Here is a 72,089-nt window from a genome sequence, read left to right as displayed (position 1 = left end):
AAAATAATTGCTAAATAATTTGAAAATTGGGTAAGTGAACAAAACCAAATTCAGTGTTCACTCTGTGTCTCATTGTCTAAAACAACTAAGTAATTTACAATGCGGTGCCTGTGGTCTTGTGGGAATGGCATTTGAAGTTTTGTGTGCATTCAGCTGCTACCGCTTACCTTGTTTCACATTCATGGCATTTGGGCTGCAATCTGACTCACCATCTCCTCACTTTACAGTGTCCCTTGTTTTATAACCCAAAGCATAATTTATCAGGATCTGACAAACGTCTGAAAAATGGGAAAACAAATAGAATGTAAAGTGCACTCCCTTATCAGGAGAATACTAGGAATGTAATGTGTCTCTGACATAGGAAATCAGGTATATTGCACATGAGACTCTTGGTTCCATTACTAAGTAATGAGAAATTATTTACACCACACCCATAAAAACATTCAGGTTAGATTAAATGGCAGTTATATATTGGGGCTTTGTGAGAGTTTGTGGCTGAGCACATACCTGTGTCTGGTGATGGACTGACACCGCGACCAGGGTTGTCTCCTACCATAAATCCACTGCTGCTCCAATAGACAAAAGGCCCCAAGCTGGTTAGAAAATGGACGACTGGATTTTATTTACTTCAAAATAGTGTATAACTTTTTCAAATGAAAACTGAAAGTGAATCATTGAAACATGAAGCAACCTCTAGAGAAATGTTCACTTAAATAAACAAATGCATTCAAAAATGAAATTGCACATTAACATATTCCTTCCTCCTTTACTATTCAGCTGAAGTCATACATTTCACTTGTTATTTCCTAACCTCTTAACCCCAGACATGATGATGAGTAGTGATGTTGGTCTCCAACATCTGGCATTGTCGTTTTTCTGCCCTACAGACTTCTGGCACTTCTCCTTTAGTCTCTGTGGGATCCCTTATCAGCCAAAGGAAGTGTCTTTGCAGGTTTAGTAAACGGAAATAAGTGCACTTCCCATTCTTTCCCACTATCAATGTCTAGCCATTGTAGTGCATAAATAATGAGAAGAAAACACATTTATACAACAGAAGCAAAACACATTTTTTCTTGCTATACAATTACGACGGGGTTTAAAAATGAGTCATTCATATACAGTACTTTGAGTTAGATATATACTATTTTATTTTACACAAACATATATGTATTGTTTGAACTTTTTTTCATTGCTTTGATAAATCTCAAACAGTGTACTTTTGTATAACATTCTTTACTAAATACAAACTGTAAACACAGATTCTGAAATACATAATTTAAACAGAAAACTGCATCACCATGCAACAAATTATCAGTACAAGGAGAGATTAGTCAATATTTTCTTAAAATAACTCACTTGAAGAATGTCCAAAAGACATTTTTTAGTAAAGTTTTAATAGTAAAACATTCATACTATTTATTATTAAAAATGAAAACAAAATACAATTATGTTAAATAAAACATTTAAAACATTTTATAATGATGAATTCTGTAACTAGGCAATCTGCTATCTATATATTTTGGATTGTATTTGGACATTATAATTCACAATATAACTTACTGAATAAAATATGCTTTACTTTGTCATGTAATATAATTTCTACTTTCCAAGTTTTGCATCTATCTGACATCCTCTCTCTGTGTACGAGTGTGTATGTATATATAATGTATATGAAAGAATGTAAACATTTTAAAGTAAGGAATTATCAGCTCCATCGTCCATACATTTTTGAATCCATTTTACCAAAATCAGGGCTGTGGGGTCCAGAATTTATCCTGATTGCATTGGGTTTGAATTCCTATACCAGTGTTTGTTTTTCTTTTCGTATTGCACTTTTTCTCCCATATCCCAAATACAGTACAGCAAATCTGTGTTTAGTTAAATGTTGAATTTTGAATTAGTACAGTATAGTGTAATGCACAATGATTACATAAATAATTTTCCACAGAAGTTTATATGCAAATTTCAAATATTATTAAATAATATTATTTTATAACATATTCAATTTTTTGGGATGACACCCAGTTTTTATAAAGTGATTTTACACATAATGATTTTGAAAAATAGGAAAAGCAAATGTATGCATAATTGTCAAATGCTTTAACTGCACGTTTATGTATAAAGCATTCATTAAGAAAAATGTACATCATACAAAAATAATAATAATAATATCAAAATGTTTCCTCTTGAAAAAAAAAAAAAAAAACTATGTAAAATGATTGCTTTCATACTCCATCTAAGAAATAAGAATTGGATATTCCAAAAATAATACATTGAATCTTCATTTACATTAGTAAAATAAAGCACAATTGAAGACATAAATTTAAAATTTCCACACACCATAATTAAAAACAGTTTTGAAAAATCTTTATCCAGACATAAGCCCAATTCCAGTCTTTCTGTTTGATATTAATGAACATACCATTTGACATATTTGACATACAATAAATAAGGCACATATACAAATTTTAAAGAAGAAATTCAAGATCTTTGCTTTGCAGTGAATTGTTTACAAGGAAAGCTGTGTTCCTCGGAATTTGAATACTTTATAGATAAAAAAAAATAGACACAGAATATTTTCTATTTTGAACTTGTCTAATTTTTTCTCACATACATTTTGCATTGCCATATTATTTTCAGTTTTTGTGGTACAATATTTAAGTTTTAATATAGATATAGATATCTTACTTATTTATCAAAATAATAAACTTCCTGGTAATAAATACTTAAAGCAAATATTTAACCACTTTTTGCATTTCCTGCTACAACTAAATAGCCATTTAATGGTAATATGGAGACACAAACTGACATGTAAAACATAAAAGGAGCACACAATTATCCAGATTTTGCCCTTATAAAGAGCTTACATTTATACGAGTACCAAATGCATTATTTTCATGCCTTGTATGGCTAAATCTACTCATATGCAGTAAGTAAGAATTTGGCCTTGGAAAAAAATGTATACTTTAGAATGTTGCTTAATCACTATTACCATAATATTGATGAATATATTTGATACAACATTCAAATTAAAATAATAGCATTTAATTAAATATTTATTTTAATATATTTAAAAATTATTAAAAAATGTTAATATTTAATGCTTTAGTTATTACCGCATGATTTTGTTATATAGTAGCCATTATGAACATTATTAGTGTAGCTGTATGTATCAAATTAGTTTCAAGTTTGTAAATCACACATATTTTTTTCCATTTATATTATAAATATGAAAATAAGTTGGGTTGAAAAAAAACAAGTTAATAAAAACTGGATCAAGTAAAATTCCAGTCTCGTTCATGAAAAACACAAATATTTACTCTTCCTATATGAACTTTTCATATTGGATTTGTTCAATTTACATTCAAATGACATTTTAATGTATCCATTTGCATATGTAAACAAATAAGAAATCATATCATGATGTATATGATTAATATACAAGGATTACTAGAAAGGGGTGGGCAAAAGTAGGTTTACAGTTGTGAGTATGTGAAACATACTATGCTATTGCTATACTACATGCTATTGTGAAATTCTTTTGAGTTTATAAAGTTAATAAAGCTAGTGTAATAATCATAACCTACATGTCTTTTGCTATATGATCAACTGTAAACCTTTGCCCACCCCTGTATATAATTCACTAATATTAATGTCTCAAAAACAAACACATTTCAGACAAAATATCATACTTATCACTTGAGCCACTTTATTTCAAACATTATGATTGGATAAATAAGTACAGTTCAATAAAGTACTTTATAACTCTGTATCGCATATAAATGCTGGTGATTTTGTATTATGCTATAAGAGAGTAATCATATATAATGACATTGTGCTATTTCCTGCCTGTGCCTTTAAGCAGTATTGTGTTATAAAAGGACATAGGAAAATGTCACTGAAAGGACATAGAGTTTATTGCGTGCATAAATGTAATGGTTTACTAGCTTTTTCATTGAGAAGCTGTGGGTCAAAAAAAAAAAAAAAGTCATAGCTGTGATACATTTGATTATAAACGCTGCAGACACAAGACGAGATTTACTTCATTCATTTTTAGTTAATCTGGAGTTAAATTGTCTTTGTGAAATATATCCCTTCAAGGCATCTTAAAAATCAGAACTTATCATCTTTATCAAAGCAAAACCTGAAACGTCAATTTGTTAATAAAGGAAAAGTGTACCTCAATACAATCGCAATGCAGGACATAAAGCACTATCAAGTGATGTCATAAAATAATACATATTAGTGGTACAGATTTAACAGTTATAATACAACCAAACTTGAATTTGGTTTTATACCTGCATGAAAATGGTGTGCATTAATGGTATAAATTGGGCATTGGGAGCAGATCAGGTAGTGAAAAGGAGGCTGTGCTGTTGAAACAGGCATCTTGTGGAAAGGCGACTTCAAACAGAAAGATACTTCCATGATATAATCTGTGCAACAATCACATGATGCCTCAAAGCGGTGTCACAAAATTAAAAAATTGTGAGTGGTCTCCCCTAGACTTTCTCGTGTGCTCAAATATGGGGATGGATACCGCAAAATAATGATTATATTTTTATATTATGTACATTAAAGAACCATCAACATCAAATCAAATTAATGACATATTGAATAATTATTATAAAAGTAAAGTTGAATAAATCAGACTCTGCTTCTGCATGAATAAAAAAAGTACCACTTTGGTTAGCAGAAATAGCTCAAAAGTTGATAGAAATCTACATTTTGTACCTAATACTTGTATGCAAAATTTGGTTGACCTAAGTGAAAGCGCACTCAAGGTATTGTGTTTACACACACACACACACAGACACACAGACATCATTCCAAAAATGGCATTTTTGGACTCAGGGAGGCCAAAAACCTCAAAATTCATCCAAATCTGCTTAAAGAAGGTAGCGAACCATAGTCCTGGGAGCAAATTCATTACAACTGTGAATTGTATAGCCCCAAGGGTTGATGAGTATAAGAATAGACAAACAAAAAAGCCAACAGAATTGTCACACATAACTTTGAGTCTCAGATAAAAGAATCTGCATTTGTAAAGGAGCTTATGTTTTAAGGAGATGTTGTCCCAAACCCTTTCTGGGATAAAACACTGTCCTTTTCAGGACAACACTGGCTTTTTTACTGAGGTACAATAATCATGATGCATACCTCATGAACTTCATCCATGGTGTTGTGTTTCAGCCAGAAAAACCAACCCCCCAACACCCCCCCAATCCCCCCCAAAAGCTACGGTTCAAATTCTTATTTTAGGTCTGTATTGTTAATTTTTGATTCTTTAATGTTACTTTTGTTGAGTATGTGCATTAAGCTTTGGTTTTGATTGTGGTCTTGTATGTAAGCTGCCTATGTTATGTTCCATTTGTTTTGTGGGTTGTTCTCCAAAAGGTGGGGCTACCTGTCAGTTGTCACCAGAACAACTGCCCTCTGCTCAATAAATTTGGAGGATCTCCCATAATTCCTGGTGGTTCATTGGAAATGCTTTCTTGCGGTTTGGTGAGCTCTTGTGCTTTTTCTGTGTTTTGTTAGTTTCGAGATTTGTTGACCTTCATGCAGTTTTTTTACTAAGCTTCTGGATTACTGTATTGGGAATGTGTTTGTGTTGGACTTACTTGTGTTTCTGAGGGTTTGGCAGTATATTCCTCTGTAGTGGGTATTATTAGAAGTGCTTTAACTACTTTTTGTGACTTGTGTGTTTTGGGACTCCTAGTCATAACATATGGGATTTTAGTCTTCAATATTCTTGACATACAGTCTGGATTTTGCATGTTTTCTTGGATGAAGGCAGCATACAGGAAACAACAGTAACAATTTTAAATTTTCAACATCATAATTTTGCTCTGCACGGAAAAGCATTTTATAGCATTTAGAGTATAACAATAACAATAATAATAAGAAGAAGAATACATTAGAATGCTCCAAGATTAAGCTTTCCTATTTTTATTTTGAGATAGAATTGCTAATTTACCTATGAAAACAATATCTGAGAGGAAAATAAATTTATCTCAACAAACAATAAAACACATTATTATAGTCATGATACAACTGACCGTAGCTGATCACCATGTTTATAAAAATGCTTTATCTATTACTACAGAATATGTCAGTATTAACATACATTAATTAAAATATCCATCCATCCATCCATTTTCTAACCCGCTGAATCCGAATACAGGGTCACGGGGGTCTGCTGGAGCCAATCCCAGCCAACACAGGGCACAAGGCAGGAACCAATCCTGGGCAGGGTGCCAACCCACCGCAGTTAATTAAAATATGTCATCTCCAATTTAACAATATCCACTTTTCTAACTGTTGACAAAGCAAAACATACATCAACTGCTTTCAATTCAATACAGGTTTCTGTAGGTGAACACAGACTGTAAGGGTTTGCAATTTTGCACATTCTAAAAGTAAACTAAAGAATTTCCTTTTGAATTCAGGGTTAGTGGTGGTTCCCTTAAAATATTTTTTACAGTAAATAAATGTAACATTAATATAAATTTTACACGGATATGCTTAAACCCTGGCCCAGCTAAGTAACAGTACTATTGTGAAATTGACTTTCAAGGAAAAGTAAAATTTTATGTTCCAGAACCCTGATGAACAATATAAAATGATTTACTATATTTATTAAGATCACTCAGTAATAAAAGTGAAACAAGAATAATAATACCCTTTTACGTTTTAGGTGTTGTCAGTTTTTGAGTTTTAGAGCAAAATCTTTATTTGGATCCCATGTTTTAATAGATAACAATTACTTCATTGTTGTATTATGGAGGGATAAGTAAGACTTACCACAGTCGTTACTAGATTGATCTCCTCTTTTACCATAATATTAACACACATCTGCGGTGGGTTGGCACCCTGCCCAGGATTGGTTCCTGCCTTGTGCCCTGTGTTAGCTGGGATTGGCTCCAACAGACCCCCGTGACCCTGTGTTCAGATTCAGCAGGTTGGAAAATGGATGGATGGATTAACACACATACAGATCAGTGGAGGAGCTGCGTTTTTGGAGCCCTAAAGCTTGAACTGTTATGGGGGCCCCTTTGCAAGCAGCAATGAGGTCTCGGTAACCATTGTTCATAAAAACAATCGGCTTAGACTAATTTAACACTATTTCACCTTTACTACTTAGCTTACTTACACATCAGCATTATGATTGCCTTTTCAACGGTTCCCCTTTTTTGTTAAGACACATTATATACTGTTTGTGTCTACCAAAAAAGGAAATTTATTACTTGAACAATAACAATAATAATAATAATAATAATAATAATAATAATAATAATAATAATAATAATAATAACTTTTTTTGGCACTAATCAAAGCACTACCCCACAAGGAGGACCCGAGACACAAACTCTTGATCTACTTATTGCGAGGCAGCAGTGCTACAGTTAGGTAAAATTGGTATTATTTATTGTAATAGTATGATATTTTTAGTATATTTTAAGGTTTATTACTCATGTAAATAAAAAGTTGCCAAAATGTTATCCTTTACAATGACCACAAACAATGAAATATGTTTTCATTTCTTCAATTATGGCTAACCTCAGATAAATAATTTTAATTAAAATGTTAATTTGTGTCATAAATGTTGATAGTGTTTAAAAGTATTTATAATTATTTTATATTAAACATATTTAGAATGCAAAATCGATAATTTGAATGTTTTTTTATGACTAGCCTATCTAATTCATTAATAACCTTCTAATGTTTGCTTTAATCATTATTTTGCATTGAATTACACTGTTTTTTAAAAATCTCTTTTCGTACAGTAGACACTCAAGTTTTTAAGCAATGTGGACTAAAGTTGCTTCTGGGGCCCCTTTGGGATTAGGGGCCCTGAAGCTTAAGCCTTATTATTTTCATAGTAGATTCATCCCTGGCATATTCACACACATACACACACACAGGTCCTTTTCACACAATTACATATGAGTGATGCCTTACTGCTAGTCATTCACACAAAGGATCTGATCTACATACTGTATGTGAATTTCCCTATCTATCTATCTATCTATCTATCTATCTATCTATCTATCTATCTATCTATCTATCTATCTATCTATCTATCTATCTATCTATCTATCTATCTACAGAGTCAGAGGATCAGAGAGTTATTTCTATCGATTAATCTCTTTGAATTTAGCCAGGTTTGCTTGGGAAGTGTTCTTTGGACAGGTTTATGTAACATTAAACACTCTCATCTCTTTCACTAGGCACAGTCTGACTGAGCTTGAATGGTATTGTTAAAATCAGTCACTCAGTATTTACAATGCACTTGAGTAAATAGGCAGAAAATGCTGTTTTGGTTAGAAAAACACTTAGGTTATAAATCTCAGATACCACTTTGAAATTGAAGAGTGTCAGTAACTAGCCAACTACAGAAGCTGGCATCAAAAGCAAAGTGAATATGTACAGACTACCTTGTACCACAGCTACCTTCGGCATCATAAAATAAATTTATAGTTGTACACATTTTTGTGGAATTAATAGTAATATTATGATATATCATGCTTTATTTCCACACAGGACAGTAGAGACTAGCCTGGCTAGCTTTAACAAGGCACATTGCTTATCGCTGATTTTTCTTTCTTTCATACAACAAGAAAAAGGAGGTGGACTGTTTCTCTCACAGTTGATCTGCTGAGTTCTAAGGGGAAAAGAAGGCACCTCAGCCAGTAAGAGGAAAGAGACAGGGACTCAATTCACCGCAGTCACCCCTTTGCACATGTCCCGGTAACTTGGGGAAAACCAGGGCACTTTATCCTCAATAGCACATTCCAAGTCCTCTTCTCAGATGCTTCCAGGTCAACTGAGAGATGTAATTGATCCTGCTTGTCCTGGGTCTTTCCTGGGTATTCTTCCAGTGAGCTGTGTTTGGTTCATCCCCTGTAGGTTACATGCCCTATGTGACTGGGAGATGGAAGAAAACAGAGAAGACTGTGTAGTTTCTTCACAGACAAAGGCTGGAGTCATGCAATAAACTCGTACAATAATGTACTGACTAGCTATGAATAATTCTAAACAACATATATATGAAAAAAAAAGTGTTCATGCACATATTAAAACAATATTTTAAATAAGGGACTCACCTTTTGATTATAATACAGATGATTACACTGCTTGCAATGTCTTAGATTTTATGCATCAGTCTCATTTTACACCTTAATTAGACTCACCTCCTTGGTGATTTTTATTGTTCTATGAGGAATGATTAGTATTTATTAAAATAACATTTATTGACACTGGTAACCAGCTACATCAAAAGTAAAAATTCTAACTAAACTGAACGCAACTGGTCAGAAGGTACTAATACAGCTGGATATTAAAGAGTCCTTCACTGTTCTGTTTGATGATGGCTCCAATCATTTTTTCTAAAGGAGGAATGATTGTCCAATTGCACATTCACACACCTACTTCTGATTTGCTTTTCAGCTAATTTAATGTACTGTGTGAAGCTGTGATTTAGAGAAGCAATTTTTTAGCATGAACTGGAATAACCTACAGCAGATTCTATTCACTTTTTTCCAGATCTGTCATAACAAGAATTGTATTGGAATATACAGTATTAAATTGTAATCACAATTACTAATTTTCGTTATAATTCAGAAATGTTCATTTTTATCACAGCAATAGACCAGGTCTTCCAAATCTTGCTCATTAGGGACTACTTTGCTGTACTTGTCCCAGTTTTAAAAAATGCCAATTCAAGTCTTTAATTGGGCAAATATGTTAATTGCCAATATAATTTTGTCATTTATGGTTTATTACAAGGACATATGAACAATTTAGGTAAGGAAAGACCAATTTCTCCATCATGGCTCATCAATCCCTATTCGTTATATTTTTGCACAATACACTGGTCTTCAAAAAATGTTTTTTTTAACTCCCATGAAAAATCACTGGTGTTCTTAATAGATTTGAGGGCGTTAAATCTAAATCTTTCAACAGAATTTCTCTATCACGTCTTTTTTATTTGAGATTAAGGTTTAAAATGAAAAAAAAAAAACTATTTTAGAGAAGAAACATAAAATATTTTTTTATTTATTTTTTTAGTTTTTAATTTACATATACAGTATAATTGATTTAAATGTGATTACTATTTATAAAAAGTAGTCATTTTGTAGTTTTCTTACTCATATAATTCTCAAAAGGTGTTTCACAGTGTATGATGGGGTTTAAAAATTGGAGTTTTTTTAACTTTATTAAATAACACTCATAAAATTTTATTTTAGTGACAAGAAGTCCTGACGAGCAGGCGATTTAACTCAACGATTACATCATATTATCAGGGATAGTTAGGGGAGAAAGGAACAGATGCAAAGAGAGAAGCTGAATTAAGGCAAGTGTTTGGAGGGCTAGAAAGGAAGGTAAACATTTTTTAAAAGACATTCTGGACTAAATTTGAGACCACTTTAGAATTAAATCTGTTCTTCTGTAGAACCACCAGTTAAACAAATTGAAGGGGATAAAAATGTATTTTAACACAGTTTTGAATTCTGAAATGTAGGTAAACATGCTAATACAGAGAATTCTTGGAGAAATATGGAAATGTACAGAAAATATGAAGAAGTGAGTATTCTTGTAAGAAAATGTGAACTAGTGGATTTGGGGAAATTTGTTATTTAACTTGTACCTCATAATTAACCAAAAATAACTGCAGGTTGGCAGAAGCGCAAGACCACCAAGGGAATCTCTCAGTTATCTAATTATTGACTAACGTCAGTTACCAGAAACAGCTATGAAGCCACGGCAAGCAAGAAAGCATCTATTGGCATGACGCAGATGTAGATTAAGCTCTGGAAAGAGACAGACATGAGGCAGATGACATGTCTGCTTTCAAAATGGGGGAATGATGCGGGTGTGAATATGAGAATGCAATGTTTGCCATAAAAAGGCCAGTACTGCAGACACACTGAAAACAACGTAGTCTAAGGAACAAAGTGTAGCACTAGCTATGAAATGAAAATGCAAGGCCTGCTTCATTATAGTGTATGATTTTAAGAAATGCACAAGTCTCTGGGTGACTCAGTTCCTAAACAGATAGCTGATCATACTTTTAACAATGCAGTACACAGACACCCGGTCCTTTAATGTAGTGCGGTATTTCACATTCTTGCTTTCAGTGAATGGAGACTCAATTGTTTCATCAAGCATGGGGTTGTCCACCTTGGTGATTCTGCATGTCGAGATTTGATCATTTCATCAACCCTGATTCCCCCTTTGTCGTTCCACCACATGAGCACTCACTGTGATATCTCTAATGGTTAAACACTAATTAGAATGATTCAGTTGTATCTTTTTTCTACTGTTGATTTCTTGCATTTAATTCTGGGTTTATCTGCAAATAAGCATAAGTAACAAAACTTGAAAATTTTGTCACTGTACCTTGCCTTTTTTATTGATTTTTATGAATTGATTTGTTATAAGTTTAGCTCTTTCAACGGTAGCTATCTGGGAAGTCCCAGCAGGAATGTAGCTCTTGAAGTGCAGGCTTCCAGCCTTTGGTAAGGTATTCTGAAGTGTAATCCTTTCAGGGGAAGTGGCCATGGGCAGTAATTGGCCCTTGGCTCCTGTAAAGGTATTCTTGGTTTGTATTTGGTCAGCTCTTTGTCCACTGTTATGTTTGAAGCATGAGTGACAAGTGAATACTAAAGAGATAAATATTATGTTGTGCACATGTAAATTAAGGCTAACAATTTAGGTGTTTCCAGTATTAACCGATATGAAGAAAAATGTTTGAGGTAAAGTGTCTTTTATGAACACTTTTACACCACAAAACAATGAGGAATAGCCATTAGATGTCTTATAAAATAGATTCAGTCCACTTTCCACTATTACATCTATAAGATCGTATTGGAACAGCTCCCCATGTTCATCAGAGATTGCTCCGATGTTCTCAGGGAAGAAAAATACAAATGAGAGCGTAGGAAATTGATTTTTAAAGAAATGTTGCTCCCAAATGCTACGTAGGAAAAGAAGTTCCTCAACTAGTTTCTCATAGTTTTCTGCCATCATATTTCCAAAAAACTGTGGCAAATGTTTTTTCCATTGAAAGAAGGGTGTGCATTCTTTTATAGTTTGCTTACCTATTACCTGGTCAAGACAATGGATGGGTAAACCCAACCTAGCCTATATCTGTTAAAACCATATAAAGAACAACTTGCTCTGTTTTAAAAGGCATCTTTCTAACCTTATACAGTAAGTATAAATTCTTGGTTATTTTGAAGGAATAAGGGGAGAGAAAAAAATACTGATTTAAGAGGAAGAAATGAGTAGCAAGTACATGATTCTTTAATAATGAGAAATATATTCCAAATAACATTCCAAGCATGACAAATACTTATGGCATAGAACAAAGAAATTTTTTTTTAATCAACATTTCTTTTTTCAAAACACTGTTTTAAACTGATATTTTACAGAAACAATTTGTGTTAGAGAAATTCCCATTTAAGAAATTCATACAACACATCTATTTCTGTTAGGGACACCAGGCTTTTGGTGCAGACCAATGAAATCATCAAGTCAAGATTCGAAGATCTTCAAAGTACGACTTTGGAACACTTGTCTTAGTAACTTATTCGATGTATCTATACAGTAGTTTTCTACGTAAAGAACAAAATTTGGTTGATATTTACCCTTACCAACTCCTGGCTGTAGCTCTGTATTCTCATTTTCAAATTTTCTCAAACTTTCAGAATTTTGAAGAGTTCAACCATGTTACCTCTTGACATCCATTTGTTTAAATCAAAAATGATGTAGCTCCTTTAGTCTTTCTTAATAATAAATACTACATGGTCCTTGAATAGGTCCAGTTACCCTTCTTTGGACTTTATCTATTATTATTATATCTTTTTTGTTCTACAATGACCACAACTGCACACAAGATTCCAGTGTGCAAATATATACATTAAAAATAACCTCTGTTGACTTGTACTTGACATAGTGTGTTATAAAATGCCACAAAATCTACCAGTCTTCTTAATCTCTTCAGGGCCTTGTCTGGATGTGGCCAGCGATGAAGGCACCATGACACCCAAATCATTCTCATTAGCAGTAATTTCAAGTTTTAGATACCCAATTATGTAATCATATCTAACCCTTTTACTTATAACATGAAAGACAACACACTTAAATTAAAACTTATCCGGCACATATACTTGCTGAATTTTATTATGTAGAGAAAAACATTTTGTTTTACAGGATTTGTGCTTCTTGAACTTCAACATTAATTTAACTTTATTTATAATAAAAAATACTTTTTCAAAGTAGCTACTTGACAAAAAGCACACAGGTTGAAAGTGGATACTCCTCATCAAGCTTGGCAAATCTGTATTCTTTTTTAACTCTCACAAACAAAAAGAATATTTTTAGAAAGAACAGATGAAACTTTTAACAAGCAGATTAATGCAAATCAAATGATAAGGAAATGTCTACAGAGATAAAAAATGCTAAAGTGTAATAAAATTTTTTTAAAATACCGTACAGCTTAGAGTCAGCATTTTAATGAAATTAATATGTCTCCTCTTGGTACACAGTGTTTTAAGGTAAGGAAGACAGAAGTTTTGTGATTAGGTAGTTATACTCAACTAGTAACGGTGGACAGCACAGAATACACTTGACTTGAGTATTCCTAGTTTTCATACTCTTTCTTTTTATGTTTAGTATTCATTTGCTCAGAGGTTGATGCACTTGCTGCTTCCTGGGCAGCTCTTCTTTTCTCCACTCTAGCAGCCCACTTCTTCTCTTCTTTCGGTGGCATCGTTTTGCATTAAAACTGATTAAGTCAGTGTTTGTGTTTCTTTAATTTTTCACTTAAGCTGGCACTTATGTCTTCAATCTGCCTCAAGACTGATTTAAGATATGAAGAGGTAGGGGAAGCGATGGTGAAGGTGGTAGGGATGAGAACGATGCCCATATGCAGCCGCCCTGCTGGCCACTGCCTAGAGTTGATTCTACAATAAAATAAAATAAAAATAAAAAGCGGAAATGACCTTGGAGGTCAGTCATCACCCTGAAAGTGGACAGTAGAGGTCACATAGCATATATGTACCAAATTTCAGGTCGATAGATCAAACGGTTTTTTGAGCTGCAGGTGAAATAAAATCCTGGACAGACAAATGACCAGCCACGGTAGCATATTAAATGAGAAGATAATCATCACATTAGAGATTGGTGATTTGTTATGTTTTGATTATCACATGCAAAGAAGAATTTAATTGTAATCTGTACATGTGGTATACCCTATAAACGCACATAAATGTGCAATTTTTAAAATGTATTATGAATCTAGACCATATCTGATGTATATTTCTGTCCTGAAATAATTAGAATAAGCATTTTAATTGGGAGTTCAATCATTGAACTATGCTTAAGAAATTACTTAGGCAAAAACCCTGGTGTCATAAGGTTTCACTCTAACCAGTGTTTGAATCTTCGCATCATTTTACACCCTATTCTAAATGTCCCAAATTTAAGCTCCTAGTCATTTTGGTACTTTCTCACAACCAAACACATTTAGAAATCTGTGAGTTTAAAACAATAATCTGCATTGGCTCCACTTACCCATCTACAGTATTGTAAAACTAGCTCACTAAAGATGAATGGCTATGCATATTTGTGTCTGTTTATCAAAAACTGGCTCCTTTTCCAATGCTTTTTTCAGAGAAACCAGAATTTTTTTTCACAACAACTCTTAAAGATTAATGAAAATTCAGAAACAGGAAAAGAAGCATAATTACAAAATGTAGGAATTTCAATTAAGGGGGTGTTTTTCCACCAGTTGAGAGCTTGGTTGGATGAATACCAGCTGCCTATAAGATCCTCTAGGCTCAGAATTGGACACCTGCTATTAATTAGAGTGATACAACTTCCCTCTAGGATGGCAAATAATCCTGGTTAAATAATTCATGATGCTAAATATAGCTACAGGCATTAACAACAGCAGCGAAACACATACAGAATCAAAAAATACCTAGTTTCAAATATGTAGCCACATGCCAAATGCCAAAGGCTTGGTAGCAATGGAGAAGAGGAAAACTGTACAAATCCTAAAAAAATAATATGTGCCTACACTCCTTGAATCAAAACAGCTCAAATAATTTAGAGTTAGCTGGCTACATAACTTTTCCCCTTGATATGTTATCTATCTTGGTTAATGTGTTAAAGCATAAAGTTTGACACGAAAACTAACAAGACAAGTCATTTTTTCTTCTCATGTTCTTTGTTGGTTGCAAAAAAAATTCCAGGTATCAAATAGCTGAAATGTTTAAGATGGTCCAGACTAAAAGACAAAAGCCAACACTGGCAAGCAAAGAACATATTTATAAGACATTAGCTGTGTAAGCTCATGCTGTAAAAGGCCCGGGCTCCTAAAAACCATGGATTCTGGCATTTCAATCAATCAATCACATCAGTTGTGTATTAGCGGCTCCAAGTCAGTTTTGTTTTGCTGACGTGCTTGCCTCCGTTGTCTATCAGCGGCTAAGCAAGTTTCTCTCTCAACGGAGGTTTTGTTTTACCGATGTGCTCGTCTCGTTTGTATATTAGCCGCTGTGGTTTCACTTTGGCAACAGAGTCACTTTCTTTGAGCTTCACGCTGTAGCCTTGCACTTTCTGGCCGGACAGACAGACACACACACTTTCACACGTAGACATTTATATAAAAGATTATAACAGGACTGGAACTTCATGTCTAGTCAGGGATAAAAATATATGTAGGAAATGGTGTATGGATGTAAGAAAAAAAAAATAATTGATTGCTGTTAATCAATCAGTTAATTATCAATTTTGCTTGAGGCAATGCAAGTTATTGATTAAATCATTTGATAAGATCCTTTATTTTCCTTACCTTTCTCTGTAGGAAGGGTTTTCGAGCTGTTAGACTGTATCAAGGTAACTGAACCACAATCTTTGCAAGAAAAAGAAGAATACAATTTATTGATAAACACACAGATTATAGAAATATCCATCCATCCATTATCCAACCCGCTATATCCTAACTACAGGGTCACGAGGGTCTGCTGGAGCCAATCCCAGCCAACACAGGGTGCAAGGCAGGAAATAAACCCCAGGCAGGGGGCCAGCCCACCGCAGGGCGTGCACACACACACACACCCATACACCAAGCACACACTATGGACAGTTTAGAATCGCCAGTGCACCTAACCTGCATGTCTTTGGACTGTTGGAGGAAAGCCATGCAGACACGGGGAGAACATGCAAACTCCACGCAGGGAGGACCCGGGAAGCAAACCCAGGTCTCCTTACTGCAAGGCAGCTGCGCTACCCTCTGCACCACCATGCCGCCCTATTATAGAAATATTAAATATGATAAATTTATATAAATTGACTTAGAAGACAGAATGAAAAATAGACAAAACAGTCAAACATACAACACAGAAAGGGCTTTCTGTTTATTAGCTATTTTAGAGTTGATTGCCAGCTTTCTTCTCACAAAGGGAACAGATCATTGGCATTCACTTCCTACAAAGAAAACAGATCCTCAGTTCTCAGCTAACCCAAAGAGAGCAAAGAGATGAATGCAGTAAGGTGTAGAGGGTGTACTCTCTGGTGATTTAATAATGGTCACTTCCAGTGACAGAACTAGTGCCTGCTTATAGGTGTATTATTTTGTCCATCACATCCAGCCAGAGTTCAGTTAGTGGTTATAAGCCAAAAATGAATGTGCCCATTTGGGTGCCTTTTTGTCTGAAGGAGTCCATGCAGAGAAGCCAGCTCACTTCTGATTTACACCTTTGTTATCAAATGAATTACAAAGCTAACCAAGGAACTGCATTCATGTAAATATTCGTGCAGATGTTAATGCAATGCTCTTAGGAAATGACAGAATGCCTATTTTGTTATGTTTTAGTCAGGGCTCCTCTGCTGATTGTTGCACAAATTCCTGTTCTATGTCTTTTTTACTGTTTTATTTATTAGTTTTTGTGTCTTAATTAATTTCTTTGTGTCCAAGTTTCTACTATGTTCCATGTAATTGTGGGAGGTTCTCCAAGAGGTGTGGCCACCTGTCTATCTCTGTCAAGTGATTGCTTTCAATTCTATGAAGGCTGATAAAACACAAACTACTTTGTGGTGCATTTCATTTTCCGAGAGTCTGAGAGTCTTGAAGGATTATTCTGTGATTTTGTGTTGATTCTGTGGATTTTTGACCTCTTTGCTCTGTTTGTTGACCACCCTTTGGATTTGGATTTTTGGTCTTGTTCAACAGTAGATTGCCTATTGTGCTAAGGCAACTTCTCCTGGGTCTTTTGTACTCTTTGGAGATTTTTGAGCTACAAAAGCATTTTTGAAAATAAACATTCATTTTATAAAGATTTTCATTTGCCCTTTTGTCATACACGTTGAAGGATGACAGACCCTTCCACTTGTGGAATTTTTTTAACTTTGTGTGAGTGAATAACCAAGTTAATGACACATATGGATACAAGACTTTATAAATCCACCCAACCCCAGAAGACTACTTCCTGCAGAGTATGTCACTGTATCTGGGGTTTAGAAGGAAAAAGTCTGCGAAGTTAGGAATTGGATTCTGTAAGTTTGAGAATATTATGATATTCCTGAAGTTTCTTGCTGATTCTTTACCTTTATTACATTGATTTTGTTGTCAGGTGTACCTGGAACGTCTCACATGTTAAGTGCATTTAATCTGAATGCATGAGAAATATTTTCAATGCACACAAGCTATCTCAGTTCAGCTAATCATTTTAAAATATATTACACCACAGCATGAATCCAAAGAGACAGAACACTTATAAATTAATTTTTTCCTTCTTTATTTTGAAATGTTTTTGAGGAATCTCTGGAATTGCATTATTAAATTAGAGTTGTTATTCAATTGCAATTGCACACATAAAAACTACATATTATTAACAAAACAAAACAAAATGTCATAAGTGTGTGTGTGTGTGTGTGTGTGTGGTTGTGTGTGACCAATGACCTCAGTTCAAGAATGGCCCACTAAATCAACCAGCTAATTAAAAGGGGAAGCTCGGTTATGGGGTGCACTCTGAACCACCTGAAAGTAGCATTGAAGGAGCTAATTAAAACAAAACTGAGTGCCATTATGAACAGTGATGCACCTCTTCTCTCTGACACACTAAGTACTTTCAGCAAAAGAATTATTCAATGGAAGTATGTCAAGAAATGCTATTTGAGCCCTTTTATAACAATTGCAATATGTCTGTATAATGCCATATTGCCTTACTGCCTAGTTAGAAGTTTTCTTTCATCTTAATCATTGCTGTTCACTTCTTGGTGTTCTTCTTGCCATTTTATGTTGCCTGGGTTAGGTGGCTAGGCTTAAATATCCACAAACAGTATTAGCAATAAATTAGAACTAAAGAACAAATTTACATTGATATGTAAATCTAATATGTATTGTAGTATACTTAACAACTAAAAATACCAATAAAATAAAAATGAAATACTGGAGGGACTAATAATGCTAAAGAAGAAAAATGGGCAGCCAGTCCTCTTTAAAGGTTTAAGGCTCCAGATAATGTTGTTCAAAAAGACTATTAAGAATGCCTTGATGTAAGTAACTCGTGGAATATTTCACTTGGAAGTTTTCAGATTAGTATTTTTTAACACAGAACAGCAAATGAATTATGTAAATAATCATGTAAATGAACCGCACTTTAATAATATCTAAAAAGAACATCGTTTTAATTGATAACAAAATATGTCCTCAGCACACCCTCCCATTTTTTACCTTGTAGGTCAGAGCTTATATGAATAGCGCACATCTGTCACATTCCTCATATTCTAATGTTCTTCAAATGAAGTCTACAGCAACTTTTTTGTGTGAGTGTACTTTAAGGAATAACACAGCATAGCGTTCTGTTCTTGCTTGAGATCAAGTTTAGTAGTTTGAAATGGACTCTGAGAAATAAATTCAGAGCAATGGTAAACTTATTTAAATAAATGAGCCGCTCAGACGGACCTGAAAACACGCGCACGCGCACTAAAGCGATTTCCGCGGCGATCTTCCAGTATCCCATCATGCCTGTTGACTCAGCAATACCTGTGAACGGTTGTGGTAGAATAGTGTTGTAACGTGGAACATCATGTCAGACAAGAAACAACCCGTCGATTTAGGATTGTTGGAGGAAGATGACGAGTTCGAAGAGTTTCCAGCAGAAGGTAAACTCAGATACGCGTTCAGTGAAAATATGAATGGGTTTGGGTTTTTTTTTTCGTTTCGAACAGATGCAGGCCACACAGCCTAGTTTTGCGGCGTGCATTTCAGATTCAGCGGCATATATACATTAGAGCTGTGTTTATGTTGGTTTATGTAGCGGATATTTTTTTAAACCACTGAGACGTAATAACGTGAGGCTGAGGGAGTTTCTGTGTATTATATTTTTTAGAGAAACTGCTTGGCCACAAAAACAATTTATTTAAAACGTCAGCGGCATGTAGCAATAATGATACAGCATTGTTGTTTTAACTTGGTGTGACGTCGTCGTATATGAAAATGTCGCCTAACTTTGACACGAAGGCTCGCTTTTTCAAGTATTAATATTTTGTTTTCGTTTTTGCTTAGCTGTAAATGCATCGTTCGTGGTGCACTGTTGAACTAATAGTTAAAAAGTGACTGTTATTTTTGATATTTGTCGGGGTTTAGTAATTCACCAGGAGAAGTTCATTTATTCCCTTAACGTGATTGTGAGCTCAGTATTTTAAATAGTCCAGTAATTTGCGTTAATAATCGCACTACAAAGATAACGATAGGGGAAATTATTTTAAGAAACTTTTATTTAGTTAAAAAGCATCACACCGAGCTTTAGTGGTAAAGTATAGTTAGTGAGGTGTTTTATCCACATAAAGGAAATCGCACAGTCGTTGCAGTGTATCTAATGAACTAGTTGTGCATGCTAAATTGTAATGGCACCCTGTTGTAATTCGTGGACAGCAGGTTCCAACCCCCCTCATACACTTTATATGTTTTCAGGTTACTTATTTGGCATATGCATTTGATTTCGTTCGTTTTTCCAGTTAGAACAAAGGCAAGTGAAGTGGCTTATTCATTGTGACCCGGTGTCAGTAGCAATAGCCCAACATCTAAAGCCTTATGCCACACAGACACAAAATACAACATTTGGAGTAAAAACGTTTTACAGACAGTTGCTGCTTAGTCTTTGGGATGAAGATCTAGAGAATGAATCTAAAACGCAAAACTCTGAGAACAGGAAATTAATACTGTTGTCAGGGCAGTACACGCCTTTCATACTTGCCTATTAGTCATAAAGCACAGTGAGGGAGGACCACTTTAGGTCAATGATATTAATGGTGGTGTGGAGAACTTTTCTGCTTTCAGTAATATTCCCAAACCACTTTAAAAAGGCAAATGATCAAACAGTGTTCTTGTAAACCATTGTCACTATAGTTTTATATACTGTAAAATGGAGAGGAAGGGATTCTCAAAAATCTTTAGTCATATGATGTTTCCCAGATATTTAGCTTAGTTCTTTATCAGTGCCTGGTAGTATTAAAAGAACCTTTCCAATAGGATTATTTGACATTTTTATTGCTTAAATCAATTGGCGTAGCCATTATCTGTATCCATCACTAGGGCTGCAACTAATGCTGTGAGGTATACCGGTTCATACAGAAAACTGTTTTTTATTTTTGTTATGGTACAAATTTTTCTTATACCACAATACCGGTTTAAATACCGAAAACTGTTTAAGGGGGACCTATTTCACTGCTATACCGCTAAACATGCATGCAACAGAGTACATGCGTTAGTGAAGGTACTGAGCGGAGAAAATGGACAGAGAATATTCCAAAACTGGTATAATTTTGAAAAATACCGTGATAAAGGATTTTGGTTGTACCGCCCAGCACTAGCTGCAACTAATGATTATTTTGGTAGTTGTAATCGTTCAATTTTTTTCAATTGGTCACGATTATTTCATGCCTGACTAATTTGATGCCTGCGACCTGTGGTTGCACATCCTGTTCTGGGCTCCAGTGCATGTCTTACCTCATCTGCTCATGTCTGTCCACCTGTGAATGTCACCCTGATGTCTCTGTATTAACACGATTAAAATTAATAATAATCAAATTAAAATAACAACCAGTCAAACATGAATTTGAAAATAATCAGATGTTTTTATATGAGTGTGACCATCACAATAAAAAATACAAATACATTAAACAATACAAACTAAAGTGCACATAGTCAAAAAGTGCATTTAACTTAACCAAAAATGGTCACTGGTGTTTCTTAAAGTCCAAAAGTTTAAATAAAGCTTCAATACAAATAAAATAAAACAATAATGTACAGTTTATAAAAGATTCAGTTCATATTGCAGTGCAGGAACGTGAGCATTTCGACGTGCTCTGGTGTGAGGCTGGCTCTCTTCTTTGAGACAATGTTCCCAGTTGCTGAGAAGAGACGCTCAGAGGGAGTAAAGGTAGCAGGAATACAGAAGAATGATTTTGCAGACAGTGAAAGATGTTTTAATCATCACACTCTGAAAGAAAAGTGTTGTAGTTTATCACATCATGTACTATATTATGCCAAAATAAAAAAAATAATGGACTAAAATATGTAACAGTGTAATTGCTGCCAGCACATCGGATCCGAGTATATTCGGAATAGTACATTTGTTAAAGGTCGCATCCAACTAGAGTCGGTTTCCAGTGCAATTTGGAAACACGCCGAAGCCGAGTATATGCGACGACATATATTCGGCGACGTACATTGATTGAACTCCGCAACCGGCTAAAGTTGTTTCTCAGTGCAATTTGCCAGCACACCAGAGTTGATCAGTCAGTGCCGTATATTCATTGAGCAGCCAGCTGACCTGCAGCACCACTGTCTCTGGGGTTCAGCCTCTGCACTAGACGAGCCTGCAATCATCAGCGTTTGTCCCTGTGTGTTTGCATGCAGCCAGTTCAAGTGCAGTTGGCTCGTTGATATATTGAATTTCATCATTGAGTTCAGTTGCATATTGAACGTATAGTAATAGATTGTTGCAGTAGTTTTTTTTTTTTTTTAGTTTTCACAGTTCATTTGTAGTGTGTAAAATGATCAGTGTTGCAGTAATTGTGATGCTCTTTGCATGAAAAAAAAAAAGTGTTCCGTTAAAATTTCACATTTTCTTTGTGAATTGTGAGGTTTACTTGCAGCTAAAAAGTGGCGTCCAGGGGTGCATTAACCCCCAAGTGTCGGTTTAAGGGTTAACTATCATTGTCGAAACCTTGATGTACACATTATAGCACAAACATCAATGTTAACACGTGACAACAACTTTACTCGCTAAAACTTAACCTCTTGAGAGACGGAGACATCACAGCTTCAGGATGTGTCCGTTGGTAGGACTGTGTGTGTCTTGACATACAATAACAAACGATACTGCCCCCAGACGTTTATGTAGTGCATTGCAGTTACAAAAAAACAATGTGGTTCTTTGTGACTGGAGCGTCTACTGAAGGTTTTGTTTATGACTCGTTGACGATTTTTTGTAGTCGATGTCGTCGATTACGTTGACTAATCATTGCAGTCCTATCCATCACACCAGTTTTTTGTTTGTCTTGATCTTACCACTGGTGGATGGCAATTTTTGTCAGGTTACTTTCATTTGTTTGCTTAGTAACAATTATAATAATAAATGTTCTTTTCATTTATATAGTTCTTTCCTCACTATTCAAAGTGCTATCCACGCAAGGAGGTCTCAGAACGTGAACCCATGTTTTAATACTTTTAGGTTGGAGTGGACTATTAACATGTCACCTTGATGTACAGTATATCAGTTTTTTTTCTCTGTTGTATTTAAAGGCTGACATCATAATGAAAATCATTTAAGTACTAACAATTAGAGGTGAGGAACAATACAGTGTAATATTACAGTACTTTTCATTAATGATTCACTGAGGTCAAACAGGATTTTATTCTTCTGCACATTTTTAAAATTAATTTTTGTACTCTAGTAGCAAAGTGCATAATGCATTTCTTCTAAAATCACTTAGATTTAGCACTGATCTCTACCCTTTTGTAAGAAGAGAAATAACCTTTTAGCATCTTTTCTTTATTTGTTTGAGAGGGAATTGTGGCATCCACTAATCTTAGTATGCTAAAAAAAAAAAATTATGCAACCTCGGCTTACTTAATGTGGATAGTTCCTCCACCCTCAATTTGTCAGTAGTTGATATTTGAGCAGGTGGTCTGTATATTTTTGCAACCTTGCTGGACACCCTACATTATAATATTATATAATAAAAGTATGTTAAGTCCACAGTATGCCATTTTGTATGTAATGTTTTCGTGCAACTTGGAATACAAAGTACACAGTCACCATGAAAGTGTGCTAAGAGTCTGAGAGCAGCAAAGCTGGCAGTAGATAAAGTAAACAAGCAGCAACAATTTAATGTGAAGAAAGAACACGCTAGGTGGCACATGGTGGAAGGAACAAATTGTATATACAGAGCACTGCACATGTCAGATTGATGCTGGCTGTGCACTTTGTATTCCAAGGGTTGTGAAAACATGCAGACCTTTCCTCTGTCCCTACAAAGTATGAAAAATAAAGAGTAAACTTACTTTGCTTGTGGGCGCAACTGCTGTAAAACTGTGTGTGTGTGTATGTGATTCAGTGCATGTACCAGCATGTTGAAATAGCTGCTGTTCAATTTTTTTTTTTTCTTTTTCAAAATCGCCTTATTTGTGACCAAATTCCACATTCTATTAGTCCTCCCATGTTCACAAAAGCCCATTGTTCATTACCACATTTGCATACAATTTAGGGTTTGTGTTTTTTACACACAGCTCGCTCCATCCACAATGTGCCAACTCACATGTTCTCCTTTTCTCATGACAAATGATATCAGTGATTTCTGCAAAGTTCCTGAGGACTTCATATTTTTTGACAAAATTGTGCAAAGTGAATTCAACTGGGATCACTCATCACTAGTGCCGGATGCACCAAGTAAAAGCACAGATGAACCTGTGCAACATCCACCTCCTGACTGAAAGTATAAACGAATAACTAAAGGAAGTTAACATTACTATCTAACGGGAAATTCAAGCATGCCAAGCCAAAAAGTAGCCGCAGTGCTTTAACACTTAGTGTGTACGTAGAGTTAAGGTAAGCCTTGTGGTCCTGTTGATGTTCTGCAATGTAGGGACACAGTATTCAAAATGTCAGAAATATGTCATAGCAGACAGAAACACCTCTCAAACATGTGGAGCCAAGTAGCACAAGTTGTCTACATGTGTGTCTATCATCCATTATCTTGTGATACTGATATACTGAATGGTTAACAGGTATTTTAGCTTTTATTTTCTGGCAACATCAATCCTTTTTCTCAATTTTGTTTTCCTACTTCTTCCCTATAATACTGATGTTTTAAAGTTCTCAACCTGGAGGAGTTGAGGGTTTGGGTGTTTCAGGAAGATGGAAATATTCCAAATTCCGAAATACTTGTGGTCCCAGGTAGGGATGCTCTGATCAGGTTTTTAGGCAGATGCCTATCACTGATCACTTGTACGGCTGTTCTGATACTGATTTTTTTTCTCTCTCTCTCTTTAAAAATGTTTTACACTAAACTCCTGCATAACCAGACACATAGAAGACTTGTGTTCTATATTAAAGTGTTACATTTGGTGTTTTTATAATTAAACTATACAACATCAGGTGCAAAGTATTTTTCATTAACAAAATGAAATTCTGTAGGCTTATTGTTCAGTGACCATAAAAATACTAAAATAAATAAAAAATCAAAATACATTAATAAAATATTTACAAAAATATGTATCCATGATGCAAAGGGCATAAAAAAATAAAATCCTTTTTATGATTACTAGGGGCCTTCGCCCCTGCTTTCTTCACTTGCCAACCCCCGGGGCGGACGCCCTATCCTGTGCCTGAGCTGCTCAAAGGAGCTATTAGAGGAAACAATTGTATTTAAAGAGATGGTATATGGAAGAGTATGTGGGGCGCAGGAGGAAGATGGTTTGGTGCATAGTTATTATAGATAGAAAATCAGTTACTTGAGTATTACACTACCACTGTCTGTTTTAAATACCAATGAATAATAAAACAGAGTAATATATGTTTAAAAAAAAGTAAAAGTAGAAGTAAAAAAGTAAAACACAATAAAACATAATTAAAAGTAAATAAAAATTAAATTACATTAATGTCTCATCAAAAACAATATTATGAATTTATCCTCTAACTTACATTCTATAAACATTGCTTTTTCGCATTTTTGTTTGCATATTGTTCAGGATATTCTCTTTTTTGTTTATTGAACTTCATTTTTATTATGTGCTGCTCTTTTATTGTTTATTTTATTTTTTTCAATATTGTTTATCAGCTCTTGCCACTCTTTTTCTATCTCAATCCAAAATTCAACGTTGAATAGATAATTTGGTTTTCTGTCTTGCTATTATAACCGACTGTGCTGAATGCCGAGTTAACATTTAGAGTGTCACAGGGTGGTATGGTGAGAGGATGTGCACAGTAGGAATAACGATTGGGCAAGTGGTGTGGAGGGGAGTGATCAAGGCTTGAATATATTGCAGACATAATGGAAAACATTTTAATGTAGTAGAGAGACTAGCTGTCATATTGTTTTTTTTCTGTAACATACCCTTTCTGAAGCAAGTTTTCATCATTTCTGTTAAAATATATATATATATATATATATACTCATACAATTAATATTGCAATTAAACACTGCTTAATTGTAAATATACGTGTACTTATAGGTTTTAATCATTAATTTCACTCAGACCTTTTTTGCTATTGAAATATACATTTAGTGTATTTATAAAGGTTTTTTTTTTCTTCAGTGTATCAGCTAGGCATTTGTAATTCTTGAAGTGTAAATTATAAAATTTGGATTACCATTTTAATTATGTAGTACTTGTTTCTTACCGAAACTTATACTACATGACACACAGAAATAAATAATAGACTGTTTAAATCTTTAAAAAACTGAAAATGTATCAAATGTTACTAAGTTGTTTATCAAGAAGACACAAGAGTAACATGCATAACAGGTTTACAAGTAAAAGATTCATTTTGCTGTTAAGCTGACATGCCTATTGCTTACTAAGCAGCAATTTCACATTCTTTATCTTTTCTTTTACCAGTTAAAAATGTAAGCTGCTGTACTTAAAACAATCTCGCTTTCCAAACGGAAACAGTGTCAGTTTTAATTTGAAGGACAAAATAAAAAGGTCTGAATGCAATAAAGTAGTTTTTCTTGCAATTTGTCAACGAGCACAGGATGATTTCTCAGATTTGTTTTCTATGTTTATTACGCCACTTTGTTTAACACAAAGGCTAAGCTCTCTGATAAAAAAAAATCCTTAACTGCTGTTTGTTTACAATACAGGAAGTTTGCTGCAAAAAAAAAGACATGCACTGGCTCAGCTACCATAATACCTTGCGTAAAGGAGCACTGTATCTAAATTATCGTAAATCTTAGTAAAGTGCAGGTGCTGAAAATATTCTTTTTTTCGTTAAAATTGGCTGATTTAGACTGGCAACCAATAGATCAGAACATCCCTAGTCCCAGGCATTTCAGATTAAGGATACTCAACCTCTATACAGCATTTTCTACCAGTGTCTTCATTTATTTATTTTTTTTGTAGTGGTGTACCTCGCACCACTGACCTGAATATATCCTGATTTGGAGGTTTGTAATGGACACAGGAGTGAGCTGTATGGCCTCAAAGCATGTGCCAGGCTACATTTTAAGATTTTGGCAGTTTTCTTCAGCATAATGTATTTGTTTGTACTTTCTGAAACCTTCACTTTTTAATATATAAAAATGTGTTAATTGTGCCCAGAGGTGGTTTTTTTATACCCATCGAAAGGCTTGTTAACTCTCTGCTATTATGCTATTCAAATGGTTAAAGTAGCAGGTATTTTTTGTGATCTGACTTCCTGCAAGAGCCAGCATGAATTTGCCAAAAAATATTAACCTGCACCTTGAAGGGTTTGGCTCTCAAATTGCTCACAATTCGCATAGAATCACATAACTTAATCGGCACATGTGAAGTGACACTGATCTGGTCACTGCATTTTGAGTAACGGATTTTGTCATAGCATGCTGGAATAAGTGCATACAGAAATAGTGTGATCCCTAAAGTGGAGGTAAATGTAATTGAGAAAACTCATGATTTCATACAGTAGGTAGGTCTTAGTTGTTCTTAATAAACAATGTACATGTACATATTGTAAATAATGCCATTGTCAAAAGATGTTTGCTAAGTTTAACTAGAATCTACTTCACTGTAGCCAGCAAACATTCAGTGCTTTGTTTTTCTTTACACAATGGTAAAGTTACTCTTCTATTGCAAAAACAGTTATGCCACAGATAATAAATTCTTAAATTGTATGTGACTTTATCTTGTGAACTTTTGTTTGCTATGATAAATGCTTGCTAGGTTTAATATAAAGGAACAGTAAATCTGTGATCTCTAAAAACATGGATAATGAAAATTATGTGGTAAACACATGAAAAGTACAGAAGTATTGCAGCAAAGCATGTCCGGAGTAATGCAAAGCCGAAATTAACCTTAAGTCAAAATGTACAGATTTCAGTGCTTTGTAGGGCTGCAACGATTAGTCGACATAATCGACGACGTCAACTACAAAAAATCGATGTGGATTTTTTTATTGTCGACGCATCATAAACGGAACCTTCAATAGAGGCCCCAGTCATAGAAACATTGGTTTTTGTAACTGCAATGCACTAAATGAATGTCTGGGGGCAGTATCATTTTTTTTTTTGTCAAGACTGCACAATCCTACCAACGAAGAACGACGTCTGAGGAGAAGAAGAATGTAGAGAAAAATAAATGTGGTTGCAATAGCGAGTCAGATAGAGGAGGGGGAAGGAGATGGAAAAAAATTGAGACAGAAACTTTCTAAAGTGAGGGAGCATTTCACCGAAAAAAAAAAAAGTTGAATGCAGATTATGCAAAGCAGAGCTTTCTTTTCATGGCAGCACCACTGCGATGCATGATCATCTGAAACACAAGCATCCTGGAGTTGTGATGCCACCATCTCTTGAGAGTTTATGCTGATGCAATTAGTTAGTTAGTTAGGGTCAGATCAGGAGGGGAGGGAGAGCGTGAATGAGACTGAGAAAAAAAAAGCGAAAAAGCTAACTTTTACAAGTAACAAATTTACACCCGATCTGTTCGTTTTCAAATAATATTGCCGTAGTGCGATGATATTTTCTGATTGGTACTATTCAGGTCATACAATGATTTCTTCAAAATGCCCCATATATTTGTCTTTCTTTTTTTTCCCCGGTGCTGCACACTGACACCAGAAGATGTGAGCTTATTCAGTGCTAGCAGAAGCACGCAGGTGGCCGGTTGCTTGTGCTATAACAAGCTTGACCTGGCGGCAATCAAAGCACATGTACGGGGTTCACTGAGAAAAGAAGAGCGTTCATGGCTCACCTTGCAGAGGAACATTCTTTCCTCTGCATGTCCTGTGCAGACTGGGCAAGATAGGGGGGGGAAAAAAACACGGTCACTGATTACAACCGCAAGAAGGTACGTGAATGAATATGAATAATGTTGCATCTGTGCCACAATATTTTCCGAAATGTACTATAAGGTCATAAAATGAATAATTCCAAATATCATATATACCTATGTCTCTGTTTTTTTGTCAGTGCGGCTTTGACATCACAGGCCATAATGCAAATACTAATTCAGCGTAAGCAGGAACACTCAATAAAATGGAATAAAAAAAAAAAATCAAGTAATAATGAGATATGAATAAGGCAGATTCGCCAGTGTTTGTGTGTCAGCTTTTATCCATCCAGATCAGAGAATTTCCAGTTCGATTGTCTAAAAACACCATTCACATCTACAGTTATTCCCAGTTTTAGATAAAAAGTAACCGTGTCAGATCCCTCTGGGGCGGTAAGTATGTATTATGATTGTGACTGAGAGAATAAAAGTGAAAAAAAAGGTAACTTTTACAAGTACTGTACATTTACAGTGGCTGTTCCAGATGTAAATCAAATGTATGCGTTTATTGTATAATATTAACAATAAGAGCAACTCGCTACTCAAAACGGTAAATATATGAGGCAGTCAGGATCGAACCGGGGGAGTCTGGATTATAAGTCAGTAATTCCTACTGCTGCACCACAGAAGCGATTGTATCGTCCTTGAACCTTTTGTGAAAGTGTTTTATTTGATCTTTGCACTTCAGGCTTTACACGTTATATAGTTTATGTCTACATTTTGTCATTTATTACTAAAATATGAAAAACCTTTCAGTTTTAACAATGTATTTTTTGGTTAAGTCAAATGTACTTTTTTGTTTAAAGACTATGTGCACTTTAGTTTGTATTGTTTAATGTATTTTTTTATTGTGATGGTCACACTAATATTAAAACATCTGATTATTTTCAAATTCATACTGGTTTTTGTTTTAATTTGATTATTTTAATCGTGTTAATGCAGAGACATCAGGGTGACATTCACAGGTAGACAGACGTGAACAGATGAGGTAAGACATGCACTGGAGCCCAGAAAAGGATGTGCAACCACAGGTCGCAGGCATCAAAATAGTCAGGCATGAAATAATCGTGACTAATTGAAAAATAAATTGAATGATTAGTCGACTACCAAAATAATCATTAGTTGTAGCCCTAGTGCTTTGTGATATAACATGGTTTATCTCAAAAAAAGTATTCTCTCCAAAAGCAGCATACAGGTCATTAGAAGGTATAAAACTTAAAGCTAGTAACATTTTGATGTGGTTTTGTTGCTATTTTAAGTGTTCACTAAATTAAATTCTTGGAAGTTTTCTTCACCAAATGCCTAACAAGGAAATAGAACCCCAGTAGCTCATTCATTGAAATCGTGGTGGTGCAGGGATGTGGAAATCAATTTTTTTTTCTACTTGTCCATGGACAAATAAACTTAGAAAATCCACTTGTCCGCCACTTAAATTCACTTGCCCATAAACACATAACAAAAGTGAAAAATAGTAATGCCTTCATTATAGCTACACTAGTTCTGTTTCACATATTACAGTTACATAACAAAATATTGTCTTGATTCATTTTCTGCCATGTTCTTCAGCTTTTGTCTTGCAACATCCTCTCCCCCAAGAATCTTTACAGTCTCAGACAGCGTGGGCTGAATGCTGTTCATTTCTGCTTGAGCTGAACTGCACAAGATTTTTATAGATATTTCATAGCATTTGGAAACTGTTAGAATGTTTTCATCTTTATTTTTAATAAACTGACAGCGCAAAACCAACTTGTTTTATGTGAAAAATTCTCTAATCAAAAACAATCTATAGACAGCTCATCAAAATTGATGATGTCACACAATAAATTTCTTAACTAATCAATATTTCACAACCTACAAAAGATTAACTGCCTGACATACTTTTATGTGTTGAAAACATTTGCATTGTAAGTAAAATGACCGCATTTTTATGTAGAAACAATTAATTTTATCAATAATATATAAAAGTTATCGATTATAATGAAAAATCATCAGACTACATCGTAATGTCGGCATGAAAAAAAATGGCCGCATCGCCAAGCTTGTAAATGGAGTAATATACTTATGTAAGACCGTAACAGTGCTTCCCCTTTGAAAAATCAGCCGTCATTTTGTAAACAATATTGAAGACCAATTTGAGACATGAAGAACATGCCTAAGTAGACTGTTTCCGCACACATACCGAAATGTTTAAAATTTGAAAGTAATGGTAACTGCACATATAATTCTTTTTTCTCCAGAAAATTGCACTTACCCATGTCGGATGAGTCGGGCGTTGGAATTCCGCACCGCGGGGGGATGGGGAGGGGTTGTAATTAGTTAAACCGATAGTAGTAATGCAAATCTTAATGCACTTTTTACAAATGTAAATCTCTCGTTACATTTATGAATATAGACTTAAAGATTAGCTAATTAAACAGATCAATTTAAAGTAAGAGTGACTCCTAATTACAAAATGTAGTAACAGAAATCTGCTGCAGCCTTGGGGACGTTCCAGTGTTGAACTTGAGAACCAATTGGCTACTTCTTAATTTCAGTTAATGCTGTGTTTTAAAGAAAAGATACTACCCACTCACTGAGAAACTAGCAATAAATTTTGCTTTCCAGAAACAAGTCGGAGTATTCCTGCTGTTCACAAATTTCTGCACTTTTTCACCAATTGTTTAATAATGTATTATTTGTTTGCTTTGTGAGTGCATATGTGAATCCTGTTAAAATTTCTTCAGAGAAATTTAACCTTCCAAAAATACCTGAAGATAGCAAGTTAAATTAATTTGGCTTTTCATTTTCCAGACTGGACAGGATTAGATGAAGATGAAGATGCACACGTATGGGAAGACAACTGGGATGATGACAATGTAGAGGACGATTTTTCTAACCAACTGAGGTATATGTCTGCAATCCAAAGTGTTATCTTTGATTATACCAGTGAACAATGTTGTTATTTTGGTGTAGTTTTTATTTGTTTGTTTTTAAAGAGGTATTAGATTAGATGTTTTTAGTTTGCATTTTTAAGGAACTTTAATTCAGTAAAGTTGGCTCCTGAATTATTATAACCCATAAAGCAGTTAAATTCAGGACAATATCTTAAACCCACACTGATGTTCATTTAGAATGAATATTTATATTCCATCAAATAAATGCTGTGACTACCACAAACTTGGCCATTTCCTAGACTTTAACCAATGTCTCTGTGCTTTCCACTCTGACCATAGACCAGTTAAAAGTAATGCCACATCTCAGCAAGCCTAGCCTGATATCAGATACGACATGCATTTGACAACCAGCTCTGTCTTTGTCCAGAATACTGCATACACCAAAACATAAAAAGTAATAATATACATTCTCAACATTGTAACTGATGACACTAGATAAGGCAATGTCTTTGTGCCTATTACCATAAAGAATTAGATTTACCATTTAGCACTCAAATTTAGAATCTTTGCCATTATTACTGTAGTTTAAAAGATTAATAAAGGCAAACAAAACTGTACAAGAAATTTAAATTTTTATTTTCATTAGGCACAGAGAATGGAAAGAGTAAACATGAAGACACCCTATTAAAATGGTATAGCCTGCCAATATCTGTTTCAGCATACTGTAATATCAGATACACCTGACTTACATTAAGAAAGTTTGATAATGTTATGTTTTTTGTAATAGATAGAACACCTGCATGGTTTTAGTATGAAATGATAGACCATAAAGATCTATGAAAGTGACTTACAAAGCCTGAGAAATTAAAAAAAGGGACACAGAAGCAGAACCGATTTTTATCATGAGTGTAATTAACAGAAATTCCAGAATTGAACCTTGTTTGTCATTTTAGTTTTAATTTGTCATATTGATGTTAGCTTAGTCATTTTACCATACATTTACATGTGTATTTGAAAAGCAATGTAATTAAAACCTGTAGAGTTGTGTATGTAATGTGAGGGAAAAGTGTCTGTACTGTTTGGCAGAGAACACTTTTAAGCACAGTGACTAGTTTGATCTTTTCAGCTAGTAAAAAATGTTTCAGTGATATGCATTGTTTACAAAACCTTACACTGTGCTGGATCAAATATAAGATATACAGTAAGTAGTCTGAATGTCTGCTACTAAATTTTGCAAAAAGTACTAGCCACACCCTAGTGTTGGATCGGTACTAAAATTTCTACTAAAGCTTCAATACAAACTTTTAGACCTCAGTATCTATGTCAAAATGGTATTGAAGCATTGCTGCATTCCTAAACCTGTTGTCCTTGCTCTTTCAGAATACAGTCAACTACTGAACAACTTGGTAACAAAACACTATGTGGTATTTTGTACATCCAAACACTGTAGCAATCTGCACAGATAGAAGTTGGACAGTATGGTCTGTATGTGAGCTAAAGAGGTACAAAAAAGGTGTTGGTAAACATTACAATACTACAGCTTTCACTTCATTTGATGTGCAGTGCAGCCATTCTGAATTTTGAGTTTAGGGTTGGTGAGGCTCTTTTGCCTTTCTGAATAGAAAATCTGACCTGTGGTGGCATTCCAGTTTAAGTTTCCTATTTGAAACTTGGAAATTCTGACTTCTCAGTTCAAACAGAACACAGCATAAATAACTGATAGCTCCCCATCCCTGCTGTCTTAGAGCAACCGCCCTGCTCCCCCACACTCTACAAGTCAATGCAAGGAATGGGACAGGGGTGTTGTCCCCCTTCAAGTCTCCACCGTGCTTATATTAATATATACTTTTGAAGAAGTGGGTTGGGAGGAGCAGGGGGTGTCCACAATGATGAATCAATCTAGATGAAATAAGTATGTTTCATTGGAAGGTGGGGTGCAGATAGGTGGCAGAGTTAGCATTGCACTAATAAATGACTGGACGCAAGGTGTTTGAAAACTACCACTTCCTTCTGGTACCTAAATTAATGAAATGTTGGTACTGTGTTTTCCGGTACTTTTTCAGAACTGTTGTACTGTGCAACGCTAAGTCACTCTCCTATGATTTTATCTTTGTAATGCTGCATCTACAAGTGGTAAAAGTTGATCATAGTTACTGCCTGTTTCCTTCAGCATTCCAGCTTATCAGAACTTCATAAATCATCATAGGAAATTAAGCAATGTGAACAGAAGTTGCAGTATTTACTTTTTTTCCCTGTAGCTAAGTGGCTTGATGTTGCTATCCATTTCTCTTTTGTATAGTATATAGTATAGTCCCCTCCACTATTATTGGCACCACTGATAAAGATGATTAAAAGGGTTGTAAAAAATCACCTGGTTAATTACCTCAATCTCGCACTGAAAAAAATTATAGAAATCAAACGTTAATTGAAGCAAATTTATTCTAAGAAAAACAATCCATCATCAAAGTATTTTTAGCAAAACCATATGTACCACAATTATTGACCCCCTAGAAAGCACTGGGGAAATGTAAAGAATTACAGACTTTTTAAAGTTGATCAGAGTGTGTACAAACTTTCAATAAATAGTCCATGATTTCCTGTTTCACTAGGACATTAATATGAGGTGGCACACAGACCAAATTCCTTCATTCATTCAGCAGCATGGGAAAGATGAGAGAACCCACAATTCAATTGAGAGAAGTGTGTTGACCTTCATAGGTTGGCAAAAGGTTATTAAAAAAATTCTGCTTTCCTGAAAATGCCCATATCTACAGTTAAGGCAATAATTGAAAAGTTCAAATCAATGAACTTATGCCAGCTTTACTGGAAGTGAGCCCACATTTATTTTGCACCCAAACACAGTATAGAAAGAAAGATGAACATAAAAACCCCAAGGGTCACTTTTGGAGAAATATAGGGAAAAAAACAGCTTCTTGGTGTTACCTAGTATCCAAAACTACCATCAGACACCACATCCATGCCAACAAATTGTTTGAAGGGAATTCTAGATTAAAGCCTTTCCTGTCATTGAAACACAATTGTTAAATGCCTGGAGTTTTCTCAACTCTTCTGGAACTTTTATTATTAGAACCATGTTCTGTGGTGTGACAAAATGAAAATTAAGCTTTTTGGCAAGAAACACACAAGGTGGGTTTGGCTAAGAAAAAAAAGAGGATGGATATACAGGAAAGAACCAGAGTCCCACAGTCCAGTATAGTGGACATTCTGTGATGTTATGGGGCTGTTTTCCTTCCAAAGGCTCTGGGAACCTTCTTTTAGGGTACATGGCATGATTGACACCATGAAATACCAGGAGATTTTAAATTTAAGCAAAAAGGTGCCAATAATTGTGGCAGGTGCGGATTTTTGTTTAATATTTTTTTCTTGGCAAGGAATTATTTGTTTTCAGAATGTTTGAATTTCTCTTATATTTTCAGTGTGAAGCTGAGGCAGTTCACCAAAAGGTTAGGATTAGGGATTTTTTTAATAACCTTTTTTTCACTGCTCTTTACCAGGTATAATTGTAATCTTAAATTTTTATTTTGTAGATATTTTATTAAAAACAACTTAAACTCTTTGTAAACTTAACTTTTGTAAAATTAGATTGGGTGTTTACCAAGAAGCTACTAAGGTTATGGTATATGATAAAGGGCAAGATTTTAAAGCAGATCACAAGAAGCATTAAAAAACAACTGGAGCCAAGTAGGCAGTGAGCACAGACCAAACTTGATAAGTTTGTAGTATGGGATGCCAGTTGAGTGATGCAGGCGTTTTCTAGCCATCAAGGAATATTCAATAACTTCACATTCAGCTTTTGAGAGTTTAAACATTCAAAAACGTCAAAGTGTCCACTACTAAAATCGTCACCTGTCAATCTAAGATGTTTAAGAGGCATTGGCGGTTGTTGAAAGGTGTAAAATATTTGGCCATTTCGGTACACTAGAAAGCGACAACCGAACAATTCAGCGGCAGCCATCAGCTCCCATGCAGAACCATAGGTGAAGGGCTTAAGCATTCCACTGTTATAGTGCTCCTGTGTAGTATAGTTATCTCCTGTACCGTCATCAGTCCACACCTTGAACCTGTCCCAGTCATTCAATACATAAGACACAATGTTCCTCCGGATATCAAGAGTGAGCCTGATATGGCCGTGCAATATGTAACAAAGAGAATGGAAAAGGCAGGTGCCATCTTTGGGCATGGAAACCATTCGGTAAGTGACAACAACAAAAGTTATTTATATAGCACATTTTCATACAAACAGTAGCTCAAAGTGCTTTACATAATAAAGAATAGAAAAATAAAAGACACAATAAGAAAACAAAATAAGTCAACTTTAATTAACATAGAATAAGAGTAAGGTCCAATGGCCAGGGGGGACAAAAAAAAAAACTCCAGACGGCTGAAGAAAAAAATAAAATCTGTAGGGATTCCAGACTATTAGATTGCCCAGTCCCCTCTGGGCATTCTACCTAACATAAGTGAAACAGTCCTCTTTGGATTTAGGGTTCTCATGGAAGGACTTTGATGATGATGGTCACGTAGACTTCTGCCTTTTAATCCATCCATCATTGTTGGAGCATCATGAAGCTTTGAGTAGGTGGAGGTGGCGCACGCCACCACCACAAAGAAATCGGAAAAAGAAACAGAAGAGAGACAGTTCTTTGATCGATGGTGATCACCCCGATAGACATGTTAATGGGGGTATGGTTGGAATGATAAAGGAAATGGGTACCTGAACAATGTAAAGTAAGTTTAAAATGCCTAAACAATAACTATAATCATAATAAACGAACAATAAAACCGCGGAGAAGCCGTGGATTAAATAAAAAGGCTGTAGTTATCAGCAGGGAGACGTGAATTCTGTGGCAAAGCAAGGAAGGGAATGTAGAGACTGGAGCGACGGACGGCCTTATATAGGCAGCCAGCCAACAACGTGGGAGGCGTTGGGATGGGGGACCCAACGCCGACTCACGCGGTGACCGAGCTGCAAACTATGGACGTATATATGTATGTAAGTAGGATTCAGTTAGCGTTGGGAACCCGCGTACCAGATTTCTTGAAGATGGGCCCATAAGTAACAAAGACCGTTGAAAAGTTCAATATGGCGGCCGACAGTGGTGTCATACCACTGAAATAAGTACGTACATTGGTTTTGGTTAGTGCAGGGAAGCCACCTACCAAATGTTGTGAAGATGGGGTCATAAATAAGAAAGTTCAACATGGCGGATGTTGTCGACCGTTATGACCGTTACGTGTAGAATTTCGAAATGAAACCTGCTTAACTTTTGTAAGTAAGCTGTAAGGAATAAGCTTGCCAAATTTCAGCCTTCTACCTACACGGGAAGTTGGAGAATTAGTGATGAGTGAGTCAGTGAGGGCTTTGCCTTTTATTAGTATAGACTAGCAAAATACCCGCGCTTCGCAGCGTAGAAGTAGTGTGTTAAAGAAGCAATGAAAAAGAAAAGGAAACATTTTGAAAATAACCTAACATGATTGTCAATGTAATTGTTTTGTCACTGTTGTGAGTGATGAGTGTTGCTGTCATATATATATTTACACACACACACACACATAAACATATATATATACATATCTATACATATACACACATATATATATATATATATATATACACACACACACACACATATATACATACATATATATATCTACATATATACACATACAGCTATTTCGTATCAGTGCAATACGCTGCTTGTTAAAACGGATAACTCCCGCTCTTACGTGCAAGTCTGCGTGGATATTATGAACTATCGTATTTGTTCAAGTTCTATTTAAATTTTAAATAGAAGGAATTTTTATTTAGTCGACAGAAATATCTTTGGTAGGAATGGTAAAACAGACAGGAATATTATTCCTGAATAAATCAATTCAAACCTTAAACAACTTAGAATATTTTGCTCTCCATAAAAATTTATCCTGTCTAAATTATACAAGTTAGAAATAAAGTAAACGTTAAAAGAACAAACATTCAAATTTCTTTACTCTTATGTAATTTTATATAAAAAATAAACTTAGATTTTAAATATCCCAAAAGATTTTGCTCTCCATAAAAATATATCCTGTCAAAATTATACAAATTTAAATATGAACATGCTACAAAACAAAACCTGGAAATATAAATAAAATGTGTTCCTTTCAGCAATAACAAATCAAATCATTCAGTTGTCTTTGCTCATATGTCATTTTAGAGCTGGACGCCTGGCATCTTTTTTTGGCAACAAGTTTGTTTATGCTTGGTGTGAGGTTCTGTGTTATGGAGATTCTCAGGATGGATTGCAGGTGCTCATCAGTGAGGCGACTCCTGTGTGCTGTTTTGTTAGTCTTTATCACTGAGAAGAGCTTCTCACACAGATATGTGCTACCAAACATGAACAAGGTTCGAGCCGCATGTAGACGGACTTTTTTTGTTCTTCAAAGTCACCAAAGCGCCGTGCAAACTCGGTGCGCTCAGTTTATTAGCAAAGTGCGTATTTTGGGAACACCGTAGTGACGACTTGGTTCAACATTACTTGGCAACAGGGAAAGTGGGGCAGTTTGCACTGGTGCATTTGTGTCTCCCATAAAAGCAGCTTCACTTGAAATCACTTTGTGATTGTGCACGGGTAAAAACGTCCGCTGAAGTGTCAGATTCTTATTTAATTCTTCTGCTTTCTGTATCTTCTGCATTGCATTCAGGTCTTTCAGGTTACCCTGATGTTTTGTCTCATAGTGCCGTCTTAGATTAAATTCTGTAATTACAGCCATATTAGCTCCACAAATGAGACACACGGGTTCAGTAAACATATACTCAGCCTCCCATCGGTTTTTAAAGGCTCTATTTTCAGAATCAACTTTTCTCTTCAGCATCGTGTGAGCTAGCTTCGCAATAACTTGCAGCATCATAAGCTAGACTTGATTAACGCGGTAAGTGTTCGGCAAGGCAGCTGAAGCGCTGCATTATGGGATCTGTAGTTTATTGTGTTACCAGCGCTTCATATACCTGGACCATTAATAACAATAATACAGTATATAAAATGATCTCACGGGTCGGATATAATTACACGCCGGGCGGATGTGGCCCCGCCCTTGAGTTTGACACATATGGACTAAATAGAACTTGAAAAGATATATTTTTTCAAATGTGATCGCGCAATTCAGATCGAGTTGACGCACACTACAGTACATTGAGCCCGCGTGCTATAGTGGTTTTGCCTGCGTGCCTCAATAAGTCACCCTCCCCTCGCTCTTACCTTTTTACCGTTCATCTAATGAATACACTGAGTATGGCTTTACCAAAGCAATCATTGATGGCGAATAAAGTATCCATTATTCGAGTATGTAGATCGGGTATATATATATATATATATATATATATATATATATATATATATATATATATATATATATATATACCCGTGTATCGCAGCGGAAACGTAGTGTGTTAAAAAAGCTATGAAAAATAAAAGGGAACATTTTAAAAATAACGTAACATGACTGTCAATATACAGTAATTGTTTTGTGAGTTTTACTGAGTGTTGCTGTCATCAAGGATTTGATTATCATTATTTCTTTCAATCAGGTTCGTATTTGTAGGATGTGTTGTGTTCAAGTTACATTCCGTGTTTGTCAATCGTTGTAAAGATGACAGGTTTCATTCATCGATTCGTTTCTTACTGCATCAATAAACAGCTCGTCGTCTTCTTTATCTGAGACCTGACACACTGCATGCACGGGAAGTTGCAGAATTAGTGATGAGTCAGTCAGTCAGTCAGTGAGGGCTTTGCCGTTTATTAGTATAGATAAACTTTGTATCTGTAATGACCTTGCACAACACTAAGATTAAACACAAAGAAATCTGACTGTAAGGGGAGTATCATTTGCTTAACGTGGATTGTTTTGCTAATGTCTTCATTTCTCCTGTGAAAAGAAATTAATTTTTTTTTCTGGATTACATACTGTTCCCATTTTTTTATATGAGAAATGATTCTAATCATTTATAGATTTACACCCTGCCACATTACAGGTTTTCATCTGTTTGTATTTTACACCCAATCAGTGTTTAAATTTACTGATTTCTGACCCATTTTTATTGCTTCCAAAAAGCCATTAAGACAAAGCAGATACCGAGTACCCAGTGGATGGTATTGGACTGATATAAGTACCAATAAACAATATTAGTGTATCCCTACTACATTCGTCCACCTACTGCTTTTAGCTGTCCTAGGTACCATTCAATCTTTAACTGAATGATACAAATAACAAAAGTAGATATAAGAAGTGAATAGAAAATAGCCTTTTAAAATTTCATTGTTTTTGTTCTGCAGAAATATTTTAATTGTAAGATGCATAATATTCTGAATTTTCACCTTATCCTGGTCTGAATCATCTTGGGACACAGGTGCACTGTAGTGCCCTGAAATTGGCAAGAAGATTGAGATTTGGCCGAACTTGTATAAAAAAAAAAAAAATCTGCATCAGAAATTGGCCATAAAAATGAGGTTGCTGCCTATCCTTCATATGATATTAACTCAAACTACAGTATTATTTGTACTGTATAGTCAGCGGAACAACAATAGCATAACAGATTAGTAGTACTAGAACAAATAAAAGTGATTATAGGATTGTGAATTTACCCTAATGGACACATTAAGTTCAGGATGGCTGAACGGGAGAAGTGAACCAGCTATCAAATTTTTGTGCTTGTTTTGTTGCACAGTTTAGAATATTAATTGGTCTTTAAACTATCCATGCTCTTTTCGAAATGGCATGTGAAGTATTATATAATCCCAAATGCACTTAGTTTGTATATGTGCATGGTATTAAGAATTCCTTCAGAAAAATATACTTGTTTGCAGATTTTGTTGCAAATGCAGTATTTACTACTTTGAAGTGTGAATTTAAGTAGAAATCGTTTGCTGTATATAGCAAGTAAATTTTATTTTTTATTTATTTTAGCAAAACGCAGACCAAGCTATTAGTAATTTTTTTTGGTTTTGATATTAATCTTTGCCACAGTAGTGCATAATAAAAAAAAATTCTATTTAGAAAAGTGTATTTTGAGCAATCTATTTAAGATTACTTAATTTCCCATAGATTCAATATATTAATATTCGTGTCTTTGATTAATTTCCTAAAAACATAACCCCTGTGAAAGTTGAGAATTCAGTTTCTTCTGCAGTTAACTTGTAGAATGCCAGCATTACAACTACGTTTTCAAAAATTATTTATTATTAATTAAAAACATTTACACATAATTTAGTTGATTCGTTAACCTTAATGTTAAAGAAACATTGTGATTTACTTGCAGTGTGTTTTGTAAATTATTCTGTTTGTACGCAATTGTTTAAAAGTAACAGTCAGCAATTGTTTACAGCATGTTGAAAAATTACCTGTCTGGTAAAGTATTACTTCAGATATATTTAGACCTTGGCACTAGTTGACACTAGATTTAGACATTTAAAACCTGTTAAGTGGCTATTTATGTAAACGCGTCTTCTCTGTTAAAGAGAGTAATTAAATGTACAGGAACACTAAAATTCCAATGCCAAGATTTCTTTATTGTTTATATTATTATTATGATTAAGTTTTTTTTACTACATTTAAAACAAAAATTTAAATTTATTATATTCATTGTTATAAGGCATTTATCATGAATTAGATTTATGCCTTTTCTTTTTAATTAGTGGGTAGATTTTAAGTACTGTTGTAAAAAGCATTTTTTAAGAAAGGAATTATTTTCTGTACTATATAGTAGTTATCAAACCTATTTGTTTATTTCAGTATTTATTCTCATTCACTAGACAATTATGGCATGTTCTTTTTTGCCTTGTATTATATCTGTATAATTATTAAAAACATGATTTTTACTCACAATGGAAAAAATGCAGTAAGTATTAAATGTGTATTGACAATCACAGCTTCAGTAAATAGTCTGTCTCACAGCTTGCACATGCATAAATTTCAGTTACTGTTCAGTGAATTTGAATCATGTATTAGCATGTAAAACATAAAGAGCTCACCATGTGAAGCCTTGCACTTTTGAAAACGGCATACAAACTGAGAGAGACGGCTGGAGGGTTATTATAATTTACCTAAACTGATTCTCTAAAGATGGGCATATAAGGAGTGCAGTAGAGTGTGCATATAGAGTATTTCAAATACTAGCACATTTTCTACGTATAGTCTTCAGTTGTTGAGAACTAACCGGCAAACAATTTTAGTGATGAGCTTTTTATTAATTCATTTGATTTAGTACAAGTAAAAGGAAATTCTTGCAAATTAATTGAATAGTGTACACTAGTAAAGTAACTGATTTGTTTAAAAGTATAATTTGGACACATTATGTAACTTATGATTAACAAAGTATTTATTTATTTTTTGTTTTCTATGCATTTCTAGTAATGTGAATTTGAATGTTTTGACTTTGAAAATGCAGAGTGCATTGTTAAATGCCTTATACGTCAGTGGATGATAGCAGGTTTGCTATTTTACCCTGGCAAACATTATGGAATCACTACACTTGGCGGATGTTCATTCAGCTGCTTTACTTTGCTGAAAAAAACCAAATCACATATGATGCACAACTTATTTTATTTAACAGCTGAACATTTAAGCATTGTAAAACATAACTCAAAAAAAAATGTAATTGTTGTGATTAACAGCACATTTTTTGATCAGGCTAAGTAGTGCAAAAAATTATGGAATCATTAACCCGAAAAATTACAATCCAGACTGTTTGTTGGCCATGTCATTAAGTTGATATGCCTTTTCTAAAGAAAAGTTTTAATGTTTGTTGCTCTTTGGCAAGAAGCATTATCATCCTGAAAACCGAATGCCGTCATCACCAAACCTACTTTCAATTGATGGAATGAAAAAAAATTTTCAAAATTTCAATATACACCTGTCCATTTACTGTTGAGGTAATGATTGCCATCTGCCCTGCTCCTTACCTGACATGTAACCCCATATCGTCCGTGAGAGTGGAAATTTGCTTTGTTTTCTTCAGTTGTTTTTATGTTTTTCATTGGAACAGCACCAAACAAACGTTCCAGCATCATCTCCTTGGCCAATGCAGATTTGTGATTAAGCACTGAATATTACTTTTATCCACTTATCCACAGTCCAAGACTGCTTCTCTTTAGCCCACTGTAACTGTATTTTCTTCTATTTAGGTGTTAATAATGGTTCACGTTTGGCTTTTCTGTACGTAAATCATATTTTCAGCTGATTTCTTATAATTCGGTCACTAACATTGACTTCTGTTTCTGCTCATTTGTTTTTAATTTCTTTTGTTTTGCATTTTCTATTTTATGTGTGTATTGCTTTGTGTTTTCTGTCCTGATGATTTGACGTCTTCCTTTGTCGTTTCCCTTTTCCATCATTTTGTACGTATTTGTTCCTAATTTTAGACACAGCGAACCAGGAGCAACCAAGATCTTTGCTATACTTCTCGTTGAATTACCTTCTTGAAGGAGTTTTGTAATCCTTTCCATTGTTTTACTGGCCGCTCTCTTGTTGGGGCCTTGTTTCCTGTCAGTCAGCCAGGTGCAGCAGCTCCTTAAAGGTCTGCAAGCACTCTCTTAACTGCAGACTAAGTGGCCTATTCAGGTATTTGTTTTAGAAATGCAAGTTACCAGGTGATTCCATCATTTTTTTCTTTACCCGTTCTGAACAAAAAAACAAGCCATTAATTACAACAATTTTATTTCAGTTAGGTATGTTTTACAATGCCAGAATGTTTTAGCTATTAAATAAAATAGGTGTCTTTAATTTTTTTTTTTTGCCAACAAAGTAAAACAGCTGAATATATATCCTCCAAGAGTAGTGATTTCATCAATTTTGCCACAGAGATAGAGTTTGCAAAACAAGAGCATCATGTTTTTTTGTTTTGAAATAATAATGTCTTGGAAATAATGGCATACAATAGGAAGCAAAAAGGGAAAATCTTCAACTGCAATCACAACATGGTGTTTTTTAGTATGACATAAATTAAGTCAATTGCTTATTTTTTAAGCTTTTAAATGCATTTTACTCTTAAGTTTAAAAATAATTTTTCAAAATGGGTGATGGAATATTTAGGAAATGAAAATATACAGGTAGATTTATTGAGAAGTTGGGAAATGTGTGCGGGTTACATTTTTCTGCTCAGAAGATGCCTTTATCCAAAGTAACTTACAAAAACATGTCAACATAATCAAGTAAGAGTCTGGGGAATTGTTTGGGAATAAGTGAAACATGATAAGGTTACAGAATTGATCATCACAAAAATACAAGTGATTTACAGTTCCTAGGTAATAAACCTAACAGCTAATATCAGTTAGAAGTTCATACGCTTCCTAAACACATTCGGAGAGTTACAGTTCCAAATGGAGGTGGGCAGCTTGGTACTCCTGTCAGTAAAGTGTTACAGTAGTCCAGACGTGACAAGGCCAAAGCCTGGACCAGGAGTTGTGTTAATACTGTTAAATGTGGTACAATCCTGTTGCAGTGGTCTCTCAGGCTTTCAAATTCATTCTACACAATATCCACATGTTCCCTGAATGACAGCTGATCTTCGAACAGCACCCCCATATAGTTTATAGTGTTGCCCTGGAATTTTTAAAAATTTCATGGCAGAGTTACATAACAGATTCTAATTAAACACTAAGCAGTGCTGGATAATGACAAGGTGAAAAACATCAGAGGAAAAGGAAAAAAAACTATTGTGTTGCCTTATCCACATGTCCGTTGGCCATTCATGTGCTCAGAACGTGCAAAATACATCAATTTTTTGCTAATACAATCTTTACAATTCCATAAAGCTTGGCATACAATATAAACGGGAAAGGCACATTCCCATAATACTGTCCTTTTGAAGTGAAAACAGAATTCTTGATCAGTGAATTAGGTGGAGAGGTGAATCTTCACATTCTCATAATTTGTTTTTGAATTGCCTTTCCTGTTTATAGGACACTTTACTATTAATATTCATAAAGAAATCATGTCAAAACTAATCTAGTATTTCTGTAGTAATCTATCTTTGAATAAATGTTAAGATGCTGAGAACAGAATCACTCAGTTTACAATTTAATTTTCAGGCAGTAAATGGAAGCTGGACAAAATATTATGCATTGCAACCTCATTCTTCACAAAGACGTGTTACAAGTCCGTGTTGTTCAGGGTTTTACCCCTTTGCTCCTACTCAATCTTATTGTTGAAATATTGTTTTAGTTGTGATGATATATGAACAGGTTTAAAGTACATTATATATTTTCCATTACTTAAGCCAGTGTCACACTACAAGACTCACCACAACTTCTAGTCAAAGAGCTTGTCAGTTTTAATGATTGCAGTTATCAAATGTGGTTTTCTATGAGGATATCAAATTATATGACAATCTCGTATCATGCAGCAAATGTACTTCAGCTTTGTCCTGGCCTTTTTAAAGTTTCTTGTCCCCTGTGATATGACAAAATATTAAAAGTAGACAGAAATCTGTGCTCACTCCAAAGTTGAATTTCACTTCCTCTGTTTGCACAGCCCAAAACAGTAAGCTTGCCTGTTTTACTACAGCCACATGGTTAAGGATCCAGGCTGTTAATTCTGAAAGACACAAGTGCCCATCCCTATGCTTAACTGACTTCCTGAGTGGTACATTCCTATGACTGAGCTGCTAGGGTGTTGCCTTTAAGAAAACTTATCGGAACCTACACTACAGTGTGTGTTGTGTTTTTTTTTTTTTTACACATTTTGTTCAACAGAAATAATTCAGACCCACCTGCCACAGAAAAATTGGAAAATTAAGTCCTTTATTGCTTAAACTGAGTGAAAATTAAATTTTTTACATGAAATGATGCATTTTTCGTCAGTTGTACGTTAGTCATTTTTAATTACACTTTTTAAACCAATTATTAAACATTTTAAATTAATGCATCCCCTTAAATAGTTTTCAACACTTACCTTTTGAATATGAATATGTATGATAAGTGGTCAGTTGCAACATGCAGATTTTAAATAAATAATCATGTCCCGTAAAGTGCAGGCTCAGAATGGGTGCAGATGTGCACATAACAGCACTGCAGCGGGGTTGCTTGTGGTGCTTGGCTGACCACGCACCTTTGTGCAGACATGGGTGGATCAGTCAGGTGGCTAAGAATAGGCGGAGGGTCACAATAATTAGAAAATAAAGAAACTAGAACAGAGGAATGGAGGTTTGCAGAATGGAAAGAAGAATGATAGGCAGGATTGGGAGAGCCCTTGTAAAGTTAGAAAAAAGGCATGTGGTTGGGAGTGAGCCTTAGGGACGAGAGCCTTGGACTGAACAAGGGGGCGCTCCTGTTGACCGGTACTGGGAAGGGTGTAACAATCGCCTTATAAAAGGTGTGAAAGCTACACTTCACCGCCCATAATGGAAGAGGACAATGTTTGAAAGATATACTAGCATTACAATATTCAGTCCTAGATCCCCCCCATCCCACTCCCACCAATACTCAAAAAAAATAAAGCTGATAATGGGTGAAATTATATTGTGATCAAGAAAACAATATTTATACACACACATTAAAAGGTGTCAGATGCTTGTTTAGTGATTCCATTTCCTTTGGATTCCCCTCCTGCCCGAAAGACCAAACACTTTATCCCCCAGTATTATATGCAAACACCAAGAGATATAAATATTTAAAATAGTACAATAAAAAAGAAGGGAATGATTAAATATACTTAGGATGGAATAATGATGAATATCCTGTCTTAAAGTTCTCACTGAATGATGTGTGGTGGGGGGAAAAAAAAAACACCAGCATATGATTATGACTAATTTCTCACTATCCAAAGGAACAGAGAGCTAGTCTGACTCTTCATTGGGATCACATTAAAACCATCGGCCATATACTGAAACCCACACATAACTCGGGTGTTCACCTTGCCTTTTTTGTTCTGGGTGGCCACTCTACAAATAGTGGGCATCCCTAGGTGAAGTTTGCCTCTGACGTCTTCCTAGGCTTAGATAGCCGAGCCCTTTGTTTTGCTGCTTCCTTTCTCTCCTCTCCTCCTCCTCAGCAGTTGTCCTTAAAAAAAAAAAAAACCCCGCTAAAATGTCTGACTTGCTATGCCTGAATGTATTTTCCTTCAGCATTCTAAAGTCCTTGTAACATAGTGACAGAAGTCAGAAAAAAGCAAACCAGATTTTAATTCTCTGCAGTCTTGCTACAGTGGAGCAGGCTGTTATGCGATTTCTTACATAGACGCTGTAGGAATGGCAACAAGAGACTTGAATGTGGCTCATCTTGGCACCCCAGGGATGCCAAAGGCTTGGTAATGGGGACCCGAAGCTGATATTTAAGATTGACTGCACCTATCAGCTGGGCGACTCCACTGCTGCAAAATCTCAATTTTAGAAAATGGCACTGGGGCTCATTTTATTTTAAGGAAGAAAGAACTGTCCTCATTTGCCTGGCTCACCTTGGTACATGACTGTTAATAGTTTCGGGTCCAAGAGGCGCCCAGGCTTACAATGTTACAGAATTGCAGTGTGTGTAATGTGTGGATATTTTAAAATAATAATAAAGCATCCATCATATTCCACAGGCCACATCCATTTTTCCTTGAAAGGTTGAAACACTAAGTACTGCAGATTTGGCAAAGCAGAAGTTTATTCTACTCTGTATGTGTAATACTTCTGACAATATTTCTGTTTTGAAAGACATGCACATTTTTTGAGTAGTTGACTAAACAGTAAATGGAGGGAATCCCTTGTCTAGAGCGAACATTTGTAAATCTTCCACAGAAAAAAGTGGCCATTAATTTTACTTCATCATAATGAAAGATGTTAGCATACTGCAGGATCATTAACAAAAGGTGGTTCAAAGCTCTCTGCAGCCAGTGCAGGATCACACTGTGAAGCTATGGTTTTCTTAAGATGGTTTGCAGGAAGAAACACAGTCTCATTGTGTTCAGATTTTTACACCAATTGCTTTCTAGACTTATAGATTTATTGAAGCTCTTTGCCAATCCATGTTGCAGATATGTTTGAAACATGATACTCAATTAAAAGAATCATTAAGCATGTAAAAAAAAAACATTGGGTACATCTAAAAATATATAGAATTAAAAGTGCTTCCATGCACTAGGGATGCAATTATTCTCCAAATGGTTAAAGCAGCTATGCGGTCAAGCAACACCTACTTCATATATTATCCCAAATCTTTTATTTTTTTATTTTCAGTGATAATGGTACATTTTAAGATGGCAATCCTCTCTTAGTTCCCCACTTTCAATAGCTATAGTTATTGACTCAAGTGAGGCAGCAGAGGCCGGCTCCACCAAATGAAACAGTGTTGCTTTGCTTATGAAAGCTCTGTAAGTAAAACAAGCATTTCAATATAGCTGTTGTATGTAGTTGTAGTAAAATGCTTGTGTTTTTAGTGTTTTTGTAGTGCAATTATTAGTATTCAAAGAGTACCTACAAAAAGTAATCTGCTTGGGAGTTTTTCTTATTTTTACTGTGCTACAATAGTTTTTTTTTTTCTTTTCATCCTTGATATTAGAGAAAAAAGTTGAACTGAGCTTTCAAAATGGCATAGTTTCAGTATACAAATGTCCAATGCATACAATCAGCAAATGATAACAGTATAACTTCAGGAGCCCAAGGTTCAATAAACGTGAGAAGTTTGCCCTACATTTCTGTTAAAACACACAAGTGAGTGGTGAAGCAGTAGTTCAAGATCAATAGGTTGAAAATAATTAATGCAGAAACAATTAATTTTAATGGAGTTTATATTCTGCTATTCCTTTTTTTTATATAAATTGTATTGATTTTTATTATCATTCCATACAGATAGATCAATTTTTACAAAAAATAGGATTGAAAACAAAACAACCCCCACACCTGAGAAAGAAAGCATGGCCAACAGATTAAAACTTAAACTCATCAATTTATTCATTTTTACTATTTTTATTAGGTGGATATAGATAAATGGAGAAGAAAAAGAAATGGAGAGAGAATCTGCTTCCTTAGTGCTTTTAGAGTTTATTCTAAAATAATGATTAGATCCTGCCAGGTTTTGAAAAAGTTCTGCACAGATCCTCTAAGTGAGAATTTCATTTTTTCCAATTTCAAATAATATAATACCAAATAATATAGTTACCCACTGACTTAAAAGTGGAGAGTTAAGATTCTTCCAGTTTAGCAAAGTAAGTCTACGTGACCAATAGTGTACAACAACAACATTTATTTATATAGTACATTTTCATACAAACAGCTCAAAGTGCTTTACATAATGAAGAATAGAAAAATAAAAGACAGTAGGAATATAAAATAAGTCAACATTAATTAACATAGAATAAGAGTAAGGTCCAATGGCCAGGGTGGACAGAAAAAACAAAAAAACTCCAGACGGCTGGAGAAAAAAATAAAATCTGTAGGGATTCCAGACCATTAGACTGCCCAGTCCCTTGTTCAAATCACAGTTTGTTTGTCCTTCTCCACTTTAAGCCCATCTGGAAGAACACCAAACACAGCTGTTAGTGGATTAGGAGGGATTGTGACACCAAAGCTGTCTGAAAGGCACTTAAAAAAAATTTGTCCAGAATGATGTTAATTTGGTGCAGGTCCAAAACATGTGACCCAGTGAGGCTAGAGCTTGATTGCAGCGTTCACAGGTAGGATCTTGCCCTGAAAACATTTTGGATAATTTCAAGTGAGACAGATGTGCTCGATATATTATTTTGAGTTGAATAATTGTATGCTTTGCACATATAGAGCTCGAATTAATTCTCTGCATTGCTGCCTTCCACACCTTTTCTGATATGTTGAGCGAGAGATCCTTTTCCCATTGTCCTCTTGGATCTTTGAAAAGGGAGGAACTGTAAAATATTTTTATATATTGCAGAAATGCTGTCTGAGTCCTCGAAACTGTGCAATATTTTTTTCCAACATAGAGGAAGATGGGAGATGAGGAAAATTTGGGCAGGTTCTGTTTGATAAAGTTTCTGATTTGAAGATAGTGTGACAGACTATTGTATAAAAGTCATCTGCTGAAAATATAGTGCATTCGGAAAGTATTCACAGCGCATCACTTTTTTCACATTTTATGTTACAGCCTTATTCCAAAATGGATTAAATTCATTTTTTTTTTCCTAAGAATTCTACACACAACACCCCATAATGACAACGTGAAAAAGTTTACTTGAGATTTTTGCAAATGTATTAAAAATAAAATAATTGAGAAAGCACATGTACATAAGTATTCACAGCCTTTGCCATCCTGTTTCCCCTGATCATCCTTGAGATGTTTCTGCAGCTTAATTGGAGACCACCTGTGGTAAATTCAGTTGATTGGACATGATTTGGAAAGACACACACCTGTCTATATGAGGTCCCACAGTTGACAGTTTATGTCAGAGCACAAACCAAGCATGAAGTCAAAGGAATTGTCTGTAGACCTCCGAGACTGGATTGTCTTGAGGCATAAATCTGGGGAAGGTTACAGAAAAATTTCTGCTGCTTTGAAGGTCCCAATGAGCACAGTGGCCTCCATCATCCGTAAGTGGAAGAAGTTTGAAACCACCAGGACTTTTCCTAGAGCTGGCCGGCCATCTAAACTTAGCGATTGGGGGAAAAGGGCCTTAGTCAGGGAGGTGACCAAGAGCCCGATGGTCACTCTGTCAGAGCTCCAGAGGTCCTCTGTGGAGAGAGGAGAAACTTCCAGAAGGACAACCATCTCTACAGCATCCCCACCAATCAGGCCTGTATGGTAGAGTGGCCAGACGGAAGCCACTCCTTAGTAAAAGGCACATGGCAGCCCGCCTGGAGTTTGCCAAAAGGCACCTGAAGGACTCTTGGACCATGAGAAACAAAATTCTCTGGTCTGATGAGACAAAGATTGAACTCTTTCGTGTGAATGCCAGGTGTCACATTTGGAGGAAACCAGGCACCGCTCATCACCAGGCCAATACCATCCCTACAGTGAAGCATGGTGGTGGCAGCATCATGCTGTGGGGATGTTTTTCAGCGGCAGGAACTGGGAGACTAGTCAGGATAAAGGGAAAGATGACTGCAGCAATGTACAGAGACATCCTGGATGAAAACCTGCTCAAGAGCGCTCTTGACCTCAGACTGGAGCACTGGTTCATCTTTCAGCAGGACAACGACCCTAAGCACACAGCCAAGATATCAAAGGAGTGGCTTCAGGAAAACTCTGTGAATGTCCTTGAGTGGCCCAGCCAGAGCCCAGACTTGAATCCGATTGAATAGCTCTGGAGAGATCTTAAAATGTCTGTGCACCGACGCTTCTCATCCAACCTGATGGAGCTTGAGAGGTGCTGCAAAGAGGAATGGGCGAAACTGGCCAAGGATAGGTGTGCCAAGCTTGTGGCATCATATTCAAAAGACTTGAGGCTGTAATTGCTGCCAAAGGTGCATCGACAAAGTATTGAGCAAAGGCTGTGAATACTTATGTACATGTGATTTCTCAGTTTTTTTATTTTTAATAAATTTGCAAAAACCTCAAGTAAACTTTATCACGTTGTCGTCATGGGGTGCTGTGTGTAGAATTCTGAGGAAAAAAATTAACTTAATCCATTTTGGAATAAGGCTGTAACATCATAAAATGTGGAAAAAGTGATGCGCTGTGAATTCTTCCCGGATCCACTGTACACTGAACAGGCTATCCAATGAAATCCAGTTGGTTTGTGCACCAAAAAATGTTCAGGGTTGTATCAAAGAGCCTTGCTCATTGATGCAAGTTAACATCAAAAGATCTAAAGGCATCTCTTGTCATAAATCATTGTTAAAGAGTAGCAGTCAAATGTCAGAAAACAGTGCAGAAACATAGCCTACATTGATTGTCATATTGGTAGCAAAGCAGCGATGACTGTATAGGGTGCTAGTGGGAGTCTTATGATTTGGAGCTGGTTTGCTAATTCAGGAGTCAATTATGAATTTCGCAGTGTATCGAAGAATGCTTAGGCATAAATATTAGTGTCAATGATTAAATACTGTTGCTAAACAGAAAATTGAAAAGGAAAAATCAAAAGTGAAATCTTTTAGAATCTCCACATTGAACATTACTTCTGAATTTAAAAGTGAGCACAACTCCCTCCCAGTTGAAGCTGCAGATTGACTGTTACAATCTAACTGAAATACTTGGAGTTATTCCTTTCATAGGGTGTAAAATACAAGGTATTGAAGGCGGGCTTGTACTTAGGTTTTTTTAACCTTAGGAATATTTAATGTTTGTTCTTAAGCTAGACATACAGCTCTTGCTACCTTTTAACTGTTGGGGTTTAATAGATGGGCAGACATGTGTTTTTACCCCATGCTGGTCATTGTTCATCCAGCTAGTAGATTGAAACACTTTCTAAATTCTGTAGCTTTCTTTTCTATCTGTAGAGTTTTTTTTTTTTTTTTGTTTTTTTTGTCTCTTGTTTAGTTCTATATCAAAGGATTCTTACATTGCTTCAACATTTTTTTGAAGTTGTCCATGCCAGTGTATTACTGTTTTGTATAGTATTGAGTAATGTGGAAATATCCAACATTCTAAAAATGCACAATGTTAAGATAATGCTTTAGATTTTTGTTTTGCTTTGTTTAAAATAATGCTTTGTCTTGTACGTATAAAGATGAGTACAGCTTAAAAACAAAGGCTAATCAATATCATTAGCATATTACCTGATTATTACACTAAAGAAAATATATAGTTTTTGTTTGTCATTTAATTTTCAGAATGTTTCAGTTATCTGTTCATCTGTGTATTTTCTAACCTGCTAATCCAGTCATAAAGAGGTCATAATAAGATGATGCCCTTCCTAGCAGCTTTGGAGACAAGATTGCAGTTTATTTTTGATACCCATGTTGTACAGAATAAACCTGCCGTTAACCATGCAAACTTTTAAAAATATTTTACCGTTTTATTTTTTGAATAATCAATACTAAATTTAAATTATTAAATATGTCATTTTGTAGACCTCTTTTGGATGAGTTGCATAATTATGCTTACTTGTCATTCAGAAAATAAAGCAAACCAGAATCTGTTTTGGATAGAAATGAGACAACCCTGGGGTGCCCCCACTATGTAATCAAGACATTTTCTGAACAGATGAACAAAAGAGTAAAATATTGTATTGAAGCACAGTGTGAACTGCTTGCAGTGATTACTGCGTGATCAAAGCCCGCTAAACACTAATAGCAGTTGACCCCAGAGGTGTACGATGTCCCATTGTCTGAGAAAGGTGCTCATGTTAAGAGCTCCTCTTTGTTATGGTAATTTCAGAAGGTGTACCTTACTAGAAAGGAAGAGAGACAAAAAAATATGCCTACTCAGTGTTTCCCGCAGAATATTTTTCTTGCTGCAGGGGGCAAAAGTATTATATTCGGCAAAATGTTTTGTTTTTTTTTTTTTTTTTTTTTTAAATAATTTATTTGTCATTTCAGTTACAATTGTTCAGACTGATTATGTACATGTGTGTATATATACTATTACATTATTGTGCTAAAGTCTTGGGCCACCCAAGAAATGTATTTTTAAAGGTAGTGTTCTGGGCAGTAAGTGCTAATTTGCACAATATTGCATTAGAATAAATACAAATAAACAATGATAGTGTTTTTTTTTTTTTTTTGCCACAGTAATCATGGATAAAATCTAAGTATCTTGCAGGATTTGATAAAAATCTTTTTTCCTATTTTTTTTTTTTTGTTCATTTTCCATGGCCAAATTAACCTCCGTGCCTTTAGTTACAGTACTTGGGTTCTGAGGTGTCTAGTCTAATACTATTGTTGTTCATCTGTAAACTTCGGCTTTATGTTTTTTTATATTTTTTTAATCTGTGTTTGTTGTATGTTTTGCATTGTTATTATACTGAAAGTTAAACTTTTTGCCACTAAGTAGTTTTACCAAAGGTACTCAATAAAGTCAAAATCTGTTCATGTTTCTAACTGTTATTATGTCAGATTTAACCAAACCCCTTCCACTTCTTGCTGAAATGCAGGCTTCAGACCATGATAGAGCTGCCACCATGCTTTATAAAAGACTGCAGATGGGAATCTGTATACTTTTTACTGCATACTCTTATGATATTCTGGCATTTTAATAACCCAAAAGTTCCTAATTTGGACTCATTGTTTCATAAGAGTTTCTGCTGTTGGCTAAGCATGTTTTGTGGTTGGGTTGTGTACGTAACCTCTTCTGCTTGTTGCCTTTCCGTAAGAATGGTTTCTTAACTTTAATACTCCCTGCAAGACCATTTCTTTTAAGACCTTTGTTTTCATGGCAGATGCTAATTAAAGCTTTGATTTTTCCTACTGCATGTTAAGGGAAGTGACCTTTAAGTCCTGTTCGTCTTATGCAGATTGTCTTTCGAGCCATTCACTGTTTCACCTTACCCAATGCCTTTAAATTTCTCTTTTAACACCACATCTTAAAAATTCAGTCTGATGTGCTATTGCTCACTGACTGTACCCTTGTTATGTCAAAGTGTGTTGGTCATGGCATGCTAGCATTTGTAGCTATCATCCAGTGCACCCATTGCATTTATTAAATTTCATCAGTAGCAGAGCCAGTTCTGTTAATCACTAGCATATGAATTTGAATCTGGTGTTCAGTTGATATGTAACAAATACAGTTAGGGCTGGGTGATAAACTACCTGATAATTATCTGTATAGTACTAAACTCCTTAATCCGCCTCAATAAAAATCATGCAATGGGTATTGTCCATATAGAGGGCTGCAAGGGATTGTGACTGAACCAAAATTACATATTGTTCCATAAATTAAGTCTGGTTTTGTGTGGCCCTCAGGGTTACAGCTGGAATACATACAGTCCCTCTATGTGTATCTTTGGTCTGTTATTAGTTCCTACAGGTACTGTTCAGTGTTAGTACAAGTCTTTCAAAAAAATAATGCAAACATTGAAATGGGACTGCTTCTGTATTATCTGGCTAACTTTAAAAATTGAAATCTCAGAATATGTTAATAATGGGGTAATAGAAAAAATATGCAGAGACAATAACTTCAAGATCATAAATCACAAGAAACGTTTGTGTTGTTGTTTTTTTTTTTTTGTTTTTTTTTAACTATTTAAAGATGCTGAGCTATATACTATTTAGATGAAAATTAAGTGGCAACACATTTTTTTTAACAAGTGCGAGAAGTTGATTTAATTCATATTTGTGGTACAAACATCTCGACTGAAAGTTAGTACAGCTCAAATAAAAGGGCAAATTAAGACAAAATTGAACAATCGAAGTTCATCTACAGTTAAATTTGATATGACCTTTCAAATTTAATTAGTTTTTTACATTACATTATTTGCAGATTTTGAGCTTGTATAGTTTATAGGTTGTGCTTTCTTAAATATTTCTAAAATTGTGGTAGCAGTAGATTTTTAAAGCTTTATTACTTATTTTGAGACAATTGTCATGTTTTCCCCTCATTAAGGTAGCTTGAACTGTATTTAACAATGCAGGTTGTTACGCTGAATATTAAGTGTTGTATAAGGCATAATGGTGGGACGTGCATAGAAAGCTTGCACTTCATTTGGAAAAGAGTACATAATGGTATGTTGCCAAGTGCAAGTGACTAATCCGCTTCTGTCATTACTTATGTTTAATTATTAATAGTGTATAAGATGGGTTGGTTTTCATGTTCATAACTTGTCATGATGTGAAATGTCTTTCTGTAGTGTAATGTTACAATTTTAAATTAATCCATTACAGATTTTTGAAGAAACATGTTTATCCTCAAGAAAACATCTTCAGACACTAAGTCCAGGCAGCAGAATATGTTGACAGGTTATAGGTATTTTAGGACAGCTGTTGTCTCAAAACTAACGTTAACTAAAAACACTGAATCAGTCTGCAGGAAGAGATGTCACTGGTAGCTTAAAAGGCCAAGCCTTTTTGAGTATGCTCTTTTTGGGTGAATTTGCATCATTTTTTGTGTTGATTTGTATTTTTCATCACTTCCTTTGTAAAATGCATTTCAATTAAAAAAAAATAGAAAAGTTGTCCAAAAGAAACTGAAATGATGTGATTTGTAAAGAATAAAAAAAGAAACCAGAAACTTTTTAGTACAGCACTAGAATGCCTTCAAGAGGGTCATTCACATCTACGAATACATCTTACTTATGAATGCAATTTTTGGCTTTCCTCAAAGCAAATTGTTTTTCCACCCTTTTATGTAAATCCCCGGTATACTCTTTATTTTAATTTTACTTCTAAATTTACTTATTATGAATTGTTAGAGAATTAATTTAAAATTCTTTGATTAAAACTATACAAGATGAGACACAAAAAATAACTGGATTGGTAAATATATATATTGATGAATTACAGCATTCTAAACATTATCTATTACCTTCTATATACTCCCCCTCCTGATCTCTACACCGCTGAATAAGTATCTTCCATTGATTGAAACAGTCTTCTTGCTTGAGGCTCTTCAACAGGCTTGCTGTTTCTGTCTTCACGTCATCCATTGAAGAAAAAACTTGTTACCTTCAGGTCACTTTTGATTTTCGGAAACAAGTAAAAATCACAGGGAGCTAAATCGGGAGAACAGAGGGGATGATCGAGGACAGGAATGTTTTTGTCAGTCAAAAACTGATTTATCATTTCGAACAATCTGATTCACCGTTTTGATGTTTTCATCCGTCCGAGATGAGCGTGGGCGACCTGGGCGTTGTGTACAAGATGCAAGATTTCATGAGAAATTTGATGTCGATTCGCTTTTCGTTTTTTTTTTTTTCTTCCCCCTTCTCTTTTTCCAACTCGACTTTATAGCGTCAACTCATGTAGCGATGGTTGTGCAAATACTGACTGGGCTATTTACAAGATATACCTGCAGTTTAAGATGCATAGGAGGGGATATAGTTCTATGATTCACGTTTGGCTGACCTGTATAGACGGTTTTTCAGTAAAGCCCCAAGCCCAGTCCAGTTGTTTTTGTGTCCCACCTCGTACATTTGTAAGGAGGAACAAAAAAATGTTTTGCATTTTCTGTTGAAGGTGTAAGGGCAAACTTGCTGACATTTAAATTTTATTTATTTTCTAAACATTTTTCCCTTTTTTAATTTACAGAGGTGAACTCGAAAAGCATGGATACAAGATGGAAACATCATAGTCTTGAAAGAAAACTTGGCAATTTGAGTTTTATGGACTGAACTTCATTTAAAGAAAAAGCATATTGAAAACATTATGCATTTATTGTAGTTATTTTTTGACTTGTTAAATTAAAGGTTTGTATTTTTGAGATGTATCTTTTGTTTCTGTATCCTCATAATATACATGAATACTAAGGTGAACATTCAAATAAATGTATAAGACAACTACTTAATACTCCAAACTGGGAAAAAAAAACATTTTAAGTGGGTGCTGTAATTATTGGATATTAGAAGAAAAGTGCTAAAATTTTCTACCACTGTTCACAAGTTTCAAATTGTGCACCTTTCCTGTTGCTAGGGATGGGTTATTGTCGATTTACATGAGCTTTGAGTAATGTAAATTCTTTTATGGTAATGATCCTGTATATGGCAATAAGAAAAAGGTTGGACTTTTGTAACTTTTGTTTGTCATAAAATGCTTGATTCTACAATGGAATAGTTTACTTAGCATTGTCATGTAAGACGAGAAGCAGTCTGAAAAGTGTCCCAAGAGTTGACAGTTGTGCAGGATATTTTAGAAGGCACAGAGTGGTTGACAGCAAACTTGACAATAAAACCAAGAAAGACAAAATCTTCTCAGCATTTCAGGTGATCTGTGCTCCTTCTTACTTTACGTATGTACAGGCTTTACCCATCATGCTGATAGTAAAGAAACAAGTGGTCAGGACCAACATCTGAAAGTCAGGTGTTATGTGTATGTTGGAAGTGTTGGTTTTGCTGTATGAAAGGTGAAATTCACTCTTGCTTTCTACTAAATCTGCAGGTAATTACCAAGATTAAAGGTTCGCCGACTTTCGTTACACAGGTTGTTTTATATGCTTCAGTTGTATTAAAGCAGTTTAATTTTAAGACTGTTCATTTATGCTTTTAATTCTTTGTGCCTTGGTTTAGTTTATGTCTCATACTGATTTCTTCAGTTTTGTTCTCTCCTTTCTATATTATTTCATCCAGTATTGTCACTTTGTTACCATTTTATATTTTCTCTTTTAATTGGCCTTGGTGATGCTTAGAAAAAGTGAGCTTGTGCCATGCTAAGGATTGATTTTCATCTTCTATCTTCTAATGAATAGGCACTAAGTCGTTGCAATCCTGTGAATAAGTAGCTAAGCAAATTATTTCCATTCCAAACTTTCCTCATGGTCTCCAAAGTAGAAACTCTGTTATCCTCAACAGGATCTTCATATCCTTTCCACACTTGACCAAAGCAGGACAGAAGGTAAAACACACATGCTTGTACTATTTTACTGATTAATTTTTGGTCAGTTCCAATTTCACACTGTTTTTAGTTTTGATATTTAGTGTCTTATTTAGTAAAAGAGTTCCTTAAACACACACACATGCACATTGGACTGTTTAAAATATTTTTGTTTTCTATGATTTAATCTTGGATTTAAAGTCTTGTTAGGAACAGCTCTCTGAAACACTAACATTCTTTTTCATGTCCTGATCACATTCTGTTTCACTCTTATGCCTCAGATGTCTTACTTCGTGCTGCTTTATGTCGGCTGTTACAAAATCCATTGCATCTTGGATTTTTTTCTATTTAAAGTTAATGGAAAAATAATGCAATTTTTTACAAAATACTCATTTTAGTGGCCTCAGGTCAGTCAACAAGCCATGTCGCACACAGCTCTGCGTTTTAGGTTGGTTGCTGACTTGACATATAATGCATAATAAAAACAACACTCTGAGTATGAAGGTTAGGAAAAAACCAAGCAGAAGTATTAAGTTGAGTCCCCATCTCCCATCTGTTGTTCACTGGCTGCTTGATTTGGTGTTTTTTTTATTATATATATGGGTAGTGCTGTACAAAATAATTAATAACTAATGTGCTTGATCAATCATATCTGATTGTATGTTTTTTTACATGCATCACAATGTATCAATTCTAATTTTTTTAGGTGATATCACTGCATGTGTTTCGGTTTTGCAAAGAGCTGAGTGTTCAAATGTCAGTCATTTGATGGCTGCTGTTTTCACCTGCTTCGCTTCAGTAATTGTGCACTAGTCAAAAGCGTTTTATTCGTTGCCAGTGTAACGTGAGCAAAACAGTAAAAATATTAACAATAATAAAATATGAAAATGGCACATTCCATACAAATTTATATGTAGACCCAAGAATACTTAATCTGTATTTGAATACAATATAGTATATACTTATTTTAAATATATTTTAATTTTAATTTGACAGCCACACTTTAAAATGAATAGCTACCAGACTGCACAAATACTGTAACATTCACCCGGGTGGATATAAGACATGCTCACATTAGTTTTCCAAGAATATGTCTGAGGCCTTCACTCATTATTAATGTCCACCAGCAAGTTCTAAAGTTGCTGTAGTAACATGGACCATCCATCATTAGCACAGAGCTCCTTGCTGCTGCTTTTAGTAAAGAGATACTAAACACGATCCCTTCACATGTCATGGCTCTGACTTGCCTATAACACACAATCTCGTCCCAAACAGTTGGACCTACTCACCATTCCCAGGATGTCCTCACTACCTAGTTGTTTCAGGTCTACCCAGTTCATGCTACATACAGCTTTGCTAGCTCTACCCCCAAGTGATGACCATCTGGAAGGTCAGCATCCTCTTTACTTGGGCTCAGGCCATGTAACATAACTACGACATTGCTAGTCTAATGCACTCTTGAGAGGCTGGTAAAGCAGTCCAAATAGCAAATTGCCTTTTTGGTTTGTGTAAGCCAGCTGAAGTCCAGAATTTTGTAATTTTACAAGTAAGAGTAGGTGACAAGAACATTTTCTATAGAAATGTCTCTTTATAAACAAGTGGTACAATTATTCAGCAAAAGGAGCTATCTTTTCTATTTGACAAAGTTATAAATTTCTCTGTCCAAAAAAAATCATTAAATAATTTAACTAAATGCTTTGAAGCAAAACATATTTTTTTGTTTAATTGCCCAGTGTCTAGGTAATTTCTCACCACGAATTTGTGCATATTTGACTTAACTGTGCGCTCTACTGTCGAATTGGTACAGGTACTGATGAATCACTTCACACACAACATTTTCTCCAAAGAGCTTGTGTTTTCTTGTCTAGCACGTGTATAGTTAACGTGTGCAGGACCTTGTGGTCACAAAATGCTGGAGCATGGGACTATGCATCATGACTGTTAGTGAAAATTTATGTCACTCTAGCAGTGACGCCGATGTGCTAAGTGTAAACAGGCCTTTAGAATGTTTTATAATTATTCGTTGAGATTGCAATATGTTGCATAATAAATGTACCAACAGAAAATACATTTCAGAAACACAGTAGGTTGAGTATGGACCGGTTTCATAAATGATGTCATACTAATATCAAGCCAGAATATCATTTAATTGGAGATTTTTTTTTTTTTTTTGTGATCAACCTTTTATTAAATAAATTGATACAATATTAAGAGAAGCAAACATACAATACATGAAAACACAACTCACTCTCAATTAGAGATTTTTTTGTGACCAGATGGCATGGTGAGACAATGGTTAACAGTTCCATTTCACAGCTTTAGTCGTCCATTTGTTCAGAGTTTGTGTGAAGTTTGTTTATTCTCCCAAGGCTTATATGAGATTTTTCCCCTCATTGCATCAAATAAAATTACTAAACAGTTCTCGAAAGCTGTACATTTTTCCACAAGAAATAAGGCTGTGTACAACTTTTATGCTCATACTACTATGTTTTCATTTAATGCACACATTTGTCTTTGTTTTTTCCTTTTGTTCAGCTACCGTAGTGTTTTTAACCCTCGCAAATGAAGATGTTTGAAAATGCTCTCCAGAGCCATAGATTTCTGAAAATATCAGCTCAGCATTGTGGTGTGGAAATGGAGAGCCTTGAAAATGCAGTCTCTAATTGCGCTCTGATTGGTTCAGACTTATTATGTGTCCCTTTCCTGATAGAGAAAATGTAACGCGTGGGATCCAGTCTGTTTTTTCTTTGTGCCCCCATCGTAACCCATTGTCTATGGGGGAGGCACGAAACCTTTAGATACATCAAAAATGTCAATCTCCGGTTTTTGCCAGATCTTGACATTTTAGGGTCCCCTGATACCAAAAACATTGATATCTCAATGATGGGTGTGTGTGTGTGTCTAGAGCTAAACTAGCTGGACGGAAAAATACCAAACTCCAGCGTGTTATAAGATAAAGATCTGCTGATTAGCTTTTGTGCCACATCATGCCAGAAAAATAGGCACTGTAGAGGATCCCTCAAATAATGTAATTCTGCAATAATTATGAATTCTTCTCGTCAGTTGCTATCATAATGAGCTACTTTATGATCTGAAAGATCAGCATCAGTGTGGTAAATAATTGCTGAAATGTTACAGTTCAGGTAACTTGGTTCTTGGGGCACAAAGCCTACTGACGCACATTTCCGAGTATTTTTACTTCCATGTAAACAGAACTTTGCTGTTGAGCGAAGTTCAGAAAAGTAGATTTATGCATGGTGTCTGTTTTATGTATTTGTGCAAAATTGAAATTGAGGTGCAAGATAGGTACTTTTTAGTGAAATTAGGAGTAAATAAATGGTGTTTTGCAAGCTGCAAAATGTGTGATATTACCGCATGCATTTTCATTTCACCTACAGCCAGTTTTCCTGTGTGCAAAAACATAAGGGGATTTACTCTGGTGCTGAGCATGCAAAGTTGAGGTGCAATCAAAGAGCATATACCTACACAAATTTTAGAGGTACTGCTTCTCTGCAAACATTTATTGGCCACCAGTGTGTACAGAGTTGGGGAGGATGAGTACCGATGTTCTCATGCCATGTGAGCGGTGCAAGGTGGAACCAGCAGTGTGACTGAGTAGGCTGTGCATGAGGCAGCCACATGGAAGGAACTAAAGAAGATCAGATAACATTCCTCGTTTTCTATCACAAACAGCAGCAACATTTTGTAAATGATTTTCACAATTTGCAATTTTGTGAAAACAAAAATCGCATGCTAAACAACATCTAGAGTGAATTTTGCAAAATCATGTGAGATGAAAATCCACTGTTACGCTCATCACTGGTGGCATGGCAGAGCAGGTTTGACTCTGCAATTGCATGGCCCATCGTAAACTCTGTTCCAAAAGGATTAAAAAAGGAATAAAGGTATCATGAAAGCCAATACCTGTGCTACACAAAAGTGTGATTGCATCACGTGTGGTGCCTAGCAGAGGTAGGTGATTTGGCTTTAATTCTTCATAAAGGTTGAGTCTGATTTTGTGACTGTTCAGGACCCTAATACAGAACAATAATGGTGATTGATGCTTTTGATCAAAATTTGATTAAGCTCGGCAAGAAGAACTGTTTAAGTTTGAGGGTGTTGGTAATGGTGTCGATACATAAGTGGGAGTCAACAGGAAGGTGCCAAGCTTCATAGAAAAGAACAGAAGGTGGCTTTTAACGCACAGTATGCTGTGGGTTTTTATGTGCACGTTAGCCTTTGGCAGACAGTCCTCACATCTAACAAGTTGAGTAGAGAGTGAATGCAATCTAACCTTCAAGCCAATGCTGTGTGCAGTACCCCTGGTGTGAAGATGCAGTAGCTACTACTACATTAGGGCATCTTCCTCTTTTTGTTCATGATCCAAGCATTAGCTGATGTCTTCTTGATGCTATTCTTTGTTCTTCTTTGGCACTTTGGTGTCTGGATTTCTATTGCATGTTTGACTGGAACTATATTTTATGTGTAAATATTTTGTCTTTTTAACATTTTTACAAAACAAGCATGAATTAAATATCCATTCATCCTTTTGTAGATACTCTTAAATCCCACTCAGTGTCACAAGGTTTGTCTGGGTAGGAGGTAGGAGTCAATTTGAAATGCAGTGCCAGTCCTTCTCGGGGCACACAGATACTCTCACCCACATCTGCTCACACTGGTCCAGCCTTAAAATCATCAACTAAGTTAACACCCATGACTTGGAGATGTGCAAGGAACACCTCAAATGCCTGGGGACAAACTAAATACATTACAAAGTAAAGTAATTTGAAGAGTCAGAATTTATTGTCTGTTTTGGTATGGCAATAGGGCTTAGCTTGACCTGACTGATGTTCAGTTAGTACCTGAGATGTCCAAAGTAAATCAGCACTGCTGCCCAAACCTGGTGATAAAAAGTCGCTTCATTGCACTTCTCTATTCAGAGATGTTGGCTATTGGCTTTATTTGGCAGCACAACAGTTTGTAGAACATCAGAACAATTGTGACAAGAACAGGTTAGTCAGCCCAGCACACTCCCCCATCCTATCCAGCTAGATTATCTAAAATGCCATCAGGTCAAGACTTAAAAGGTCCCTAAAGTCCTACTCTCCTCCACACTGCTTGGTAATTTATTCCATGCGTCTTTGGCTGTTTTGTGCAAAATCTGTCTTTAAAAAGTTCCCAGTGGTGTCTCTGTGTTCTTGTTGCAGAGTTTGTGTTAAAGTAACAGTTGGGATCCACTGTGCGAATTCCTTTCATAATTTGAATCCCTTCAATCACATCACCTCTTAATGACTGTTAAACTGAAAACTTCTTTAGTTTTTTCTTAACGCTCATACCTCTTAGGGATCGTTTATACTTCACGCTCAGAATGCGTACGCACCCTCATCCCGGCTGCCATGTGTTCCCAGCATTCATTTGACGCGTTGTGTGTGCGAGTTGTAACACCAGCAAAAAGTTGGGGGGCACAGTGTGATAAAAGTCTGTTTACAATCTACATGAGACATCTTGCCTGAAGAAGGGGCCTCGAAGTCTTGTGCATCATTTTGCTTGGCTTTTCTCTACATGAGACAGAAAGCCTCTATGCGTCGATATCTGATGAATGGTTCGATGTGGTGAAGCAAATTGCCAACATACAGATGCATTCGTGGTGCTTTTCTATTCAAGTGTGGCATATTCCCGATCGTAATGACACGATACATTTTTAAAGTCTCACATACCATCTTTTCTGCTGTCTTTTTTTTTTTTGCAACTTCACAACAGCAACATAAAGTACAGCAGCACATTTGAAAATTAAGGACATGGTGAAAAGGGGTATTTTGTGATTAAAGTGGAAATTTCGGCTGTAATCTCAAAATGTCCACTTTAATCTCATAGTTTATCATTATGGTAGACCGTCATAAATGTCATTTTAAAACCGACCCAGTTGTTAATCACTATGTGCTTCTGGGGCTTCCCCCTGACCTGACAGCAGCGGCAAGCAGCAATAGATCACCACACAGAACACTTAAATAATAATGATAATAATTCATTACATTTATGTAGCGCTTTTCTCAGTACTCAAAGTGCTAGATGTATGATATTCCAGCTCTCTGTACATTTAGAATTCTTAAGATTTATCCTTGATATCACTTTTGATGATGAAATGCATTAAAGTATGTATAGTATGTTACATTTTACAGATAAATCGTTAATTTCGTTTAAATAATCCATTATCCAACCCGCTATATCCTAACTACAGGGTCACGGGGGTCGGCTGGAGCAAATCCCAGCCAATACAGCGCAAGGCAGGAAACAAACCCCAGGCAGAGGGCGCCAGCACACCGCAGGGCACACACACACCAAGCACACACTAGGGACAATTTAGAATCGCCAGTGCACCTAACCTGCATGTCTTTGGACTGTGGGAGGAAACCGATGCAGACACGGGGAGAACATGCAAACTCCATCCAAAGCTAACCTGGGTCACCTTACTGCGAGGCAGCAGCGCTACCACTGTGCCGCCCCCACACAGTATGTGTAAGTATTAGCAGTATTCATTATTTAAATGAGGGTGGCTGTTAAACGAGGGTATACTGTTAGTACTTACACATATAGGGGTGGCATGGTGGTTGAGCAGTAGCTCTGCCGCTTTGCAGGGAGTCATGTTGCTAGTGTTCCCTGCCTGGAGTTTGCATTGTTTCCTTGTGGGTTAGGATATAGCGGGTTAGATAATGGATGGATGGGTTTCCACACTGTGCTCCGGTTTCCTTCCAAATATATGCAGATTTGGTAATGCTAAAATAATGCTAGTGTATGTGTGTGCTTGTATTCACCTTGTGATGAGCTGAGGCCTTGTCCAGGGATTGTTTCTGCTTCGCGCCCAATGCTTGCTGGAATGGGTGCATTCCTGGATTGATTAATCATTAAACATCCATCCTTTCCAGAGATTTTGTGGTAAGGTGTCCTCGGAATTTAATGGATATTTCAGACAGTTCACAACACAGAGAAGCCGAATGTTTTCTCACTGTGATATCTCGCGCTGCCACTTGATGGAATCTTCCAGATTTACTTAAAGTACGCGAGTAAGTATAAACAGTACAACGCTTGCATAGCAGTAGTGTCCGCTGGAGTGTGCGTCATGTCGGGTGAAGTATAAACCTGGCCTGTCCCAGAATCAGCCTAGTTGCTCTCCTCCGGACTTTCTCTAAAGTACAGCAGTTTATAATATGAAGACCAAAACTGTACATATTACACCAGGTGAGTCCTCATTTAGTGCACATTATCCACTTTAATGAAAGGAAACGTGTATGTGCGTCTGTCCAGTTGCTATGCTTCTGTCATTCCTACAGATGGCACATCACAAACATTGGTACCAATGTGTTTTATTACTGCAAATGTTTGTGATACGCCATCTGTTGGCCACCAGTTTGCTCCCCAGCTACTCCCTGTGGGCTCCAGCTTGTGGAAACAAACCAAAACAATGAATCTTTACATACAGAGGGGTTTTATTAATAAAATAAGGAAATTAAAAAAGCTCAAAAGAGCAAATAAGCAGGCAATCCACCAAGAACCAAAAATACAATCCATAATCAGAAACTTATACCCGTATTTATCAGGCACCTCAGAATTACTCCTAGGTATTGCACTAAAAGCCTGACTAGGATAAGATTTTGTCCACCCCGAGTAGGTCATAAGACGTAGTTATGGAGGTGCCCAACATGCACCTGCCACAAGGAGATGGAGTTCAGGTTTGAGAATGAATAACGCTACAATTTTTCAGCCCCACAAGTCGCAAAATGGTACTCATGATGACGTTTTGTAGTTTTATGGTACTAAAACTCCGACTTCACCACAAAGATAATCATAAATAATAATATTCAAGGTAGCAGGAGAAGAAGAAGGAAAACATAATAAGGTAAACTATTGTGCCAAACTGCATGTAATTGTTTCCACTTCACAGCACCATCAAGAATAGCACTACTGTAACGAACACCGAGATGGGAAAATGGAGACGCACACACTGAATGAGAGTAGCAGACATGCTTATTTAACAATAAGTGATGCAGAGTCATACCTTTCAGCTGTTATGACCGTGGGAAACGCTTCCTAAAGTAACAATCACTGGAGCTCGCCATGGCTATTCCTTCACTGTTCAATCTTCCAGTGTTTCCGATTGTCTTCCAGGATACCAGGCTATGCCTCTCTCCGTGATCCCACCTTATCTTCTGCGAGACTCCATTCATGATGACCTGTGTGTTGATTCTGTGACACTGCTTGATGTGCTCTTCCATACTTGGGGCAACGATCTTTATGTTTGTGCCATCAATCACACCAACAACTCTAGGAAAACCAGCAATTTGTATGAATGCAGCTTGCTCTACCATTGGTTCACAAGATTTCAAAGTTTGAGACATGTATACTTGAGACATACCAAATTCATCACTATTGGAAAGCTGCATTTTCTCTATAGCCAAAAACGTACTGTTATGAATGTTTTCATTTCAACAGACCGCGTTTGGCTCCTTTGTGTAGACGGGGCAATCATGTGACATGCAAGATTTGTTACAATTATTATTTCGTCTCTGTCAAAATCAGTGTTTTTCTGCGAGTTCGTTGATGTCCAGTGTTTCTAAATCATTCCTCCTCTCCCAGGATGTGCATGCCCAGCTTGACCTAAATGCCATCTTTTGTCAACTCCTTGTGAGTAAAGGACAGCTCAGGAGCTCTTCTAAATCCTGATGAAATTAAGAGTAGTTCACAAATTAACAAAGTAAATTACTCCTACCCTGAAGAGCAGGATCAAATTTGCATCAGTCTTGAGATTTTCGAGCCAATTAGGACATTTTTCTACTCTGAGATACTTAATAAATAGTGGCACAAAGAGGAAAAGTAATAATCAGAAAATGTAATAAAAAAAAAAAAATACAAAGATTTCAGACGACTTCAGTGAACAACTTCTGGACCTTCTTTCTGGCAAATTTATGAAGCCATAGAGAGAACCCATCGGTGGCAACGTCAAGATGACCCCACCTCCTAGGGCTTCAACCATAAAGAGCTATGAATGGACATCACTTTAAAGAGACAGTAAAAATAATGAATAATAAACAAAACTAATAAACTATAATATTTCTAAACAGCTCATACAATTGTTTTGTTAAACCATTAAATTAAAGCTGAAAGTCTACACCTCACACACATAATGACTGCTTTATTTCAGATCCATTGTGGTGACGTACAGAGCCAAAAACTGATCCACTCTCCAAATTCTTATAGATCTGACTGTATGTTGCTCTAAAATCTCAATGTACTCTTCCATCACAGAAGTATAAATGACTTTTGCCAAGAGCACCAGCTAAACCCCATACCATGACAGACCCTGGCTTTTGGACTTGATGCTGTAAACAGTCTGGATGGTCCTTTTCATCTTTGGTTCACAGCACATGGTGTCCTTTTAATCCAAAAATGATCTGTTATAGCGATTCATCTGACCACAGTACGTTTTCACTGTGTGATGGTCCATCCCAGATGCCGCAGAGCCCAGAGAAGTCAACGCCACTTCTGGATATGGTTACCATAAGGCTTCTTTTTTGCACAGTAAAGTTTTAAATAGCAGTTGTGCATCAGCTATCAATGAGTGACAGTTCTTGATGCAGGACATCTTAGGCTTGTGCCCTTGCCCTTTACGCACTGAAATTCCTCCAGATACCTTGAATTGTTTAATAATAATATGCTCTGCAGAGGGAGAAATATGCAAATCCCTTCCAATCTTTCTTTGAGGAACATTGTTTTTAAACATTTCAATAATTTTCTCACACATTTGTTGACAAACTGGAGATCCTCAAAGACTCAGCCCTTCATAGACACTGCTTTTGTACCAAATCACGATTATATTCACAACATTATTTATTTACCTCATTACTGGCGGTAATACTGGCCAACTTGTTTTGGAATGTGTCGCAGGCCTGAAAAGCAGGGATGCATGTGTATTAATAAATGCAATGTAAGTTGACCAGACAACAAATGAAATATCTTGGGTTCACAATGCCTGCGATGAAATAAAAGTCAAAGTCAATTTAGGAATCACTGACTTTTTTTGAATTTGCATTTTCCATACCATCCCAGCTTTTTTCTGGTTTGGGGTTGTATGTACAGTATATATTTATATATATTTAGTATATTACAAAAAAAAAATACATAGCTTTAATCTTCTTGCTTTCTCTTTTATAAACTTCTAATACATGTATTTGTATATACAGTATACAGTATGTGTGTGTTTATACTATGTACTGGTATATATACATTTTAATTTTGTGAATGCTTCTAAATATATAGGGAGGTCCACATCTAATTATGCAATTTTCATTACGCTATAACTTATTAAGTTTATTACATAGAAAAAAAACCAAAAAATCCCAGACCATCGAGAAGTGTGCGAACTGACGACATGAAGAATCGTCTTTGCACCGAACTGGAATCATCCCTACATAAATCAAAGTCATCCAGACAATCTGGTTCTGCATAATTAGATTTGGACCACCCTGTACATGCATATATGATTTGGTTCCTGTTAAATATATATGTAAGTGCATGAGTGCACAAACAAATATATATGTGTGTGCAAATATATATATAGATATACAATATATATTTATCAATATTCTAATACTAATGTAAAGCACATGCACACATATCTATCTATCTATCTATACATATATATATATATATATATATATATATATATATATATATATATATATATATATATATATATATAAATAAAGAGAGAGAGAGAGAGACCATCTTCCTAGCTCTTTGGAGGCAAACACTTCCGTCCCAGGAAAAGAGAGCTGCTGATGCTAACATTTGTCTTCTTCTTTACATGTTAACACAGGACAATAATCTGATGTGGCCCTGTCGCATCACGTTCAGAAGACACAAAAAGGGGCCACTCCCAGAAGGAGGCATCTTATTTGGACCCTAGCCTTGGAGGAGAACAGAGTTGCATCTCATTCCAGCTAAAACCCTTTGTTTAATTTTTGGCTCTTTAAAAAGCCCCCGTAACATCTTGCAAGTCTGAGTGGCCATCTTTCCTTTGTTAAATTTGACTAAACAGAGTAACCTGGTTGGCACCCCAACCTTTTCCCTGCCAATCCTGCTCTGCTTACATGGCCGTGTTTACTATCTATCTATCTATCTATCTATCTATCTATCTATCTATCTATCTATCTATCTAAATAAATAAATAAAATCTATCTATCTATCTATCTATCTATCTATCTATCTATCTATCTATCTATCTATCTATCTATCTATCTAAATAAATAAATAAATAAATAAAATCTATCTATCTATCTATCTATCTATCTATCTATCTATCTACAGTATGTAAAATGTATATACATATATACTGTGTGAATATATATATATATATATATATATATATATATATATATATATATATATATATATATATATATGTTTTATACATACACACACACTCCACATACAAATGTATGTACTCAAATATAAGAAAAAGCATTTTGCACATCCCACTTTTGAATCACAAATGAAAAAATAAAGAAATAGGTTGGTGGGGCTGTAATTAAAGGAATGTTCATTTCCTCTGGCTGTTCGCATTCATGGTGGCCCTTGTGATGACAGGAGCGGTGAGGACTTTTTGACAGGGGCAGATTATATTGTACCATCTTCATGACAGAAAGGCATTCTCAGCATGTGGCCCCCTCGCTGTCCTGCCCAGGCCTGCCTACTCCCTTGTGGAGGCCTGTCAGTTCGTAGCATTCACAGCAGGAGCCAAATCAGAGAGCAGCACAGAGATGTGTACCAATGTGCTGAGCCACACTTGAACAAATTAGTGTGGGGAATTGTGAGCTTTGAGCACCTTCACTTAATGAGTCGCAATTGATGCCGCTAAAGACTGTGCAGCGGGAGAGCTTTCTTGTGAAAACCTACATCCTTCCTTCAGTCTCATTCTGGGTAAAACTTCACTTTCTGTGAAGCAGCAACAGAAGGATAAACTCTTGTGGCTAATTAAAGAAGCTCTCTTGTTGACCTACTATTTCCCAGCATGTTTTCATCAAGTCTCTGCCTTCAAAGTTGTATTTGGAAACTGAATCTGGACAACAGCAGCCTACCTTCAGCCATAGCAGTTTTGTTGTCTTAAGTAATAATGTAACACAAATGTCTGCACCAGGCAGCAGAGAGACACCACACCAGCACTGAAGAGCATGTGGTCCAGGGCTGATGCTAACATGAGTGTATTTGGTCCATATAACATAAGGCCACACCAACTTTGATGGGGTACTCAAATTTGTTTAAATGTGGACCCTGTAAAAGAATTCAGATTTCAAACTGTCATCACTGAAATTTGGTGTGGAAAATATCCTTCAGCTCCAGGAGTCATGACATTCAAGCAACCACACTGAATTGTTTTGCTTTTGTGTAAAAATCTGAAAATGCAGAATAGCAGTAGTGCCAAGGCTGACCTACTAAATCAACATTCACCATCTTCTCCATTGTTAACTGTAAGTAAAACCAGATCGCCCCTCTCCTCCTTCACAACGTTCATTCCTCACAGTACCCTACTGCCCCTCACCCTTATTAAATGAATTCTTTGCATTCTTTGGGTGGGCAGCCATTTACTCTTCCTTAAGAGCTTCTGCTAACGAAGGATTTGACAACTTTGGTCCAAAAGTGCGTTGCGTTCTTTTTTTTTTTTTTAGAAATTCTCACCATGGAATATAAATTTGTCTTTCATTGTTAACTTTCTTTTACTTCAGGGTAAAAAAAGATCATTAGCTTAGAGTTTAAACAAGAGACTGAGGTAGAAGAGAAGAGCCATGAGAATGAACTACACAAGTACAGAGAGAGAAACTGATTTAGGATAACTGTCCGAAGATGGACTGGATGCTGACATCAGCTTTTATGCTGTACTGAAGGTTTTATTTGTAGCATCTTCTCCTAAAATTTGGTTTTAGTGAATTCCTGGCCAGCATGTATACATTGTCCAAAGGCGTCAAAACAGCTTGGTGGTATCATCTTTTAACATTGTGCAGAAATAGTGGCTACTTGATACCCCTAGAGGGTTAAATAGAAGTGAGGATCATCAGTGGGACACCTCTAAACTCAAATTGGGAGGATGAATATCAGTGATAAAGGAGGTTGATAGACAAGTAAACACCCATGGTTCACATAAAATACAAACATACGACACAAATGTAAAGAGCCGTGGGGCTGGATTGGAGAAGATGATCGTTTTGCCACATAGTGCTGGTAACACTAAGCAGAGCAGAAAGGTCAGTTGGTTTTGTTCTGGGGCATTAGATTTTGTTTTGGAATAGAACAGGTCTGGTTTATTAGAGTAAATAATAAATCAATATACAGTATGTATTTTCCTGAGCTGGAACAAAAAACACATTCAACTTTTAATTACTGAGGAGCAGATGAGCAAATAAAAGGATAAAAAACAACCTAAAAACAACTTGAAATGTTGAGAATAAATCGACTGTGCTGAAGCTGTATATTGAGAGTTTATTGCAGCATAAACTGTAGCAACAATCGAAATTTGGGTACGTCCAAGACGCAAGGATAACGAACATATAAGTGAATTCACATTATTGAGAAAAGGAAAGAACTACCATTTACAAATAGTAACGGGTTTTTTTTTTTTTAAGATCAAATATTTATTGAAAATTTCAGCAGCATATAACCACAGATGTAAAATAAGCAAGACGTCGGAACACAGAATAAGCTATCTGCAATTAAATAACAACGTTGAATATAAAATTAACGTCACCACCTTCCCCGTGACCCTGTATTCGGATTCAGCGGGTTAGAAAATGGATGGATGGATGGACGTCACCACCTTCCCCACCTACCTATTCACCGTCAACTCAACCCTACTGGGGCGACAAATTAACGTACAGTAGATAAGCAGACAATTTCTAATCACAAAGAAAGGCATATCCCATTTGGCATGAAAAGTGAAATAGTAGGAAAGCAATAGCATTCACATGGCATTCTGTTTTGGACTAGCCAAACCACAGTTCTCCATATTGCATCACTGGAGTTGGAAGACCCATTAACCTTTGCCACTGAAGGTTCAAGAAGAATGCAATCAAATGGTGTGGATTTCCAAAGAGTGAAGATTCAGCATTTTCCCAAGGAGAAGCTTTGGCTACTCAAACTGAACGAGAAGGAAATAACGGAATGGGAATAAAGCTCAAATAAAAGGAAGATTTGGGGAAGGAGGGGGATATTGGTAGACAGACTAGCACAGGGGTCCTCAATCACGGTCCTGGAGAGCCGCAGTGGCTGCAGGTTTTTGCTCCAACCC

General features: G+C 35.7%; 1 long non-coding RNA gene across 1 annotated transcript; it reads left to right on the top strand.

Annotated features, from left to right (window-relative positions):
• Positions 1–19,010: 19,010 nt before the first annotated feature.
• On the top strand, positions 19,011–57,411 carry LOC120515673. Its single transcript, XR_005630684.1, has 3 exons — positions 19,011–19,179; positions 31,340–31,433; positions 56,480–57,411. It is a non-coding gene; the product is annotated as an uncharacterized LOC120515673 (long non-coding RNA).
• The last annotated feature ends 14,678 nt before the right edge of the window (positions 57,412–72,089 follow it).

This window comes from Polypterus senegalus, chromosome 15, assembly GCF_016835505.1.
Source record: "Polypterus senegalus isolate Bchr_013 chromosome 15, ASM1683550v1, whole genome shotgun sequence".
Classification (NCBI taxonomy): Eukaryota; Metazoa; Chordata; class Cladistia; order Polypteriformes; family Polypteridae; genus Polypterus; species Polypterus senegalus.
Note: the sequence above shows the minus strand (reverse complement) of the source record. Positions and strands in the feature narration are given on the sequence as shown.